The sequence below is a fragment of the Solea senegalensis genome, unplaced genomic scaffold, assembly GCF_019176455.1.
Source record: "Solea senegalensis isolate Sse05_10M unplaced genomic scaffold, IFAPA_SoseM_1 scf7180000012903, whole genome shotgun sequence".
Taxonomy (NCBI): Eukaryota; Metazoa; Chordata; class Actinopteri; order Pleuronectiformes; family Soleidae; genus Solea; species Solea senegalensis.
Window position 1 is genome coordinate 117 of NW_025320718.1, and position 72,089 is coordinate 72,205.

General features: G+C 40.7%; 3 protein-coding genes across 3 annotated transcripts; 1 reads left to right on the forward strand and 2 right to left on the reverse strand.

Moving 5' to 3' along the window:
- Nucleotides 1–783: 783 nt before the first annotated feature.
- LOC122760056 (formin-like protein 1) lies at nt 784–24,768 on the reverse strand. The gene is given in 27 exon segments (XM_044015140.1): nt 784–1,540; nt 2,450–2,564; nt 2,951–3,046; nt 3,139–3,240; nt 3,339–3,502; nt 3,807–3,936; nt 4,033–4,113; nt 4,207–4,275; nt 5,072–5,306; nt 6,494–6,696; nt 6,844–6,968; nt 7,072–7,188; nt 7,191–7,322; nt 8,105–8,348; nt 8,692–8,793; nt 9,121–9,270; nt 9,347–9,457; nt 10,182–10,256; nt 12,886–12,979; nt 13,048–13,124; nt 13,347–13,434; nt 15,286–15,429; nt 15,782–15,865; nt 15,982–16,055; nt 17,074–17,157; nt 17,608–17,691; nt 24,574–24,768. Coding segments are annotated over 27 exon segments (3,240 nt in total). The 5' UTR covers nt 24,733–24,768; the 3' UTR covers nt 784–1,439.
- Nucleotides 24,769–41,590: 16,822 nt separating this feature from the next.
- Nucleotides 41,591–45,104, forward strand: adoa (2-aminoethanethiol (cysteamine) dioxygenase a). The gene is made up of 2 exons (XM_044015139.1): nt 41,591–42,181; nt 43,106–45,104. The coding sequence occupies exons 1-2, from the start codon at nt 41,861–41,863 to the stop codon at nt 43,559–43,561; spliced, it is 777 nt and encodes a 258-aa protein (XP_043871074.1). The 5' UTR covers nt 41,591–41,860; the 3' UTR covers nt 43,562–45,104.
- Nucleotides 45,105–47,879: 2,775 nt separating this feature from the next.
- egr2b (early growth response 2b) lies at nt 47,880–50,585 on the reverse strand. Its single transcript, XM_044015134.1, has 2 exons — nt 49,965–50,585; nt 47,880–49,763 (listed from the first exon to the last, which is right to left on the reverse strand). The coding sequence occupies exons 1-2, from the start codon at nt 50,134–50,136 to the stop codon at nt 48,592–48,594; spliced, it is 1,344 nt and encodes a 447-aa protein (XP_043871069.1). The 5' UTR covers nt 50,137–50,585; the 3' UTR covers nt 47,880–48,591.
- Nucleotides 50,586–72,089: the final 21,504 nt, after the last annotated feature.

A 72,089-nucleotide genomic window follows, 5' to 3' on the forward strand; every position in this document is an offset into this window, starting at 1 on the left:
TCAGTCAGTCATCATCTAACCGCTTTATCCTCCACCAGAGGGTCGCGGGGGGTGCTCTGCCAATCTCAGCTACATCGGGCGATAGGCGGGGTACACCCTGGACAGTTCGCCAGTCCATCGCAGGGCCACACACAGCTAGAGACAAACAACCATTCACTCTCACACTCACTCCTATGGTCAATTTAGAGTGTCCAATTTACCTAATCCCCACATTGCATGTTTTTGGACTGTGGGAGGAAGCCAGAGAACCCGGAGAGAACCCACGCAACATGCAAACTCCATGCAGAAAGGCCCTTGTTCCAACCGGGGCTCGAACCCGGGTCTTCTCGCTGCAAGGCGAGAGTGCTAACCACTACCCCACCGTGTGGCCCTCATAGTATAGTCATACTTCAGTAGTTTGTGGCAAAAAAGTTAGTATATCGTCCAAAATGTGACATAACTGGGACAAAAAGGGACTGCAGCACCCCCTTCTGAAAAGGGGTGGAACACTTTTGGTGTCTTGCTGCTTCCTCGTGAATTCCCTTACATTAAAGATGTTTCTTACAGCAATTGATAATGGTGTCATCGCTCTTGACGTTCATTGAAGGAAAGCGTGTTGGCGGGTCGGAGTCTTCATCGTGCAAGGCTCTTTTTCCACTAACAGTCGGGGGAGTGGAGACGGGCCTCAACCTCCGCGCAAACCAGACATTTAACCATCACAATGAGTTAGAAGCTGTAAAATGAGGGTAAAAATCACATTTTTCATTTTCACTTCAGCGAAAAAAAGCACAACACAGTCAGGTATAAAGGTATAAAATTCTTTTATTTGTTGAAATGCCAAAGCAAAAGTAGAAGTTCATCATCATTCTTTCACTTCAGTATTAAAAATAATCTAAATATATTACAAATCTTCAGCTTAATTTCAGAGCGAGCGCTATACTGCGGGAACAGAAAAAAGATGGACGGCGGCACTGAAAATTAATATTTTATTCAAATTAAAACCAATTAAAAAATCATGTCTAGAACATTTAAAAAAGGAATAATAAAAAAAAAACGATGAAAATGATTCATGAGTGGTCCGTGAGGGCTGTGATTTCTGAGCTGCGTTAATGAAGCACTCGTGTAACATCTCAGCTCAATGGCTCATTCTTCCATGGAAATGCCTTAATCAGCTCACATGACATCCAGTGTCGTTAGCATTAAGAGCAGCTAATATTCATTCAAATTATAGAATGACATATAATCATTACATTAAGCTTATTGTTTTCAGTTTAGACCGAAGAGTTTCATCCAAACTCTTTTTTGTCAGCGTGTGTTTTTAAGCTGCAGGTGTTGTTGTTGTTGTTTTTCCTCTTTTGTAAACATCTGTATTCTCAAACATGCATAAGAATGTCGCCACGGTGACGGAAACATCCGAGCTCTTGTGCTTGTGCCGGCATCTGGGTCTACGGTGTTTGTTCTCAGAGAGAAATGTCTGAGGACACGTGCAGCTGTTGTCCCGGCTTCCACTTGGCGCTGCGCCGAACTCCGTCTGCCCTCCTGTACGGCTGATTCCTCAAATCTGACGTGAAGGACGACAAGAAAAAAGAAGAAAACACATCAACAATCTACCTGAGAGAAAGGAATAATAATGAAGGCAATATTTTTAGTCAAGCACGGCGCTTTAACCCAGGAGATTGGGTTTAAATTGTGTTTAAGTTGATTTACAGTACATTAGTTATTATTTGTGGTCGTTTTTGGGCCTGAACTTTACCAAACCTCAACCACAGCAGTGGATCCAGTCATAAGGCTTTTGCAGCGTTCACATCTATAATTCACAGCAACTTTTAAAAGCATCAGACAGTTTCAGTAAACAACACTGAGAAATATTGGCAGATTATGACAGTTTATGAGCCCATTTGACTTCCTGTCCAATCAGTAACGACTTCCTAATTAGCTGCGACTATTAAATGTGTGTGTACAATATGTATGTGGTTGAGTTTCAGGGTTAATGATGTGACATGGAATTAATAGTCACATCTAAGGTGTTTTGTTTTCTTGTGCTGGAATTGATAATACAGTGAAAGTCTGTAATATGATAATAACCATGCAGATGACGAGCTTCCTCATCATCATCATCATCATCATCATCATCAATAATGCCCTACAATCTGTACCATAAACCGGATGAGGCCCCGGGAGTCACCTCGTCACTGAAGACAGAGTCACAAAAGAGGCGGGAGGAGCGCTTGGCTGAGCGAGCCGTGAAGGGCACGGCTTTTAAAGCTGGAGGCGCCGCAGACACAGAGAGGAGGAAGAAGAAGAAGAAGAAGAAGAAGAAGCAAGGAAGAAAAAAGAATGAAATAAGAAATAAGACTTTTTTGAAGAAAAGGAGGAAGCAGAGCAAGATGCAGTCATATGAGATTAAGTGAAATATGTGTGCTCAGTGTTTAAATAGTGCAAATCAACCAGTCTTTGGGTGGTTCTGTACCTGTGATGATGTCCTCAATGGCTCCGTCCTTCCCCTCCCTCACCAGAGGAGACACCTGCCTCCTCTTCAGCTCCGCTATCAAGTCCATCTGCGGCAGTTTGGGCACCATGGACACCTGAAACACCCAACATCCAACACCCAGCACGATCTTTTATGCATCGTCATTGTTTTTATTTTGTTTGACCACCATCACAATTGTCAGTCCCAGTAAAAAGTTCGCAACTATTAAACAACAGCATTCTGTACTTATTTAATCGTTCTGCGTCCAAAGGCGACTTGTTGTCTGGAATGTTTAATTATTATTTCATTTGTTAAATCTGTGATAAATCTTTCAGTGCTAATGGCGACTGTAAACACACAGTCAGCCTCTTCACCCTCTTTTATTGATACTTAAATCATAAGGTTGTGCTAACTAGGAGGAGAAAACACAGGAAAATGGTAAACTTATTACTCTAATGTCACCTTCTCGCCTAATTTTGGCTCGTGGAACTGAGACGTTACCTGATTTTCTATGACTTTAGGCTTAGGTGGAGACGTTGGACCTTCACAGTTCAGGACGTGTTGTTTCCTCCTCTGCTCATTGTCCAGCTCGGCTTGCTGTCAGACATACAACACCACAAGGTCAAATAATAAGCACGTCATCAGCTCTGGTTTGTGCAGTAATGGCGCTGAAAATCCAATCATCTGACCTTGTACGCTTTGATGAATCTGACAAAAACGGGGAAGAAAATGGAGGGAGGCGTCGTTTTAGAGTTCTCTCCAAAGTACTCCACAGCCGAGTTATACACATCCTGCACAAGAATTACAAGGAGAATCCACTTCAGCTCTTCAATTTACCCCCTAATAATTATACACAACACAGTTAACACAGTGCTTCATTCAAGTTGACCTGCGCTGTTTTCCCATCAGCTGCAAGCGAGTTGAGCAGCTCCGTGTTCCCGCTGACAAACGTCTGCAGCACGGGATTCTCCTGCTCCACAGAGAACTCCCTCTTGGTCACCTCCATGCCTCTCTCCAGCGCCCGCACGTCCTGCAGGATGCTGTCCAGAGAGACTGCGAGGCAAAGCAAAGGCGACACGGAGGCCAGTCAGAGGCTTCAAATTAACATTCCTATCACTGCAAGTGTAGCGTGGTAATTATATTATATGGCATTTAAGCCGAGCGAAAGGTCACACTGTGGTTTCAGGGTCAGAGGAAAAGATAAGCCGCACAAAGGCAAGTCTTCTTATTAAATATGACATTTGACTCTCCTATTTAAGGCTGAAATAATTATTTCGTTAATCAATTAGTCCGTTGGATTAGCGCGTAAAGCACGTTTAAGTCATTTTGACACCTTTCCGACAAAGAAATGACATACTCATCGACGCCTTGTCCAGGAAGTGCAGCTCCGTGTAGAAGGACTGGATGTCTGGGTATTTGTCACGGATGACGCTGACGATGAAGTGCAGCAGCGTCTGTTTGCGGTCTGTAGATTTGGTGTCTAACAGCTGAGGAAAATGCAACGCGAACAGTCAGACACTGAGGCCGTTATCGTGGAACCCATGGAAATGTTGCATGGTCGTGGTCGAAGCCATTCTGCTCACCAAATCCAAACTCTGCAGGCGGAAACCGTACGCCGCCCCGCGCTTGCCGCTGTTCATGTAGTTTCCGAACGCCAAGATGACCTTCACGTCACAAAAGAAACAAATAATGTGACATTTACTTTTCTGCACCATTTTGTTATCAATAAAACACAATACAAAAAAAAGCAACTTTACCTCAAGGATTTTCTTTAGTTTGCCAGAGGATTTGATCGACATCGACGCTGCAATGATGGCATCGAGTTGCTGAAAGAATAAAGTTGACATGAAACTTTGTTTTTAATCATCTTGGACAGAGACTAATAATTTTTAGTGTAATTTGCACTGAATTTGACTTTTACATCAGGGCGTCTTTGAGTTTTTTTATTTAGTTTTACTCTTTTTTCAAATCAATATTTGTCATTAAATCCAGTGTTTATTAGGAACTTTAACGTTCTTTGTTGTAAACAGTTAATTGGTCTCATATATTCAGCCGCTAGAGAAGAAAAATAAGCTTTTATATACTGTGTTATTTTGCCAACTATGGCAATGTGTATTCATGTGCACCATTCCTGTCAAAACAATAACATTAAAACTTCAACTAAACTAGGGAAGAGATATTTCCCCTAAATAGAAAACAGATGGTCTACAGTAAAAATGGACAGTTAGTTATTGTATTGTGAGTAATAACGTGGGTTCCTTGTTGGCAAAGGACTTTTAAACCCAGAGCCCCTTAATATCATAAACGTACACTTCTTTAAACCATAACTCTATAGAAACATTATGGAATCTTTAAATTTAACAAGGCTTTTTGTTATTTATGGTGTTCAGCACAAATAGTTGTCTAAAGCTTATGTTTCCCTTCAGTATCACAGTAACGCAGTGAGAGTTTAGTTCAAATACGTACAGAAAACGGTGATTATCCCGTGTAGAAGAAGTAAAGCAGACTACAGGGTGGATGTTCAGGGAACTCAGTCCAACTTTTACTTAACTTTTCTTTCCTGACACACGGCTCATGTCACATAACCCCGCATAACCTCACACACTCCACAGGGGAACTCACAGGCTGGATCAGCCGGACGCTCTCGTGGAAATTGCCCATGAAGGTGAGCGTGCTGATGTGCTGAGAAAGCCGCGGGATCTTGCTGAAGTGAACCATGAAGCGGTCCTCCTCGCTGAGCTCGTCCAGGGGCCTGCCCTCACACTCGTAGCTGTGGATGAGCTTCATCTCGTACTCCGTGGGGATGAAGCGCTCCAAGAGCTCGAGGAAGTCCAGGCTCAGAGCTTTCTGGTTGTACCTGCAGGGGAGGATTCCACTTTTAATGTGTCTTACTGTTTTTTGCAGGAGACACAACATATTATGATTTTTTTCCCACATTATTTAAAGCTGCAGTGTGAAAGTTTTGGTGTGAGCAAAGATAATGTAACGTTATTTGTATTCTGCTTTCTTCACAAGAAAACTCTCAGAGCGAGGGTTTGTGTGTAAACACCAGCAGTGTAGGTGTGATAGCCACTACTGATGTGATGTATTTTATTATATTTAAGTATTATTAACACTTTAAATAAGTCTATGATGGAGAATTGACTTATTTTCATGATTCTACGTCATTCCTATCCTACCAGCAGGGGGCAGTGTGGGCGCTTCACTGACACCAACAGAAGTAAAGATTCATTTATCCTCCATCATCTGTTTACTTCAGGGTAGGGCTGATAAACGATTTAAAAAAAATATGTAATTGCGATTCTTTTTTTATTAAAAATGCTATCACGATATGAGTCACGATATCAGAGGGAATGGAACTTTTTACGTCATTATTCTCATTTTCATTTGAACAACATATTAAAACGATAACTGTGTCATATTTGTGCAGAACTGTGGGAAACAAAGATGTTTTCTTCAGGCTGTAGAATATGGACAATATTTAATCTAAAAAGGTAATTTTACCACACATTCTGGCTTTAAAAAAATTGCGCTTCCTACAAGCCGTTCAGGGTCCTCAATCCCAAATAATCTGGGGGCCACTGAGCGTCTTTTCTGGTCTGCAGGGGGCCTGTCAAGTGAAAACAAGTTCAACTTTTTGGGAAAAAGCAACCATTCAGGGTGGGTGATTTGAGTTGAAAATGACATCACGATATTCTTTAGTGATAATTTGTGACAATATTTCACAGAATAAAAGTATCTTTGTTGACATGGAACAATGTAAAGTTCACAACAGAAGCATATTTATGATTCAAAAACCTACAGACTTGATTATAACTTGATATAACGTGAGTTTCAGACCTCTGCTATACTTAGTACCATGGTGGTATCTGTAACACAGGGATAAGAATCTTTCTAATTAAACAGCTGAGCGACCTCATTTTTTTCAGCGGCTGAATTCACCTCTAAAACTTTGACGTGGGTGCTTCGTCTGTGTTTTCAGTCAATAGTTTCAATCTAATAGACACTGGAACAGGTAGAATGTTCTCTAGGTTTTCTACTCACGTCTCGATGGCATGGCAGATGTCAGACGCAGCCATTCCTTCCTTGCGCAGCGTAATAGCCAGGTTTTTTGCCCGGTTGGGCTCCATTAAAGACACTTTACTGGGGGTCTTGTGGACCAGTTTCATCTTGATGGTCCCCACATCGACAGGTGCAGACTGGGCTTTGGTCTTGAACTGCTCCTCAAAGTTAGCCATGTTTAGCTCCTGACAGAAGAGACGCAATTAGGATACGCACAGTGGATTTAACAAGAAATCAATTATGTGAATGACAGTATGCCACATCAGCATCACCCTCTCAGAACAGAGTGAACAGAGATGGAAAGGACTGGAAACAGGAGTTATTGTTCAAACCTCTAACACGTGCTCATCATCCAGTTCGGTGAAGACGGTTCCTGCCACCTGGTTAGACTTGAGGGCCTGCCAGTTGAACAGAGGCATGCGGTATTTGGTCTGAACTGGCTTCTTTTTTTTACAGCCTAGAAAAATTGTTCCAGATGATGAATTATTGGCCACGTAAGAAGCAAAATGACACGATAACAGAGAGACAGACGGATACATGGATAATCACATGAGACCCACCTGAGCTCCCATCGGCCCCGCCTCCAGGAGGCAGCAGAGGAGGTGGTGGAGCAACAGGTGGAGGAGGAGGAGCTGTAGTTGAGACTAGTGGCGGTGGAGGCGGAGGTGGTGGCGGGGCGGGAGGGGAGGAGGAGGAGGTGGAGAAGCTTGTGTCACTACTGACTGCAGAGAACCTTCAGAAAGGGAAAGCGGAGAGTCCGAGGAGGTGGGAGTGCTGTGATTTCCTGTTCCTGCTTCGTCTTTGGCTGTGGCTTTAGGAAACAACAGTGTCGTTAGTCTTCCCTTTTAAATGTGTTGATCCATCTCTTAACGTTCATTAAAGACCAACTCAAAGAACGTCTAAAAAACAAATCCAATACTTTCAGGGTGAAATGATCTTGCGTTGCAGCTGCTGTCTGACTGATATCGCTGCTTTATCCAAGGTTTAAGAAATAAAAAAGTCTTCTTGGAAATGTGAATTTTTTTGATGGTGCGAGTAATTAGTCAAGTCAATATATTTTATTGGCTTTGTTGGTTCGAGGAGAGCTACACTGACATTCTGGGCACAATTTATTCCATAAATCATATTCTGTTTACACTGGTGATCACTATCGCCTCACAGCAAGGGGAACCAAGTCTCAGCTTGACTAGGAACCTGTATGTGTGGAGTTTTCTCTGCGTCTGTGTGTGTTTTCTACGAGTACTCCACAGTCCAAAGACCAATTTGATGTAAATGTGAGTGAGCATGACTGTGTGAGCTCCAACTGCCCCCTCACAACCTTCAAGCAATCAATAATATGAATGAACAAATTCATTTTCTCATCTTTCTCAAGAGCTTACTTTAATTAAATGTGGCTTTTTATGTATATTCAACCAAAAAATGTCTCTATCTAAACCAAAAAAAAGGCACGACCTAGATGACATTTTTACAGAAGTTAACCATTCTTTTTCCATTGGATTTAAATTGACTGTTCCCTCAAGGACAACATCATTAGTGATCACAGGTAATACATTTTTGGCCTCTGTTGTTTCTTATTATTAAACCAGCTCTGACCTTTCTGTATCACGTGCTGGATGACAGGAACCACCTGAATCTCCAGGTGTCCCGATGGGGAGCGCTCCATTCGAACAACCCCCTGCTCAACCAGGGCTTGAACTTTGGCCGCCAGCTCCCTCAAGGCCTGGGTGGATTGGTCCTTGTCTCTCTCTCGCTCCCGTTGGCTTTCGCGCTCCGTCTCGCGCTCTTGTTCGCGCTGCTGCAGCAGAGTCGTCTGAGCGCACGATTCCCGGAGACTCTCCTGTAAGACATACATGAGTCAATGTACACGAGAGTCAAGAGAACTTTATACAAAAGAAGTGAGGAAGCCTCTTCGATAAGTGGGGAAACACTTCAAGTACAGTTACTACTGATGAATGACTTTTGGAGCTGTTTGACACTGATTCTGGAGAGTCAGTGATGTGAGGTCATCATGAGAACAGTGCAGGAAATGTCTAGTTTCTATTCATTATAGAGGAAAAATGGGAAACCAGTGTGTTTGGTTCATTTAAATATTCAATCACAAACAGATACAACAATATGAAAATAGAATATACAGGTTGTGATATTCTGTGAAACACAGCAAGGAGACTAGTGCACATTACCTTCAGGAGCTCCACTTCTTTGGTGGTTTGAATGAGCTTTTTCTCCAACTCTGAGACTTTCTCCATCGCTTCCCTGTCACTCTCCTGAAGCCTGCTGCTCAACTGTGACACAAGTTTAAGTAGCAGATCATTATTATCTTCATATGCACTGAGAGGGATTGCAGTACATCTGTGCTGAATAATGTATGAACAGATATTTTTGGGTGTTCAATTTAATTTTAAATGGATGCATTTGACATTTTTGCCCAACAATCTACACTCAATAACCCAAAATGACAAAGTTATAGCATTTTTTTAATGATTTTCTTTTTGCTAATTAAAGTCTCCATACCATTAATCCTAAAAAAACACCAGGATTTGGCAGCTTGGACAGAAGGTGAGCGTGAACTGCCACCTTCAGGTCAGATTTATTACCCTCCCTGAAAGCACCTGTGTGTTCTGTTCCTGCAGCTCCTCCATGTGCTCCAGCAGAGTGGTCTTGGTCTCCGCGTCCTCCAGCAGAGTTCCCACATCAAACACGTTATCCAGGTAGGCCTGGATCTGCACCAGCAGCCTGTCACTCTCGGTGAACTTCAGCCTCTGCACACAAACAACAACAAATGTTAGATTTAACGAATGAACACAAACCGTGTCATTTCAAAAAGGTCAAACTTGCCTCCAGGTAGTCGTCCAGTCCGTGTCTGGTGAACTCGTACTGAAGGTGAACTCTGAAGTTCATGTTTTCCACTGAGTGGACCACAATGTTGATGAACTGCATGCAAGCCACCTGATTGACAGACAATGGAAATGCTTCATTCAGGATACATTTGTACTGTTAGAACACCGGTTATTTCAATTATTAGTCAAATGACAGAAGTTTAATGGAGTCTTTGGATTTGTGACTGCTGCTCTGATGACACGAGACATATGATGATGTTGTTGCACGTGTTTCATGTTACCTGACATCTAATCAGCCAATATAATATAATATAATATAAAAATAATATAATATAATATAATATAACATAATACAATATAATACAATATAATATAAAAATAATATAATATAAAAATAATATAATATAATGTAATATAATATTGAAATAATGACTTGCAGCCTTGTCTCCTTTATAGCTTAATTACTTGATTTAAATCATCCATATATTCCTATTAGTTGAACTCAACTTTTATCCTTCCTGACACAAATCATAATCTTGAGGGTTGAAAAAAAAAAATACATTTTAAATTTCAACAAAAACATTCTGTGGAGTGCTGTCACAAAATTCCCTGTACTCAAATTCAAATTTACATAATTGCACACAGGCCTTTTAATTAAACAGGACGACTGCCATTTTCTGGGGTTTAAGTGATTAATTATTCCTATTGTTCTGGTCCACACTGTAATTTTATACAAAGCGGCTTTGTTCTATAGTTATGATATAAATATAATACAATTCTAACCAATCCCTTATTTTACAATTACAATTAAAATGACAAGTATTAAACTTCACCATGAAGTCAATGTTGCTGTCTTCAGTGCGGAAAAACTCCATGAGCTTCTCAAAGCGGCTTTTCTCTGCACACACCTAAAAAAAACCAACAAAAAAACAAAAACATCAGATCACAGCAGGCACTCGGTATGAACACGACTGATATAATTATGCATTTAATTCTCTCTCACTGTGCTTCATGATTAATTGTGCAGTTCTTGAATCTAGGTGACGTCTTAGATCTGAGACGCACGCTAACGATGATGGAAGAGATGTGTTCACTGTCTTTCCTCCACCTCTACTCACCAGGGGGCAGTGTACGCACACAGAAATGGATTTTAAAAAACACACGTCCATCCATCTATTGCTGCATCTACATCACTTGTGCTTGTGTGACGACAGCTCACTTGGCTGCTGTCTGTGTGGGGGAATCTCGTTGTGACATTAGTTTCAGGCTCAAACATACAAAAGAGCCCGTGTCTGCTTTGTGCAGGATGATTACTTTTTATTTCTCCATAACTCTCTCCAAACCAACACACATTTTCCAGTGTTTTCGTTCTCTCCTGCTGCCCACGGAGAGGGCAGATGGAGGTAAATGTGAGTAAATCCTCACAGTTTTCTCTTAGCAAACAGCTCAGCAGATCCTTCTGCAGTCTGTCTGTGTTTGCCGCCTCGTATGCTGCCTTTTTTTTTTTGCCCACTCATGTCTGCTAAATAATGCAGCATGCCGACCTGGCAGCCCGCACAGTCCAACACAACGCTCATGTTCTGCTACTGAGGGACACATAAACCGGCTCCTGGCTGTGCGCCCACCTGCCTGCACTTCATGACCAGGAGCACTCTCTATCCCACTCTATCACTCTCTCCATCTTTCTCCCCCATCCCCCCAATCTCCCTCTGGCTCTCATCCACACACACACACACTCACACACACGGCTCCACGTTACCACAGCACCCAAAACAAGAGTTGCTCAGAGTGATACTCGAGTCACTGCTGTGATAATTGATACCGCACTAATCAAGCAGGCAAGGGCTGATGTTGCCAGAGGATTTGATCCTTACAAAGAGCCAGCTTTAATTTAACGTTGGCTTTCTTCCGCTGTTTGCTTGGTTACAGGACAGATGCTGTATTTTTTGTCACCTGAAGAAACACATCCCCCCCCTGTGACCCTCATGTGGAGGATTAAGCAGTAGTAGCACATTGTGTTTCGATTGTATTTTACACACACACACACACACACACACACGGTCTGGTGACTTCCATGACTTCAGAGGACACTGTGTGACATTGATTTACATTAATTTCCTGCAGACTTACTCGGACCATAGTCATAATTACTACTGGCCTAATCCTAATCCTAACCTAACCCTAAAATCAGTCTGACCTTAAAACAGGTCTTCACCTAAAAATGGGACTTTACTTTTTGTCCCCATAAGGAAGACAAATGTCCATAATGTGACTGTGTAAACAGCTTTAGGTCCCCACAACATTAGTAATACCTGGACCACACACACACACACTTCCTATTTGAATAACATTTGCAATGAAAATCACCACAGAGCAGTCTCAAGAAACACATCACAATATTTCCTTTTTTACACAGTGTATAGTGCTTCATTATGGCCACGAAAGCTACTGTATATAATGAACACGTCTAAATGTGTTGGGTTTCAGTGCTTCTTATATTTTAAATAATGTTACATTAGAAACAGAAACCCAGATGAAAATGTGGAAATCTCTTGTCACTATTGGGCAGGAGTTTGCGCTCTAAAATCACTGGTGTTACAAAAATAGACGTCCAGGTTCACATTTATGCTCCCCGTCTGTCAGCGCCATCGAAGCCACAGGAGGCGACACGCTGGCGGCAGTTGCTGCTTTGTCAGGCAAAGATGAGAGAGAGGCCAAGGAGAGGCCAAAGACGACGCAACAAGTGTTTCACATTTTTACACCTCTTCACTCGCTGGCGGCGGGACAACTAGATGCAGCAGCTGACAGGGTCAGGGGTCAAGGGACAGCCCCCCCGGCTATCCCTTTGGGGTTCCCCTTAACCTGCTTTTAAACGTGTTAAAGCACAAACTGGTATGTCAGAGGTATCATACTACCTCTATGTTTAAAATGAAAGCAGTTTAAAATAAGGCCAGAGCCATCTCTACTCATAATTATCACAGAATTATGACTTTCAGATGGGCTCTTGCTTGTGTTATTTACCAAAAAACAGTCATTCCTTGTATTCATAATGGTCATTTCAACTGATTTAAGTGAGACTCGATGCAGAAAACTATGAATATATAAACATTAATTAAAGTCTGGTGGCTTATTTTGTATTAACTTAACGTTCAGTGCCATCTCCTCAATGATCTTTTCATTTACCACCATTTTACTTCATGGAAAAGTAACTTGAGTGTTGCTTTTTGGGGGAGAATCTTAATTTATTCAATAAACTGTTTCAATTGTACTCATTTTAACACACATTTTAACAAAATTCTTCAAAAATATTAAAAGATGTTTTAGGATTTTCTACATAAAAAACTCAAAAAGATAAGAAAAGTGAGTCTTAAATTGGCTAAAACACACTTTTTCAACAGAGCTTTAAATGTGACACATTTGGAAATGAAATTTCATGATTCTATTAATAAAAATCTGCTTCAGTCTTCCAACTGGCACCTCACTATTGTTCTTAGACAAACATTAAACATGTGAAGATATTGCATATTTCAATCATACCTCTTTGAAATTGTCGAAGGCCGAGAGGATAATGTCGTGGCCTCCTCTCACTAAACAAACAGCAGCCAAGAGCTCCAGCACCAGCGCCTTAGTCCTGAAATATACATTAATCTTTTAATTCAGAGTCTTTTTTTAAATGTGTTTATTATTGTTTGTGTTTACCTTGGGTTTCTGTTGTTGAGGCTGAGCGTGATCTCATTGACACAACACGGATGCTGCATCACCAGGTTAAACCCCGACTGACGACACACACAAAATGTATTAGTATCCTTTAATTATGACTTCATTTTTTCAATTCTGTATTTCATGATTGTGCATCTCAGATTCTAACCCTTACTATATTATCATTGTACATTTTGGCCTGCTATTTCACTTCTCTTCCTGACACAAAAGGTCGTCCATACGTTTCTTTTAAAAACAAGCAAGGAAACTAAAATGTTGAGTGGGTGGTTTTTAAATACCTGGTAGTTCATGATGGCACGTAAACACATGATGCAGAGATGCACGTCATCTTTCTGGCTCACAACACGTGAGCTCCTCGCAGCTTTCCTGTTTTGGAGAGAGTGGAATCTGCCAGGTGAGAGATGCGGCTGTTACAGGTTTGTTACCGCTGTACCGACGCTTAAAAAAGTACAACATCAGAGTCGACTGCGGAGCGGATTGTGTTTGTGGTCTTTTACTTCTGCTAATCTGCCGCAGAAAAGTGGTGGCTTTGGTGACACGATGCTTGAGCTGTGTGTTGGAGTGAAGCAGACTTAGGAGCTGCAGATCAGAGCCAGACTGAAACCGGATACTCTTGTTTTTTCTAACTAGAGGCTAGAGAGTGTGTGTTTATCTGTGATGTGACAGATTTCTCACAAACACGTTCAAGAGAGGTGATGCACACACACACACGACGTACAGAGACAATGACTAGGAATGCACTTGCTGCACAACAATTATATGTCTGTGAATGTAGGCTTTCAAAGTGATGCTTCACAGACACTGCTTATTAAGATTTCACAATTTCAACATTTTTTAAATTCTGTTTTTTTTTTTTTAACATTCTGACATCACCTCATTTATAAATGGTTGCCTAATGGTTTCTCAATCTATTAATTTTTTGGTCTTGTACATAGACTGTCCAGTCCATCCCTTTTCCTCCACTTAATCCTCCACATGAGGGTCGTGGAGTTCGCTGATGCCAATCTCAGCCAACATAGAGCAAAAGGCGGGGCACACCCTGGACAGGACGCCAGTCCATCACAGGGCCACATATAGTAGAGACAATGTACGGTCAATTTAGAGTGTCCAAATTGCCTAATCCTCAAATCTGTATGTTTTTGGACTGTGCATGCACTGGGTCTTCTCACTGCAAAGTTAAGACACCAACCGTGTGGCCCTTCTTAAACATAGACAACGTGTAAAAATGGATGTAGACATTGATTTGTGATTTCATTGGTGCAATGTCACTTTCTGAAAATGAAAATTCACATAAGTCACCTGCAACCAAGCACCAAGCATCACTCGTGTGCCTAAATGGATACAAAATCAGCATCATGGGTGACTGAAGATGAGCTGGACCTAGAGAGTGAGACCCTATTCCTTTTCCAAGAGGAATAGGGTTCAATTCCCAGGACGAGTCAAGGGCCAGGATGCCAAATCCCCATTGTCCCCCTTGGTGCAGATAAGTGCTGCCCACTGCCCAGTTTGTGTGTTTTCACCACTGATGTGTATTAAGGAAAGATTAAAGACAGAGTGCAAATATAACTAATTCTTAAAAATGTTTACTGGTGTTATAAATCAAGCTGTTATTTTTTGCAACCAGCCAAGTTGCTCCCTGGTGGCTAAATGCTACTTCCATTATACTTCCTGCTCTCATTTAACCAGTCAGGGGGGGAAAAACCCCCCTCATACAATTTCTGAAAATGCCTACTTGTATTTGTGTACGAGTGCTTGTGTGTGCATGTGAAGTCTTTCTGGAAATCAAACGTAAATAGTCTCAGCGCTGCAACTGTCTGCAGTCTGTCCATGGAGATCAAGAGTTGTTATTTGGAAACAGTTTCCCAGAACCAAACCTAATGTTTGCAGCTTATGAAGGATTTCTGTGCAGACTTTGTCTCGGTCAAACACTGTGATTGTATTTTGTTTGGGTGCAAATCACAATGTGTGAATATCGACAGTGAATTGTGTATTTACACTGTATTATATGACAACAAAGAGAGTTAACTAAGGGTTTGTGATGACAATACGTCTCTCATCATACCCAGCTGTCATGTGTTCTCCTCTCCAGCCAAAGTGAACACACCGGTTTACATTTCTTAGTGTAGTGTGGCTCAAACTCTTTGTAATCCTTCATACTTTTTATTCACACAGTAAACGCACTTCAAACTGTCACATCCCTAATGTTCGTCTTCCCACCTGCTTGTGAAGCCCTTGCTGCTCTTAGAGGCGCCGTGAGACGGAGAGTTGCTGGCACTTCTGCTCACGTCTTCCAAGGATTTTTCCGTGCTTTTGTGTTTATCCGCGGGCACTGAGCAGTTGTCCAAGGAGTCTGTGTCGTACCTGTGAGTCACAGATGAGTCAGAGTTTACTGTCATCGTAAAAAAGAAAAAGATCTATTTTTGTGTGATGCAGTGATAGGGAGTGTGGCCCTGTTCAGACCTGGTATAAGTGCACTGACAGAATCAGCTGAGTATCAGCAGCTGTCATAATAACAACAATAGGCACGTACCTGGGAAATAAACTTAAAAATCAGATGAACACATACCAGTTTCACTAGATGCATCTGCCTCCTCTCTCTACACTCATTTTGATGGCGAACAGGACACATTTGTGTTCATACTGTTAAATGAATGTGACCATATGCATTCCAAACACCAGATATTCTAGGATTGTAAACGAAGCTGATACGTACGTGACAGCACTATGGGCGAATGACAGATAATCCACGAGAACATCTAAACCTCGGTTCTCCTGGTTTAGGAACTCCTGAGCCCAGCTGAAAGCATAAATTATGTACTGATTTAGGAGGTTCTGCTGCAAACGGCGACAAACTTCCAAGTGATTTTGTGGAAAGTCAAAAAATGATACCAAAGAAACTAAAAAATGACTCACCCTATATGATTGGTCCTCAGGGAAATCTCCAGCTCTCTCAGGATCTGTGTGGACTCCTGGACGCGTCTTTTAAACTGACATCAAAACATAATGCATAACAAGGTCAGTGAATGCTTAATTATTCCTAAAATGGCACAGATAATGGGGAATTTAGAGCACCTTGTTCCATGCCAATTACTGAACACTCATTTTAGGATTAATGGAAGGATATATTTGGTGTTCCAGAAACATGTACTACAGTCTACGCTAACTACAGACAAACATTCACATAATGTCTCCGTCAGCTCTCAAATATTTAATCAGAGTGGATAAATCTACTGTTAACAGGTTTAGTGTAGTGTTTCATTTCCTTCCCACCAAAAGTTTAATCAAGAAAAAATATGGTGATAAGAGTGTGACGACACAGAGAAGCTTCCAAGCAGCGATACCGGAAGCGAACGCGGGATTGCTGCTTGTTGGGCAGGTGCGGTGTGCATCTCGTAAAGAGGAGACACACCGGATTATTCGCGATGCTGTGGACATGTAATGTGTGCTCAAGCAGGGACACAAGCTTGAGCACAACATATTAATAACAACGTTATTAAGCAGGACATTAATTAGCGTTGAAGCCATGAGTGTTTGTTGTGGTCCGCAGTCTGGCCGCGTCTGTCCGGCAGCGAAAGGAAGCCGTCCAGAAACGGAAACATATTATTGGTTCCGGGCCCTATTTGGCCTAGTGCTTTGACCATGGGGATGACAGCGGTGGGTCTTGATCAAACCCCCTCTGTGTTGCGTCCTTTTTATTGACTAAGAAAATGTATTTTCAATATTTAAGAATGTTTTCTTTTGTTTCAAAGACTGTCTTGTTATGTATGTATTAATGAATTAACTGTTATATGTTCCCCCTTATTTGTAAATGGTGCTGGCCACCTGCTTTATGTTTGCTTGTCCAGTCTATGTTCCTTTTTAATTCTATTGTTTTATTAGAATTTTGCCCATGGACACTTGTTCATAAATCCACTCCCACTCCACAGCGTCCCCTCAGTTATCTTCACAAAGAGTTAAAGAGATTAAAAGAAAAAGTTCTGGAAACAGAAAGTGACAGATGCGTACCTTTCGACTGACTCCTCCATGATCCAGATAACTCTTCAACTTCTCCAAATATGCAGATGGTGGATTCTTTACTTGAAACCGCTCCTGCACACACACAAAAACAAGTGGATGTCACGCCGGCTGTTTCATTACACAACATTTCCAGAGGGTTTGAACTAAAAAGGCTCCCAGAAATTATTCTACTATGATGCGTCAGTTATTTTATATTAAACTAATCAAACTTTTATTCATTTGTAATTATGCCTCAACGGAGAAAAGCTGCATGAGTCACTGTTGTTTAGGACTAACTTGCTGTTGCTACAGTGATGTGCAATATTGATGAGCGTGCTCATGTGTGTATTTGTGTTTGTGTGTAGGTTGAGATGTTTTCCTGTGTTACTTAGTAAACTGAATGACCATCTACAGTAAAAAAAAAAATAACTATGATGCTTCTGATTGACTTTAAATACAGATTTAATTTAATGATAAGACGCTTTGTTTAGACGACGCACGTGTATTTAAAACATTTTTTCTTTCACTGTAAAGCAGACGCACCTGGTCACAGATCAGGTCCCACTTTTTCTCGTTGTCGTACTGACCAAGGATCTTCACCTTGTCCGGTGGAAGATTCATAGTGTTCTGGATGGAGAAATGAAAAAAAAGTGCAAATGTTTTATTATTATTTTCTAATAATTATTATATTGTACCTGCATTATGTTCTGAATTAGACAGGGAGACAGGGAATATGATGTACCTACACCTCTGATGTGAACCCCACAAACACAATAATATGACATCACACATTCCCTGGTCAGTTCACCTTTTACGGCACCTGCTTCACTAATTCATGACTGTGCTGTAAATGGTTTCACCCTGCGCTTCATCACAGCGTTCTCTGTCAGTCACCGGTCCAGTCCACTGCTGATGACTCTCTGCGTCACAGGTGTGTGATAACCACGCTGGTCATTATCGGGCTGTTGTCACGACATATCTGTTGCTAATATTACACCTCGTCTACTCGTCACAGTGATTACATGGTCCTTAGATTGTCTACTTATCAAATCAATAGTAGGATGTTAATTCTGATGACATTATCAAGTAGTGAAGAACAGCCCTTGCCATATTGAAATGACCTTCTTCTGTTTCTGGAGCTGAATTATCCTCGTCCTCTCCAGAATAAAACAGACTGAATTTATGAAAATAAACACTGAATATCGTGGCTTTACTTGAAAATCTGTTTTACAACAATATTCAGTGGACGCCAGACGCTGAGCTGGACCGCCACTAGTGTTTGCTCAGCTGGTTTCTATGACAACTTAATTTCCAGAAACCAGACGACTCTAATCCTTAATCTTGTTTAAATATGTGTGCTGTATATCTGAAAAACATTGCTCAAATTGGACAAAGGCAAATCCATTTTAACTCCCAAACAAATGGCGAACACACGCACAAAGACACTAACAGGTGGAAAAATTAGAGATTTGTCCAGGATTCAAAATTTGATGGAAAACGTTTGCTCTAAAGAACAATTAAGAATAAAGAAAGTAAAATATAGTAAATAATAGTTCTCATGAGTGAGTTTTGTAGTGCTACTAATAATGCATCAAAATGTAGGTAACAATTTTCACCCTTTTATTTTGTGTTGAGCACTTTTATCCACATTTTATCCATAACTATATCAAACCGATAACCTTAATTTGTCAAGTTAAAAATGAATTCATGCTAAAAAATTATAAAAATACAAAGTGTCATGAAGTGAAAATACTCAAACAGCACCTCTTATACCTTCTGTATTATAAAATGCCAATAATTCCAACACTTTTTGAACAGGATTTGTTTAGACAAGCACTATAGCTGCTCACTGACAAACTCCTCATTTCTTCTTGTTGTCAGCAGCTGTAAAATCTGCCCGATAAAGTTTTGTCCTTGGTGAAGTTTTTCTGAGAAGTTCCACATGAAAGATTCTGATGAATCCGCTCGTGGTGTCCCATTTACTGAACACATTGCAGCACAGAGACCCAGACACGTCAGCTGTACTAATTATAATCTCACACCCACCCACGCACACACACACACACACACACATGTGAAACTGGGCTAATCGACAGGAGACTCCCACTCAAGGACAAAACCCAGTCAGCAGCATAAATGCCACATAACCTCCTCGTGTCATATCTGTTTACCCTCATCAGCCCACCGTCCTCCTGTTCGCCTCTTAGTCACCGAAGCTGAGTGACCCGAGCATCCATCACGAGCTCACGGCTCAGCTCAGTCGTCGGCATTGACTCAGCCTGCAGAGGAATGTCCAGCAGTTGTTACTTAGTGGTGATTTACTGCTGTTTCACCTCCGGGGCCTCAGCGATAAGCCTCAGCTGAACCACATTAACAGTTTCTATAATGTGTGAGTGTTCTTTTATAACAGCGCTGTTATAATGACGAATAATAAAAGTCGTACCAAGCTCCTTTTGTATGTAGGCATCGTGTGTGCGTCATGTTTACAAAACAGGGGCACAGTAGATACTGAACAGCACAGCAAATCAATGGTGCAGTGTGTGTGTGAATCTGATAAACTAGGTCTGATGAATGGAGCTTATGGATCAGTAAGTGCTGCTTATATTTAGTAACTAAAAGTAAGGATGGGACGATACCACTTTTTTTGTACCAATATCTACCGATATTATTCCAATACAGTCATTTTAGCCCATTTTTTTACTTATTAATCCCCTAGGAGTTATTCTTTCTCTGTATTGAACCCATCCTCTACGAGGAACCTTCCTAGAAGGCGCCCGGGGAGTAATGGGGGTTGCTCAGGGGTACACTGTTGGGATGTTCCGGCAACCCTCCGGTTACAAGCCAAGTTCCCTTTCCACTTGGCCATGGGCTGCCCAAACTTGGCCAAGAAGCTATGATGAAGCAGTACATTTGTGCTGAGTCATTTCAAAGGCATGATTCTCAAACTGTGTAGCAAATATCGTCCTCATAAAAAGAAGAAATAAAAAGCCCAAACTTTGACTTTTTATTTACATTTTTACAGTCTGTGCACAGTGAAGCATGCAGGATCAGACCGATACTGATACCGATACAGATGCCGATACCAATTCCCATCCCTAAATAAAAGACAGCCAATGTTTTACTTAAGTATTTTCAAAGGCTACGTCGTTCATACTGACTAGACAAGGCTTCAATTAACTGCTAGAATTTGATTGTTTAGTCTGCTTTGTGTATGTCTGCGGGTGTGTGGTTTCTGATTCATAATTCATTACATAAGTCGTGTGAAATGGTTCAACACTCGTCAGAGAGAGTGGATGACACTTACTCTTACGTATAAATGTAATAAAAACTCTGTAATCTTCGTAAAACAGTGTTGAAATCCAAGAATACATGGCTCAGACTGTAAGTAAGACGGAGAAGTGGGACATTTTTTTTGTGTCACTGAATGATGCATAGTGATTCGCTCCTGAATGTGCTGACTGTCCCCAAAGCATCGATCAATGAAATTATCATGAGCTTGCAGCAGTGGCTGAATAATTACTGCTAAATCTGGATTCTCCCTGAACCTTTCCTCCATTCCTCCTCGCTGACACGAAGCAGAGTTTTCCATATGATCTGATTTCACAATATTACAAGGTAATCATGCCAATCTGGAGCTCGCTCTGGATCTGCTGTTATATAATAAAGTTGTCCCACAGGATTCACAGGATCAGGATCCTTGCTTGTTTTTATTCTATCATCTATTTTACATACGGTTTTAAATGAGTTAGTCAAAGGGAAACTAGTGGGGGTTTTTAAGGCTACTGTGTTCTGCAGTCACCACACACCAACTATCTGATCATGCCAGAGGTTTTGCATGAGGTTGATGTCACCCACTCTGAATAGGCAAATCATGTCAACCAGGAAAACTCTCTGCTGCCATGTAGAAAATGAAAAAAGGAAAATAACGTGGCAGGCTACATTTTCATTTTCCACTTCAAACATATAGATGCTATTCTTCTGTATTGTATTCTAAGATGTACTTTTCAACTACTCCACAAAATGTCCTCTCCCTTTTTTCTTTCTCTTTTCCCTTTTTTGTATCTCTGTGTATGTACAGTTCACAAATCCACACATGTACATTTACAATTCCACCCACTGCTGCATTCCCAGATGGGAAATATGCAAAGTGTTATGTAAAAGAGTGAGGAGAGCAGAAGTGGGGCTTGAACGAAGCCTTTGAACTGTCACAAACTGTGCACGTGCATGTTTTCCTTTCGGCGCTTTTCCTTATTGATTTCCCTGACGTTGCTGCAGTGGCATCATCATCGTGTGATGAAAGCATCACTGACATATTCTCATGAAGAAACACCACCACCACCACCAGCCCCCCCTGCTTTCCTCTGCTCGTATATCGCACACAAATACTGCACACTCACATGCAAATGATCCTATCATCTTTGCACAGACCTCAGAGGAGCACCTCTTTCCCCTCAGAGCATCTGCAGAGAGACAGACCAACGACCATGAGCCGCCACACACACACAGGCTGCACAGGCTGGTTTGCATGCAGACTGAGTATCTCGGAGCGGGTTTTTGCTGCATCGGCAGACGATGTGGGGTGAAGAGGGGGTGAGTCGAGAGGGGGGGTCTGGCATGGCGGAGGAGAGAGGATCTATTTGGTAACAAATCTGAATGTTAACAGCCCAGCTTTATTTTTTAGTGATTAGTTAAACTGATGCAAATGCCAGCTGCTTTTTCTTTTTTTTCCCACACTCTGCTGCAGTTACACACCCAGCACAGGCTAGAAATCTGCAGCAGTTGGCACAGGACACTTGTGGCACAGTCATTCATTGTGGGAGCGATTCCACATCCAACACACACCCAGGCCTGCACAGCTATTCTTCTAAGGACTAACATTATTATTATGACATTATTTCTTAACCACGACCACCTAATGCCTAACTTTAACCTAACCACAATTCAAACCATAGAACAACTTGACCAGTTACTCAGAAATAAGGTTTTGCCTCATTGGGACAAGGTTTTGTTCTCCATGAGGACTACTAGTCCTGACAAGGTTACCATTTAAGTCAGAAAATGTCCTAACGAGGTAACAAATACAAGTATGAACACACACATGTGTTTGCACAGCTCTTCTAGTGAAGACGCTGCATTAAATTCTGTTCATTTGGCCATAAACAGTTAATGTCTGACACTAGCCTTACCACAATTCACTTCTCAGTCCTTACTGGACCAGGCTTTGGTCCCCATGAGGACTACTAGTCGGGTAAAGGTCAGTGTGCAAATGAGTGCACACACACTTTTACAAACACAGACACACACACACACAAAACAGCTGCACCTATGAAGTCAAAGCCTCAAACAGCTGACCCACTGCAGGAGAGCATGTGTCAAATGGGACAATTATGGAATATGTATATATTATGTCACCTAAAAATAGAGAATTATTATTATTATCTCTGTATGTCTAAAGTTGTGGACACAACCCTGCTTCAGACCTATAGTCAGGACATCATTTTCACTTTCATGGCTACGTTTAACTACATAACGGAATAAAGACAGCTCATGTCCATCAGCTCATGAGCTGATGCTGGGTTAGGGGACATCCTACTGCCAGACAATAAATAAACGAAATAAGAAACAGCTCCTCGGCAGAAGTAATTAGAGTTGTGGTCCTGCCCTGAGAAGGAGCGTTTAAAGCTCTCGCCCATCGATTGAACTGCCTCAGTGGAGGGACGTCACATTCATCTGGGCTCTAATCGATCGCTATATACCTTCAGCCTCTCTCTGTTTGTCTGTGTTTGGTGCTATCACCGTATCAGCTGCATGTGATGTCACATATCATCGTTCATCACCTCGAAGGCCGAGCTGAGGAGGAATGCAGTCAAACACGCGGCGAGTCGTCGGGCAACATAGTGAGCATAGCTGCGTTAGGAAGACACACATTTGTATCTTGTTTCTGTGGTTGTCACAATGTGGACACGAGTCCGTCTCGTCACTGTTGTTGTTGTCGTCAGGAGACAACTGGCGGCTCGGTGAGGCGATGAGGACAAAACAGACTTATCCGTGGGAAAATGCTGCTCATGAAGTCATTAAATATCTGTTGCAGAGTTAATTTGATTCACACAAATTAAACCATCTCCAACCATTTTATATGCTACACAGCCAGTCACGTGGCAGCAAATCAATACATTTAAACCTGCTGAACTTCAAAGCATCAGAATTAGGGAAAAAAGGTGATTTAAGTTGCATAGAACTCGGGCTGCTATGACTGATCGATTATTAAATGAATCATCAACTATTTAGTTAATTGATTAATTGGTTTAAAACAAGGTGTTTTTGCTCCATATATGAGATAAATTATTCAAACTTAATCCTTATGGTTTGTGGACAACACTAGACATTTGAGAACATCATTGTTTTAAGGTTTTAAGGAAACGCCGATCGACATCTTATGCACCAAACAACAAATCAATGCACCTAGATTATAAATTAGAGATTAGTTGATAAGGTTTAGTTGCAGATCTACTTAGGACATGGTTGTTGGCCTGAGTCTGTAAGAAACTGCTGATCTACTGGAGGGTTTACCTAGAGGTCAGAGGAGAATGTCCAGACTGGTTTTAAATGATAGTAACTCTCATTACAACCGTGAAACGTATCAAACTTTGTCTCCTGCCGTTGTGTGTGTACATGCATATGTGTTGACAACAGCATGATGAAACAATGGGATGTTGCTGGATGAGGTTTGACATTCTCGCTCTGCCTGTTTCCTACTCAAAGTTAAGTGAGTATGACAGTTATTTCCTAAGCTTATGACCACAGAAACCTCACCTACATGTGGTGAGATTGGTGACAGCTTAGCAAATGTAATGAATTTGCAAAAATCAGTTTTTTGATCAAAAACAGTGGGGAAATTAGTATTATATTTGATATCTGATATCACTGGGCCATCGATTCTTGAACACATGTCTTTCTTTTTTATTTTAAAGCAGAGGTGTATGACCACAGATAGATAATTATTGACTGTTTTAAGTGTTTCTTTAAGGACATTTTTAGTTTTAGGAATTTTGTATTTGTGTGTGTTCAGCTTATACCAAAGATACTTGTTGTTCAGGAGGTCAGGAGTTGTGCACAGACTGAAGGAGAGGGCCCTCCCCAGACCACTACCACTACAACTGCACCAATTCTTTTACAAACAGAGGTATTTTAAGCTGATTTGAAGCCGTCCGTGCTAATTCAAGAGCACACGTTTAGTTGCACGTCTTATTAAAATGTAAACAGATCTGCCATTCTCTCTCCAGTCAACCACGCAGTGAGCCTATAATGCTGCAGTAAGCCTCGGTATAAAGAACCTCTGTATGTATCTTTCCACAGCGTCATTGTGTACCTGGCACTGCGATAAGCTTGTTCCGAGGAACATGCACATTTCCGACATATCCTAAATTCTTTGTGTTGTTTGCTCCGTGCTCGGCTGCTCTGTGTGAGAGGTGACATGTGCTGCAGCAGACCTGCACAGCATCAGCTCACCAGCACAGCATTGAAGCGCTCCTCCAGCTCTTCTTCAGGTGGCATTGGCAGTTTCAGCCCTGCACTTGGCTTCTGGGGGCCCGTGGAGCCTGTGGAAGCCAACGTCGTCTTGCCCTCCTTTGCGAGGGGCACCTCCATACTTCCTGCTGCGTTCCCCATGATTGTAGATCCAACAGATTTTTTAAAAAAAATAAAATAAACTCAAAGAAGTAGTCTCAGTTAAGCAAATATTCAAAGTCAAGTTCTTCAAAGTTCAAAGTGAGAGATTCTGAGCTCCACCGGACTGTGACCTCTCATTATTTCCATGACCCCAGCATGTCACTGTGTCCATACTCTCCAGCAGCTGGATGAAATCCAGCACGGCCACCAAATGAGAGTCAGACCTCACAGAGGTTCCTGATGCATTATGAAATCCTAGAAAGAGGGAAAGGGGATATCCTGAGGAGTGACAGGCTGAGTGACAGCTGAACAAAGTGAAAGAGAAAAGGGAGGAGAGGGGAGAAGGTACCCGTTTAGAGCTGCCGCACAAGATAGACTGAATTAAGAATATAAAATATATACGATTGAGAAGGACAGGTATCACTCCAGTGTTTCTGTCTGCACAGGTGAATAAAAAAAAAACTTTACACCAAGCAACTGTCCACTCAGGTAAAGAGATTTACTTGGGCTTGCATGTAATCTGTGGAAGTCTTCATCTGCTGAAGGACGCTCGGAGCCTCTGGACCTTTTATCTCCATGTCCAGAGGCTAAAACAACAGAGGAAGGCAGATATCCAGCAGGCAGCTACTCTTTCTATCCACAACACAGGAACAGACAGAGGAGCAGGAGGCAGCAGTGGCATTACTTCCAGCAGCAGAGAGCTCAGGGAGATCTAAGCTCTCTGGGTCCTAATGCCTCCATGTACAGGCAACATCACCACAGTTTTACTGACGATACCAATAATAACTTTAAACTTTAAAGCTGCAGTGTCAGGTGTCGTGTATGAAAATGCCAATTGTGTCATTTTAATGTTTAAGTCAAAAAGACAAATAATGTGATTATTTATTTCAATTCAGTCGTGTTTTAATCGACATTTTAAAGATGTGAATGTACGATGATCTAATACAGATGACAGTGTCCAATTTTGAGCCTGAAGGATTTGTAGATCCCTGGGATTTGATGGATTTTATATTATAAATTCACAAAAAAGTTGACAAATAATCATTTATTTATTTATTAGGGACACATGTAAAAAAAATAAATAAATTCTCAATTTGAATCTCAGAATTCTGACTTTTTCTTTTTTTTTTAAATTATGTGGCCCTAATACTCATATTTGGTGAGGCGATGTGTCAAATATCTATTTGTCCAAAGCTTAAAAAGACGTAGTTTAACATAATGTAAACACAAGGAAAGCCAGAGTTCATTTGTGTCCATGTGCTAATCAATCATTCCAGCTCAACATGGCCTCGAGGAAGTTATGGTCGTGTACACACAGCAAGCATTCGCCCGCACTCGACGATGAACTCATGTGAGCATCCAATCATGTTGTCATTCAGACACATTATGAAAAGCACCAGGCTGGAGATACAATGTGTAAATGAATGCAGCAGCTGGTGTTTCAGACAGAAACAGCTCACACTGCCCCCTGTGATCGAGGCCTCATTCATTCACCAGTATCACTGCTTCACACACGTCATATTACAACAAACATACTCTCGATCTCATGGTGAAGTTGTGTAGCAGTGATGCTGTTACTGTTTCACTCCGAGCACGAGGTAGTGACAGGGTTATTGGCTGCAGACGGAGCTGGGTGTTACTGGAAGGAGGAAGCGGCGCCTGTTAATAAATAATGGGTGTCACGAGGATACCTGCATGTCTGGCCACACATGGTCAGCAGCAGCAGCAGCAGCAGCAGCAGCAGCAGCAGCAGCACACAGGACCTGAGGTACAATGTCAGGTAATGAAGCGTGACATATGCACTGGTGGAACTTTGATCATTGGGTACCGCTGTAAGTTAGACTCACGGTGCATTTAGTTAGACTGGCGAAATGTGATGAAGAAATATTGCAACAGAGACTCAAAGAGGACGTTATGTTTCAATCTCAGAATGAAGACCAAGACCATGACTGGTCCTCGGAGCAGATGGACATCAGGTTCCCCTTGTGTAGGGTTGTAATGTAACACTGTCTAGCTCAAGGACACATATAGACTAGCAGAGCCAGGAATTGAACCCACAGCCTTCTTGTTCAAAGACAACTCATCCTACCACTGAGCTATGGCGCAATCCTCAATCCTCTTTTTTAATACTTTTACTCCTACATTTTATATCAGAAAATTACTTTTGATACTTAAGTACAGTACATGTACATACTTTTACTTAAGTAATATTACAAAAAAAGTGACCTTAACTTCTACCAAAGTCATTTTCTGGTAAGATACTTTTACTTTTACTCAAGTGTCCCTTTAAACGACTGACCTCATGTAATGTAGGTCAAATCTTTACCAACAGTGGAGTAGTGTAGCATCTACAACATGAATAAACATGAACAAACAGAAAAACCTTTTAGCCCAATTATCAATAAATAACCATGCACTATTATACTACTAAATATCACTATTTTGGTTATAACCGTGAAGCCCTAAGTCATTTTACAGCATATTACATTAAAATGCCATTAACAAAGTAAATGGTTTGGACTATACAGCACTTTTTTCGCCTTGATGACCAAACAAAGCTGCTTTACATACAGTTTTGCCATTCACCCTTTCATACAGCACATCATCACTCTCCTGTCATTCCCATTCATACATGGGGCAATATGGTGTCAAGTGTCTTGTTCAAGGACACATTGGCAGCCAGGAATCAGACCCTCAACCTTTGAGTTGAAAGACAACAAGAATATAAAATATCTATTAGAGTCAACAAAAAAAAATGGACATTTGGAAAAACCAATATGGTTTTGGTAAAATGTTTATTAGCATCTAGGTAAGATGTTAATAAACATCTTACCAATGTCTCATGTGGTAACCTGACTAACTAGATATTTAAGGATTTATTGTTCTTCATGTCTTTAAATGGTAATAAAAGTTGAAAGGAAATATTGTGTATGTTCAGTGACGGTGTTGACCAGGCTGCTATAAACTGCATGTTAGTAAAGAAGTGAGCTAATTGACACTTAAAAGTTAGTCTTAAGTGTCTTCAGCTGTCTTTCACAACCATTAAACATCATCACTGAACAAAGTTGTGTCTATAGTAAACGGGGCTTCTGCATTAGACTGACATCTAGTGGTCATACTATATACGACAATATGAGAACTCTAAAGACTTTTTTTGTCATGAGCCATCACCTTATAACTAAACCTCTAAATGCTGGTTATATGTTTGAATTAAAATGACTTGATGTCAGCACTTTGTTATTTTCATATATAATGGTCCAAAGTCATGTTTTATGAATAATTCCTCCTCTTGTTTCATCTCTGTGAGAAAAGGCAAAATGCCCAATAGGAAACATGTTAGATTTTAATGCATTTTTTCTTATTCATTTATTCATCTATTCTTTCATTTAGGTCAGGGACGGTCAAAAACAACGGTTCATTAGCAGGTGAGCATCATGAGCTTAAATTTATAACACAATATTCCATCATAGACATTATAGACATTCATGATGATATTGTGTTTTTATGTGTAATGATGGATACGTCATAATAAAAACATATATATGGTCCAAAATAATTATTATCTAAAACAGACAGAAATAAAACTAAAATGAATAAATAATAACATGTCGATTTTTATCATATTATATCAGAGAGAAAGAAGAGGAGATGACAGGCCATGTTTATTTATAACGTGACATTAAGTGGTGGGACACATGTGGCCTGTGGACCACCAGTTTGACACCTCTGATTTCAGTTCATAAGTTTTTTTTACATTGCAATAATATTTGGAGAGAACAAAAATAAATAAAGGGTTAGTTTAGGTAAAAAAACAAATAAAAATAAAAATAGAATGCAGTTATCCAGAAACTTAAACATTAAATCTGTGGGGTTGATAAAAAAGGTACTTTGGTGGAAGATTAGTTTAACTACCTTTAATTAATGTAGAAGAATGAAAAGAAGGGTGAACAAACATGAGAAAAAGAAAATAAACTAATGTCAACATCAGACAATCAAACATAAAACTCGGAAAGAAGAAAAGAAACAGACAAATAAGAAAACTAAAATGAAATCAGCTGGTTTCCAATTGACACATTTGAATAAAACTTTTCTTATTTTCCTTTTAAATTACTCTTGCACATTTGTGCTCATAGGTTATAATTGTCACTGAAGTCATCACTTAGCAAAAATCACACATTTATCTCTAATGCACCAACAGCTCAAAACACAATAAGTCAGTCTCAGGGCTGCAGTGAAGATTTTTTACCACTTGATGGTGCCAGCAACCCGAAATAAAGCCTGTGACCACAACTAGATAACCTCAATGATATGTATGGACTTAATAATGCAAATATGAGTGAGGACATATCGCAACAAACGACGCAGTAACAACAGCTCAGTTCAAAGTCCTTCATCTCATCCTCACCATCCTCATTATAGTCACTGTCGTCATCACGGTGGCATCTTGTTATGAAGAGTCCAATAAACCCTGAGCTTCAAAGCCTTTGAATCTCCTCTCTTTGGCATCGAGTGCTTGTCGTCGTCTGGATAATCCATTCCCACCTTCTTCCCATTAACATCTTCATTTTCTGGTTATATACACCTGGTATTCAGCCCTTTGTATTTAATGTAACATTTAAAATCTGGCTGGAGGTCGTACGGCTATACTATATACTCGTACTTTGATGAGGGCAGTATTGCTGCAATGTTTTTTTTGTTTTGTTTTGTTTTTTTAAAAGAACACATTGTGTTATTAGTGTTTTTCTTTACATAAACAACATAATAAGTTGTGTTAGAATATTTTTTTTTATTCTGTTTTGTGCAGGGATTGTATTTAATTATTTTCACTTCAAAATGTTTCTAAGAGCCTGGATGAAAATGACCTTAACCTAAAAACTATAATCTAACAGAATACATGTTTTTTCTTTAACACTCGTTGGCCACTTTATTAGGTACACAGGGCACAAAATAAAGTTTCAGGAATTGCACGTACAGTACATCGCTCTGTAAACGAGTGCTTAAATTAGTTACTGAGTTGCCTTCCTGTCACTTCTAACGTCCTTTTTGCCCAGAGAGAGTGGAGTTCAGCCTCAGATCTGACACTTTCTGACGCTCGGCTTGAACTTGAGCAGCTCATCTTGATGTTCTTGACAATGTTTGTGTTAAAACAGTTGTTCCAGTTGTATGACAGGTGTACCTAATAAAGTGGCTGTGAGTGTCCACAGGGCCTCACAGTGGTTGGTGACAGAATTAGACTATTTCTATAAATCCTCTAAACTTATAAACCTGCATTTAACGCATATTCATTTTATAGTCTATATAATTATATTCAATTACCAGCACAGGTTGTTGTGTGGGGAACAAACTTTGCGGGTATCACAGGTGTGTGGGGGCGAGTTGGTGGGCTTAAAAACTATTTTTCACACTTTCATCGCCCAGCCACCTACACGGGTGTACATCAATAGCGTGAGCTGATGAATTGGTCCATTTTCAGTGTTGTGGTGTTTGCGGTGGAATGATCCGTCATTTAGTGGAGATGACCCGAGAGAAAACAGAGGGAGAGAGATGAATGAGACCATAACAAATCCATAGCCAATATTTCCACATCACCGACTCTGGCTATTGCCATTTGAACAATAAACACCGTAGTGTAGAAAAGTGCAGTACATGGCAGCTCTCACGGACGATCCACCATTAAACAACAACAATCACCATAAATGTCATTACAATGACAAATTACATTTGCTTTACACTATAGTAGAGCCATAATATTTCAGGAATTATCTTTCTATCACCCTCCAGTTGACCTGCTCTAACGCTGATCCACCACAGCCCCATATGTAATGTTGTTATAATGTAAAGAAAAAGATCCAATAATCTGATTTTCAATAATCATGAACACATCCAGTGCTAAACAAATATATCAGACCACCTGTCACAAAAATAAGACAGTATAGTCATTTTTAAAATCTTTCACAAACTCGTATAAAACTAAAAAGTTTATTGTTGTTTATTTGGCAAATAACAAACTGAATTCACCTTTTTATAGCCAAATTTGAGCAGACTCAGTGGGCTTCTTCTCTGAGAAGTCAGAAATGAATCGAGCATAACATTAAACATTGTTTTCCGTTCAGGAATGCAAGTAAATAACTATAATTTCACATCTTAATCAAGAAATAATAATGTGCTTTACTTAATATAACAATTACATTTCAGCATTAAAATTATAATATTGTTTAAAGATCTTCTACACACTGGTGTATTATTTCAATAATTACCAATGCTGTTAATTTAGGGCAGCTGTGGCTTTGGGTGGTGGTCTAATACATTTGTTAGACACTGTGTGTTCCTATGACAATTAGAAAAGTTAAATGTAAATGCTGTTTGGCACTTTCTTTTTATAAATACCTCATATAGTTTGGAGATTAAGTCATAATCTAATTTACATTTTTTTTTACTGAGAACAAAAAAGCTGTTAATTCAGTAATCACAGGCATTTTGACCCGTTAACCTTTTTCTTACAGGCCATACAATAGGGTGATTTCTAGTTCAGATTTATAATCCAAGTCTTGATGTGTTTCTGGCAGCAGATTAGGCTAATTGGACACTCTAAATTGACCGTGGATGTGAGTGTGAGTGAATGGTTGTTTGTCTCTATGTGTCCCTGTGATGGACAGGCGACCTGTCCAGGGTGAACCCCAACTTTTGCCTTATGTCGTCCCTCATGTGGAGGATAAAGCGATAGAAGATGGATGGATGGATTTAAGATGAACCCAGCAATGACATTGCAAGTTGCTCCCGACAACGTTAGTCACTGTTTTGCCAAACATCCTCAGCATCACACCACACTCTGCTCCCCCACACATCTGACCAACGCACATGTCGAAGTATTGTGGAATTCATGGATTATGTATAGCAGCATGACATTTAAATTATGTACTCACGCATGTGTATCAACCTACACACAATTTGAGAGAACTGACCGGGGGTGATGATCAGTGACCTATGAGCTGGCCTTTTTCGGTCGCTTTCACTTCCTTGTTCTGGATCTGTGGATTCCCTAACGACACTCACACGCAATCAGCGTCAGAAACACAAACATTCTGCTCTCCATTTAAGGGAAATAAACAGTGTGACGTATGTTATAGCACCAAAAATATCCATTATTTATGTACTGCTTTTTAAAAATAGTAGTTTCTCGCACCTTTCCCCTAATGAGCAAAAAACTTCAGTAGAAGTTCAAGTTTCACTAAAATCATGAACCGATATGAGAGTTCTTACCCAGGGATGTTTCTAGATTTGTCGGGGCCCTATGCAAGATGATGTTTGGGGGCCCCTAGTTTGCCAAACTACGATGGAGAGAATCCGATCCATGGATATGCCACAGTCTGTTACACTTCACCAGCCAAACGGGCTGCAATCGTGATAACCCTCTTAAGTTGAGCCACTCAAGCAAGCAGATGTTTCCTTTAAACTTTAAACACAACTCAAGTTCTCACAGCAACACACATTCTCAGAACCCAAAACAATAATAAAATAAATAAAAATAAAGTGGGCCAAGCCCAAGATCAACAGACGATAAATTAGGCTATTACTTAAAAATACAATTGGCCAGCATCCATATCACTGTGCAAACAATAAAACCAAAAAAACATTAAAAAACAAACAAAACAGACACAGTTTACCATCTGCTTTTATTTGCCCTTTTTTTGATATGTCTGTTTGATAACCTACTGCCCCTAATGCGGCCCGTTTGTGTATGAAAATATGCTTTGAAAATATGCTTTGTAGAGATTATTTAACAATCAAATATGGTAACTGTAGATATACTGTATGTTAAGATCTTTTCTCTCAGCCTTTAAATCCCTGCTGGGGCGTAGGCCACCAACAAAGTTCCTCCAATAAACTCTGTCCTCCGCCATCTTCTCTTATGTCATTCCAACTGTGGCCCATCTGTCTCATCTCCTGCTCCATCTTCCTTCTCCAAGTGTTCCGTGGTCTCTTGTAACATAGCGCACATATCAGACTGCCAAATGTGGGGTCACTTTGCACATTATAACTGCACAGAGCCTATTTACAAATGGGTGGGAAGAGGAGGAGACACATAGTCATTGGGTATCTGGCAGTTTCCAAGACATTAAAACATGCTCCTCTTATCAGTCGTTGTTGTCAGTATTGTTGTGATGGCAGGAAATGATTCATCAGAGACATTTGTGTCCGTGTGTGTGTGTGTGTGTCAAGACTTTGTATAGTGGCTACATTATTATACTTTGTTATCCATTCAATAATTGAAACTCTGTCCCTGAGAGATCATTATATGTGTATCCTGTCTGAGTCACGATCCGTTCACATACTTCACACATACGCACATGCACAATGAGCAGCTTCAGAACAACCTCTTGTGTTTGTCTCACCATCTGTATCATCCTAATATCACAGGCACACTGCTGCTCTGTGTTCATTCTCATCTGTCCATCACTCGCTCATTGATTTGATTATTCATCGGTGATGAATTCTCTTGATTCACAGATGTTCAGCGTGTGTTTCAGGTCATGTGGAGGCAACCACAACCAGGATGAAGTTCATGGAGATGTGTTTTGAGTTTCTAGAAATGCTCGTTGAATATCCAAAGTAAAAATGCTTTATCTACTGTAGCAGTGTGACATTCTGGAGACACTATTCTCCAATGGGACATTTGGCGGCCACACATTCAACCAGCCTCAGCTGATAGTAGCCTTTCATGCGCTCAGCCATCCCAGGAATGTCCAACAGGAACCAGAGGACCAAGGATTCTCTTCACCTCTCCTCCATCACCCAGCAAAGACCTGAGCAGGTCCCCTCGTCCATCCATCCACCCGTCAGGCCGTGGCGGGACCCAGTGCGACTGACAGACGTGAGCTGCCGTCGGGCTGAATCTTCTCTTACGAGGGTCCTGTCAGAGCCTGGAGTGCCACGTCAACTCAATCTTAGTAGCGGACAAAGTGAGGAGAGCGGGAGCCATCCCATCAGTCTCCATTATGGGACAGCGTTGTTGCTCCACTGTCGTGTTCCTGTGGTACTCCAAGGGAGATGCTGTCTCATACATCATCGGGAAACAAAGGGCCTGGCTGGGGGGCTGGGGAAAGGAGTAGGTAGGAGGTGGGTCCTTCCTGCCACTGAGACACACACACACACACACACACTCCAACCCCCTCCTCGAGATCCACCAGCATCAAGGCCCAGCTCTGGAGGGGAGCTCCAGTCAACTTGATCTTTGTTTTTTGAGATCATTTTCTCTTTTAAAAGTGAAACACTGAGGTTGTGATCTTCGTTCTTTGGACGTTTGCAATATGTTGCGTCAGAAGTTTTCCAGCAACTTCATTTACAGTCTGATCTTCAACTTCAAAACCTACAGTATAACCCTGAATAGGTTGAATTCTCTGCTCAAGATTCTGGAGTTGAATAAGACTTCCTAATATAACAACAGGGACAACAATCACTGGCGTAAGATAAGTGAGATCTTCCTGAAGATGAAATTTGGTCAGCAGAACATTAGCATAGCAGCTGGAAGCTCTGCTCTCAGTAATGTCGTGTCAAACATCCCTCCCCCCATTTGGTGAAGAGTATGTTCTCGGTGGAAATGTCCCTTTTTTAGTATTCCATCTCACTCTCCTGTGTAAAAGGTACTGAGTCAGAAACAGGGGGAGGGGACACATTGTTGTTCTGCATTTAAACCACATGTGGTGGTGGAGTCTGTTACTCTGATTGTGGAATCTCTGACATCACATACTGAGGCAGGAATATGCTGACTGTAAGGGGGTCTTGCAATCTATTTACTATGGGCTAAATGTGCATTCAGATCAGCTCAAGGCCTGGATGTAGAAGTGCAGCCGTCTCCAGTCTGGTGGAGCAGCAGGGAGCTAATGCAGAGTGTTCTGATGAAGAAAAAAAAAAGGGCAGGTTCATGTGGGAATTAAAGTTGAACCTGGCTTATTTCTTTAAGTCATCTGGCAATAATTGCATCTGTAAATCGCATACGTACATACACAATCCAGCAGTGTGTATATGCGCTGTTTCTGTTTTTTTTTTACATTGCAATCATCAAAAAGAAAATCATTAGAGCTATAATGACTCTGAGTAAAAGGAATGTCCAAACAAAGGAGACTGACATTGTCCAGCATTCAATTTGGTTCCATTTTCTAAGGGATTATGAGTTTATAATTATTAGACTTCCCCGCTCAGTCCAAAACAACCGTGCAGGTAAACAGCACACCACCACAAAGACACACAAGAGTCAAACAGTTTATACAAGGGTGATGGTTTCTATCAGAGCAGCTACAGCAGTGACAAATAGTCTGGTTCCACCCCATTGTTTTACACTTTACTCACACTCCTCTTAGGTCTGAGTGATAGAGATGCATTTGGATTTATCGTCACCGTTCGGTATGAAGATGGTTTTTCCGCAAACCAGTGTTTCCCTCAGGACTTTGAGTCAGAGGAGATGAAAAAACAACACCACACCCCAACGACTCAGAATCACTGCATACAGGACGATAAAGAATAATAAAGCACAGTGTTCAAACATAGAAAAATAAAGACTAACTTTTTATTATTTAAGTGAGACCAGAAAGTGCATTTGTTCCACGTAGAATCTCACAACCATGCATGTGGACTACTGAACAGACCGTGCGCAGAACTACATATATATCTTCATTTTCCAAGACTTTATCCTCCACATGATTGTTGCAGAGGGCGCTGGTGCCAACCCCAGCTGACATAGGGCGCAAGATGGGGTAAACCCTGGACAGGTCGCCAACCATCCACTGATCTCACACTCACACCTATACGGCCAATTCAGAGTTTCCAATTTGCCTAATTTGCTGCCCCCAAAAATCAATAGAAGGAGGAAATAAGTGCAAAGTACACATATTAGTTATTGATTGCATCGGTGTCATAAAATAATAAATAATAATGCACCTACGCGTCATCTAAAAAGAAAGAATACTGTAAAAAGTTAAAAAAAGTAATATACTTTTCCTGTTTGTGTGTGTGTGTTTTGTGTGTCATCACTCTTAATCCAGAGATTTTTGTTGGGTGGTCATGGTCTGCAGGTTAAGCATAAAACAGCTCCATGAAGAAAACCATAAACCATAAAACAGCGAACAAGATAGTGATGAGAGGGCGAGAGAGAGAGAGAAAGATCGAGATAGATAGACAGAGAGAGAGAGAGAGAGAAATACACTTTCTCTTAGAGTTACTCCAGTTACACCAACTCACTCATTCATATACATTTGTTAGCCCCCCCATGCAAAAGTGTAAGCGTTAACATAAACACTAAGAGAACCCTTCATGAATTTTCTTTGTTCACTGTTTACATCTAAGCATCTTTGCTTTTACTTTTACAAATTTCCAGCACGCTGTTGCTGATAACACCGTGTAGTTCTCACTTAGGTTTCACTTTATTAATAGAAGTATTAATATTGCTGTCCACTATTAGAGAAAATGTTATGATAATTCCACTTTTTCTTAAATAAATGAATAAAAAAAAATCACACTTTTCATTCATCATGGAAAAATGTGGAAAATGAATTTGTTTTTACGGAGGACAACAAGACTGACATATGATATAAAGCCCTGTATAACAATATACAGGACAGTAAATATATTTTGACCAAAACACAATATACATTAAAGAACTCGTATGTTTTTAAGGTTCAAGAAACAATGAATTTACTTTGAGTTACAGATGAATTTTGTTTTAATGTATTTAGAGTATTTAACAGCTGCTCCAATTTTTGTTGATCACTTAATAACACGTTTCCTCACAATTTGTTTCTCAGTTTGCTTCAATATGTTTACTATCACCTATATTCACATTACATATCTATTCATGTTCAGATGATTCATTACCTATTGAAATTATACGCATTAATCTAACAGTCAAAATGTCAAGAACACCTGTCAATGACAGACATGTATCAGCACTCTGCATCCCATAAAACTCGCATCAAGGGCTCACGGTCCACAGAAAAATCCAGGAAATCTCCTGAAAATCTGTGTGAAGAAAGCATCTTTTTGACGGGGAGAACAAACATTAGCATTGCATCGTCTCCTGCTGCTGCCGGTCAAGTTATGCAGACATTTTTTCCGACAAGCTAATGAATTTTCATCTCTGGCCCGAGTTGTTAGCGTTCTTTGATGGACAACAGAGTTGGTTTCATTCACAGCGATGGCCTGATTCAAACGAGGCCACGGGGGGCAACAAATAAAAAGACTCCTCATGTTCTCAGCAGTGGAACACATTGCGAAATAATGACAACTCTGATGACAGAGAACAGGCTGCGTATTGACTGAACACAAAGGCCACGTTGACTGGCCGCACTAAATGATCCATAAGCAGCTGTTATCATTGTCTCATTGTCTCAATATGCTGATTCCAGAGGACAGAGGAATGAGTGTGTGAATGTGTCTGTGTGTACGAAAATGCTTGCTCAAGACGCACTTTATATTTGTACACACTTGGAACGAGCACGTGTACATGCACCTGTGCTTCCACACGTGTACAGGTCTGCATCTCAGTATATACGCGATATGTCTACACATTCTTCTCCACGGTCGTATATTTTGATGCAAATTGCAGACAAGCCGGGAATCACACGCTCCATTCAGAGAGCCTTGGCCGCGGCGCTGAGGATGGCATGATGAAGCTTGCTTGACTTCTCTGCAATGTCAGTCATGCACATTTTAAACAGCCGGCGAATAATGTTGGCTTTATGTCTGAGCACCCAGCAGCGGCGCATGCAAATAAGGTCCCAGACAAACGGGGGTTTTGACTTCTTTGTCCTCAGAGAGCACATAATTCAAACAATATTGTTTTATGCAACTTAAACTCCAGGATGGTGAGATGCCCTTTGAGCAGAGAGAGTTCCAGGAAAGTTAGGACTCAGCGCATAACTTGGTCAGACAAAATAACACTTCATCATTCAGTAAAGATATCACATTTATTTTATCATCTAATTTAATCTGTATCTCATCCATTCTTCATATTGTGCATCTCCTTGTCAGGTATGAGTCTGAACTCTCCTTCAGCTCTCTTTATTCATTTGGACTATACTGTAAAATTGATGATTTCCATGAAGCATTTTCGTTATTTTGTTTTTATTTCTGACATTTCTATGTAGTTGAAGATGTGCCATGTTTTTTTTATTTACACTTGAAGCCAGTTCCTTTCTCAGACATCAGATTGACAATAGGAAGAGTAGAATGGCACCAGATGTTAACTGGAAACCAGCTTGTGATGATATTTTTCATGATTCTGTGGTTTAAATAAATGGAGATAAATGAAATGAATGAAACCTGGGTGCAGTAATGTCTGACTAAAGCTGCAGTGTACCACTTTTGGTGATTTTTGTCATTAATGTGGTTGAGATTAAACATCTGTAAAACTGCTTTGGACCGTCTATTATTATTTGTAGATGTGCTGACTTTAACTCAGGGGTCTCAATCACTACTTTGATCAGTAGAGGGGCCGGTCAAGTGGAAAAAAAATCCAACTTTTTGGGAAAAAGATACCGAAATAACAACATTTATGATGATTTTTCACATAATTTCAAAATAAAAGTGTTTGCTTTGATATGGAACGATAAATAGCTCACAATATAAATGTGTTTATGATGCAAAATGAATGCATTAATAAACAGCATATAGAAATAACTCATCATAAGTTGATATTAAGTGGTTAACTTTCGATCGCCTTCATAAGTTTATCATCCTCTATTGGATTTATCCTCCCAAGTAATATTAATACCTGGTGAAAATAAAATGCTGCTTGCTCAGCTAAATTAGCCTGTGGGCTAATTAAATAAGTTAACTGTGTCATATTAGCTGAAGAAAGGTATCTAAGCAACCCAGTCCCCTCCTCTAGCGCAATGAAGTGTGTATGCATGTGTGTGTGTGCGTGTGCATACATGCGCACGGAGCTACAATGAACTGGCCTCATTACTTCTCAAGAGGATATTGCTCGCTTTGTGTCTCCCTCACTAATCATGCAGGATGAATCATACATAATGCAACACAGGCACAAACACACACACAGAGCGGCTCACACACACACAAAAATACACTCATGTAAGGACGTACTCAGACCTGAACCCACACACACACACACACACGCACACAAACTGTCCAAATGGTTTGACTGAGAACACATGGGCTCTCCATTTACTCACAGAGTGTCTGCGGTGTGGGTGACTCAGTCTTGTGTTTTGCCTATGGGTTAACCAGTGACATGGTGAAAACACAGTCAGAATATGACAGAATATGACAGCTCAATAATGCTTTGAAAAGAACAAACCCACTACAAACTTGTTCAGGACGACGTTCCCTTGTTTACATCGCTGTTGATCTTTCGTTTGTAATAAACTCATGTTCAATTTGTTCTCAGTTTTCTGCTGTGATGTGTCGTTACTGTATGAATGTCCTCTTTGTGGCGTTACAGTATAAAAGTGAGGACGTTTAACAAACGTTGGTAGTGAACATATTATTCTGACCACACATCATTCTGTTGGTTTGATCAGATTTGTTTGCGTACCGTCCACTCATGTTAAATAAGTGCTCATTTAGGTGCAATTCTGAAGTGCACTTGCCACGTACTGCTGTCTAATAAAGTGTGCAATCATGTTTACACTTGTTTTGCATTCACACATTCATCTGCACACACGATGAACACTTTTTTTCTCATTCTATAGCCACTACAAACTGAGAAAAACTAAACATACACAGAGGTATAGTGGTAAAGTTCCATTGTGATTACTGTTTGGTCTGTAGAGGGCGCTCTTTGCACAGGTAAACTTGGACTCCAGTGTCACTTTCAGCTATGGAGTCAAAACATATGGTGCAGTAATGCATTACATCATACAACCACCAAGTCAGTCATAAATCAGATGAACAGTCTGAATTGGCAATATTACAATACAAGAACGTTTAGTGTGTGATTGGGATAAATACAGTATAAGCAAGTGCATCACACATGCTGTTATTATTTATTTTATTTGCTTGTTCGTTTATCTATCAGCAAACATTTCACTAAATATGGTGGTTAAGGCCTGATGTTAAAATGGGCTCCCTGAAAAGCAAGATAAACACTAACCATTTCAGCTAAACCAATTAAATAAATGACTACAACAACAAAAGCAAAAATAAGACAAGCGGCGGAACAACAACAGCAAAGACGCTGTAATATTAGAGAGAGCACGCAGACAGAAGCACAACACAGATGTCTGCAAGGAGCAACAAGCAACAGAACATTGAGCAGCAGCGAGATGTGATTAAAAGAGTGCACACAGAGGAACAACAGAGTAGTTGGACAAGGACATGGACAAGATTATGAGCCACTTTACTTACGTACAGTTCACCTTGTGGGTGTGGAGTCTTGCCAAGTATGAGTTTATAACTGAGACATGCTTTTATAAGTCTAATCGGGTCGATGATGTTTTCAATACTGTACAGTACAATGGCAGAGATTGTATACTATGCAGTGTTGCAATGCAACTTAAGAAACTCATGTATCTGTACTTTACTCTGTTATTTATATTTCTAGCAACTTTTACTTTACATTTGACTTGACATTTCCTAAATAAAATGTGTACTTTTACTCCACTGCATTTCCTCTAACTATCATTGTTACTCCTTACTACCAAATAATGGTCAGTACTTATATTGCGCTTTTCTAGTCTTGATGAATTGTTTTATACTATACTTTTGCCATTCACCCATTCACACACTTCAACATATGGTTAAGGGTCTTGCTCAAGGACACATACAGACGAGCAAGGCCAGGAATTGAACCCACAACTGCCCAGTAGAAAGACAACTCGCCCTACCACTGAACTACCATGGCTCAATCCTAACTCCTCATTTGTACTTTTACTTCAAAAACTTAAGTACATTTTATATCAAAAAATTACTTTTGATACTTAAGTACAGTAAATGTCATATACTTTAAGACTTTTACTGAGGTAATATTATCAACTTCTACCAAAGTCATTTTCTGGTAAGATACTAGTATTTTTACTTAAGTATCTCTTAGGTACTTTATACAAGACTGCTACTATGTGTGTGCTATGTGTAGACAGTATTCTTTTCATTTCAGTTTATACTGCAAACAACCTTTCCTCTTTCCAGGTTTATACATTTAACCTTGACAGGCTCATGGGCTTCTAATGTGTTTCGTAATCATATTTGATCTAGATATGATATTTACACTAAGAATCTACACGTGTTTTCCAGAGTCCACATTCATTGTGGTCAGTGTACAATCACCTTAATGTAGGTGTAAACCGGAAGTAACATTAAAATATAGATATGGCTTGCCTGGTCATTGTTTTCAGTTAGGAATCTTCATCTGCCCAGTTCTTCCAGCATCAGTGTTCAGTCTGTTTGGTGAAGTTATGGTGCTAAAACTACATGTGCAAGGTTAATAAAGGTCACAGTTTCTTTAACTTTTGTTTAAAATAAACCCTTCCACTGTTACAAAGTGTTCTTGAAGCAAACTTTATCTAATTTGCCCTTTTACAAAACACAGTCCGGCAGCAGCTGGAGCCCAACGTCAACCCTGAGGGGAGTTCAATGGCCTCTATGGCCTTCCCCTCTGTAATCCTGTTGATTCCCAGTGGCTTCTGGGAAATGTAGGCTGCATTAAATGCAGATCAAGTTATATTTTTGTATTATATGTTTCCAGAGATACTGTTGTGTAAGCTAATCTTACAAAGCCACGTGAAGACATTCTCTTACATCCTTGACACGCAATGGTTCACTGAACATCATCCAGAATAAGGAAATTTGAGGTTGTGATTTGTGATCAGACTTCATATCCCAGGATGCTTTGCATTTCATGCGCTTGTTCGGTGTGAACACAACCGAGGGGACTTCTGTGGAAAATGACCGCAGGGTGGCTCAAATCTGGGGCTGAAATCAGACTCGAATCGCCACGAAATACGTTTTATTTTTCCATAAAAACTTGATTCGCGGTGTGCACTAAGCTTCGGCGGGAATCTGGTGATACTGGATTATTAAAAAGCTTTTCACGGGGGTTGTAGTCGCACCGGAACCGTGCCAGGGACACGCCGATAACCGTTAGTTTTGTGTATGTTTGTTCGTTTTCGCAGTCAAAATGCCGCGGGACAACAAAACTCCGCTTATCCAGAAAATAGCGAAGCAGGCCTACGTCACCTTTCAAGAACCCAAGTCTTCGGCCAACGTCGCAGATAAACAGAGTGAGCTCATCTCCTTGGTGACCGCGGTCAGAGCGGCCGACCTGAAAATTGCTCCCCGGAAAAGCAAAGGGAGCGCCGGGGCAGCGGGGCTCCAGAATCCGCCGGTCACGTACATGCACATCTGCGAGACTGAGGTGTTCAGCATGGGGGTGTTTCTGCTGAGGAGTGGCGCCTCCATCCCGCTTCACGACCACCCGGACATGAACGGCATGATCAAGGTCTTTACACCAATGCTGGCTGTTATTGTAGCTGTTGTAGCTTTTAGACCTGGGACAGTGTGTTAATTTCCTGCCAAAACAATTACGATTTACGATATAGTAATTGTTAACAGAGCTGGGTGATATAGCCAGAAACAACCTAGTTGATACTGATAATTATCATGAGAAAAGTTGATTCCATGTAATGAATTAAACAGGAACACCATAGTTGGGAATGTTGATTCAGCATTCCCAACTAATTGAGTCAGTGGTTCAAAACTTTTGATCTATCCAAGTTAAAAACAAGAGTTTTACTCCTGCTTGAATGTTGAAGATAAAATTAACTGTGGTTTTAAAAGTTTTTTGTGTGTTTGTACAATGCATAATCATTATACTATTTATATTGAACCTTTCTTATGTTGTTGAAGAAAATCATGAACATCTTTCTTCATTTGGTTTGTATCTCTCAATAAAGGGGAAACAAACTAATTTCACTAACATTTAGACATAAATTATTAAATTAAATCACATAAATACATGTATAGTACATGGTTATGGAATGACTGCATGGATGCTGGTGTGGTACTGTGGTCAGCAAAATAAATCACTAGGACTGAATGTTGGTGAGCTAGACAGCATTTGTAACTCACTCACATAATATATTCATTATTTTCTCCCTTCATGATTAAGCAGACACGGGAAAGTTGCCATTAGCAGCTTATTGTGAGTGCTTTTTGTTGCATTGCGCTACATTAAGTTCATAAAACGTTTGTATTTTCACAGGTTATACAATATATATTAGTTCATGATGGTCATAAGAGGGTTAAAGGTCAACACTTTGTTCTGGTTTTACAAGCTTTGCATCTTTTTATTGCTGTTGGTGTAAAAATCTCTGTTTACCTATAAATATTGATATTTTATATTCCCCCCTCTTGATTCCTGCAGGTCCTCTATGGGAAGGTGAACGTCCACTGCTTTGATAAACTGGAAAATCATTTGACTGTCAACTCCGTCCCACCTCATTTCGATCCTCCGCTGGACCCTCTCCAGATGGCCTCCGTGTGGCGCTCCATACGCCGGTCGGTGGAGGAGTACACGGAGAACAGCGGGCCGTGCCTCCTCACCCCTCTTAAAGACAATCTGCATCGCGTCGACGCAGTGGGGGGGCCCGCCGCTTTCCTGGATATCTTGGCGCCGCCATACAATCAGGACGACGGGCGGGACTGCCACTATTACCAAATCCTGCAAACTGTAGCAGAGAGGGAAACGGATGGAAAGAGCGGGGAGGAGCAGGGAGAGGAGAAGGAGAAAGAAGATGAGGCATGGCTGCTAGAGGTCCCTCAGCCTGAGGATTTCTGGTGCGGTGGGGAGCCATATCCAGGCCCTGCAGTCTCAGTCTGAATCATCACTGCGGCCTTGGCTATGTCATCATGCTGTCATCCATCCACAACAGTAATCTGGGTTTACCGTCCTCACACACGGAGGTCAAACAGAAGGGTCACTTTTTCCGTTGAGTGGCTTGCTCAAGGATGCTACAGCGGGAGAGAAGCTCACAGAAACTGGAGCTGTGGACTGCTGCCTGAACGTGGAGCAGTCAGTCTGCCTCCACAGACCTCAAATACCCTCGTCAAGCACTTCTCAAACGGCAGAAATCCCCTTCTCCTTCTATTGAAACATTTGTCTTGGGACCATTATGGCGGCGAATACACATGAATGTCATCGACCTGACGTCCTGTTGCTAGTGCGGTGTCTGTCGTGTGCCGTCGCACATTATTTTTGGACTGTCCTGCAAGAGGACGTTCATTCCACATTGTGTCTTAAATGCCAAAGCTTGTAACTCCAGTCATACCTGCCTTGCCTTATTTATGAATATTGAATGTATATGTCTAAATAGCACCATTTTTACCTTTATTGTACACGTTGCTTTCCTTCTTCTTATGTGCACACGCTACAGCATTTACACACACACACACACACATATGTATGTATGTATGTATATTTATATATATATATATATACTCTATTTTCTATGTATTTATCTCATTCCAGTTGATGGTTCCTGCACGGGTCTGGACAGTGAAGGGAAAAAGCCGATGTTAAGACCAGTCTTTTTATTGTCATTTTAAATATAATGTTACTGAATCCACTGATTATTACACTGAATTCTTTAAGTTCACTTTGAAAATACAGTCTTGCCTCTTGCAAAAGGAAGCTGTGTTGGTAAAAAACAAACACTTTCCGCACCTTTCTCATGCAGACTGAACACACGGCGTCTCTACTGCCTGTATGTTACATATCTACAGCTTTTTTTATATTAGACTGATACGACTCCATGAATCACATGTTCCCAGTGATTCACTTACTCTGATGATGAACGTGTGTGGAACAATTAAGAAGATGCAAGTACGCATGGAGCGCTGTCTTATACTGCTTGTGCTATACTACTAATACTGACATGCATTTATATAAAACAGTAAAGTGGCTCTATGAAATTATATAAACTAAAATGCAGCAAAGGATCTAAAAAAAACAGCATAAACCGATGAATGTTGCGGTGCAAAACTGCTGCATTTTAAGTTGCCAATAGGTGATTTTTCTCTGATTCAACCACAGACGAATGTACTCATTCTGCAACAGTGTCTTGACCGTATATCTGTTAATGTGTGTCGGAGATTTGATGAACAGTATAAAATATGATACTAGAGTGCATTTGTTCCAACATTTTTCAGAAGTAAAGAGACATATCAATACACGTCGGCTTGATTTTCAATTCTTAATCGTCGTGTAATCAGAATGAGAATTGAGGCACATTTTTGGGTCAAGAACTGTAACTTCTGTGTAGAAAGTGTGCCATGCTGTCTCATCTACCTGGAAAATAATTTTGGCCTTTTATAACCACTGGTGTCACACACTTTTTAACAATAAAAAAGCATTTTAAACATCAGTTCCATGCCTCATCTACACTGAGGGGATTAAACTATGTCCACTATTGTTTTAGAAACAATAAGTAATGTATGTTATTTTCAAGTGGGCTGTTAACACCACTGGGCACAAACGTATTAGACGATGGATCTTTGGGGTTAAAAGGTTCCATGAAAGATAAAGAAATCAGCTCACGCTTGGCTCACAGACCCTGGGAACACAGATCTGAGGTCCTGCAGTCGACCCTTCTGACGACACGATCCTCACACAGTCCTGACAGAGGAAGGAAGAAGAGAAAAGTGTCAAACTCCTTCACTTTAACACAATAAAACAGTCAATTTGAGGTTCTTGTCTTTAGTAATATTTGGAAAAAAAAGTGTTAAAAGTTTAATTTAGGCAAATATATGAACTCAAAGTGAACACAGAACTCATTTTCTTTTTGTTTCAGCAAAAAACCCCACAGCGGCTTACACTGCGTGTAGTGAAATAGTCACTACACGCAGTGCATTTCCGGGGAGCCACTCAAGTCAAGTCAGGTCAGTGACTGCAGCTCATCGCAATTATCCTCAATTTCCAGTGTGGAGTTTATCAGGCCAGTGTATCAGTACGGGAAAAATATGTGGCGCAGAAAGAAAAGACATCTGTTGGCGGGCCACCACCTCACATGTCACATGTACAATGTGTGAGTGTGTAGCCACTTCAGCTCTGAATATAACTGTCACTTAAGGTTGATTATCAATTGTTTCCTGCTTTGTGATCAGACAGCGGAGGAATACAACGATCGTCATAAACCATAAAACGAGTGTATTCTATAGAAGCACGAGTGAGGACAGAACACTGATGTCTTTGTTCACAGTTGCTCGGACTTGTGGTCAAGCTGGCATCAGATGAATAAAGATGTTATGGATAACAGCGGGCCTTTCACCATAATGTGTCACAAGCAAATGTCCGACACCGGGGAAATATCCCTGTTTTCTGTCTTGTACGGAATCAAAAACCAGAAGATTAAAGTCCCTTTAATCTGTCTGTGTGTGTCCTGGCACAAAGACAGGTCTTGTACAATTTCAGGCTGCTGCTAAAAAAAAAGAATCCTCTTCTAATGTGTACAGACTCAGTATTAGAATCGTGTTTTCTTAAAATGTAGCATTTTTAGTCACAATATAAACAGCGTCTTTATACTGGAGCCACAAATTGTGACATAGTCGGACTCACTGGGAATCCTGGACAAACCAGGGCCACCACATCAAGAGGTCAGTGGACGGCCCTGTCCTCTCTCTGTGTCAACTGCGTTCAAGCACACTAACCCAATTTCAGCAACTGTGGATTTTATGAAGTGTCCTTGGTGTAATTATACAATTCTGACATTTGCCCATTGTCCGCACAGCAGCAGGGACGTCAGATCATGGTCAAAACTGGGGGAAACATAGAGAACTATGGAGGTCTCTCTAGGAAAAGTCTTTGTGGCCTTGAGTGTCCTCAAGAACCACAGACACTTGACGGAGCTATAAAGGCTTGATCTGCCAGAATCTGGTGTGCAAACCCTGTAGATTGAAGCCTAAAGCATGTTTTAAACACTGGAGTAGGACTTGAAATAGTTTCCATTTACTTTGTATTTATTATAATATTGTGTTTTGCTTAGTTGACAAAACTGAGGAGGTAACAGTGTCCGATATATAGAAACAAAGCCTACAATAGCACCTGTCATTCATGTTGATGAACGTTCTAATGTTTTACAACCATGGTTCTCAAACTGTGGCACGTGTACCGCCAGTGGTACGCGAGCTTCCTCTGGCGGTACTCGGAGGAAAATCAAAAATACTGTTCTACTGTGTAAACCAAGGGTATGTGATCGGGAGTGAAGCTGAGGAATTTTTAATGGAGTGTTTACAAAATTAAACAAATAATCAAATAATAATAATTAGAGTTATCTTATCTCTCGCACCATCTTAATCTAATTTCACTATACCAGTATGTGAAGTATATGTGAGGAAGAGGAGGATGATGAGAGAGCAAATTATCTTATTGGGAATAAAATCTGCCTCCTGTGAAAAGTCCGTAGCTTGCTTTGCTCGCACTATTTACACCACTGTATTTTAACATTAGTGATAATATTTTCTCAGTATAAAAAAGTTGCAGAACCATTGTTTTGCAGGGAAGATGAGTCAAATTCTAAGTTAATAATTATGTTCTACCACAGGAACATCATATACATATATACCCTTAGTAAAGAAATGGATCATACAGCAACCTGAGTTTATAGTCTACAATTAAATGTAGAATAGCTGGTTTCACAACTTTAATCTATGTATTAACTAATAAAATAATAAAAGCTGGACGAATAAGAGCGGGATGAGAGTGATTTACTCATTTTTTGCAAACCTTTCTGGATGATGTTTAGTCGTCTTTCTTTTTCTTCTTATATACTAAATATTTACATCTTCTTTGCTGCCACCTCTTTGCAATATTACTCGCATATATTTGACATTTAAAAAAAATGGCAAAACCAGTCCATCGCCTTTAATCCGATGTCGCCTTTACCTGATTTTAAACGAGTGGGTGAAAATCTCTGAGTCACAAATGCCATGTGTGACGCAGCGTGGTGGAATTCACCCTACACATTTCCAACATCAACAGCCTTTTAACAAGTGCTTTGAGCATAAATGCAGATAAAAGAGAATTCATTCAAACACTTTTGACCTCTTTCTGTTCCACGCGCTTCTGCTGCTTCTGTTGTTGATGACGATGATGAAGATGACGATGATGATGACAGACCAAACGGATTCTTGTGTTTAGCATCTTCATAGATTTAATAAGTCTCAAAACACACATCACAACAAAGAGTCAAGTCGGTATTAGTTCAACATATTTACACTCCATGTTTGTCTTTCTTTCTTTTTTACAAGTGAACTGCAACGGCTCAACACTCGGAGTTACACGAAATGTATACAAAAATAGAAACGTCTCCACTGTACATATTAAAGACAAATACACAATGTGTTGTTATACGAGCGTCCTTGAACCTGCACGTACAAAAAAGACACGCAGCAAGGCACTAAAGGGGGAGATGCAGTCGTCAACAAACATGTTAGAATGAACACTTTTGTCAATTTAATAACTTAAAAAAGATAATCTAACTCATTTGTTTAAAACGTTATTGCAGTTATTTTACACGTGAACGCGCTGCTGCCTCCTGCGCGCTCATAAATCTTTCTTCTTTTTTTTTTACAGTCCCCTTTATTACAAACGCGAATCCTTATATGCATCATTGATGGCTATATTTGCTTGAATGTTCAGTAGACTGTGCAGGGAAAGTGCATTCGTGTCGGTCTGGAGCAGGAATATGTGGATGTGCGTAATTTGCGCACGGCTGCGAAAGAAGTTGTTGTTTATTCCCATCAGATCATCTGCTATTTTTAGTTGACAACAGTTGCAGGATCATTATTCGACGGTCTCTTCCTTTTCTGGGTGTTAGTGTGCATCACGCAGCCACGGTGACTAAGTTTCTGAAACTATGGACAGATCCCGTTGGATGCGCTGATCCCGCCTGATGACCGCTCCAGCCCGGTGCTGCCGGACGAGGAGGAGGACGAGGAGGAGACAGTGGAAGACTTCCTCTCCTTCTGCCTCAGGTGGATTTTAGTGTGTCTCTTTCTCTCGTCGCTCCGCGCAAATTTCCGGCCGCAGAAATCACACGCGAACGGCTTCTCTCCGGTGTGCGTGCGGATGTGCGTGGTGAGGTGGTCGCTGCGGCTGAAGTTGCGCATGCATATCCGACACTGGAACGGCTTGTGTCCAGTGTGGATACGGATGTGTCTGGTCAGTTCGTCGGAACGAGAGAAGCGCCGGTCGCAGCCCTCAGCGGGACATGGGTACGGACGCTCATGGATGGGCGTCTTGCTGGGTCTGTTCGGGTACTTTCTGGGCCGCAGGATCGGTCTCAGTGGCAGGTTCTGTGGGCTGTATGCAGAAGGAAGCCTCGGTGGACCGCCTTCGGAGACGCCGCCACCCGGACCCCCGAGCGTAAAGTTCCTAATAGTGTTCAGCGGGGTCAAGGGTGGAGGCACGCGGAATGAGTCGAGCGTGCATGCGCCGAACGGTTTCCGATCTTGGATACCTGCCGTGTGCATGTCCCGCTGACAAGCCGGCTGGAAGAAGCCAGAGTAGTCTGGGATAATGGGGAAAAGCCCCGGTGCGTCTGAGCTCATGGGCTGCTTAGGAGAAGAGTAGGAGGGCGGCGGGTAGGACGCGATGGGACAGGTGGAAGTGGACAAAAAAGCCGAGGTGTCCTGGTACATCTCCCCGCAACCTGAGGAGGAGTAAGGAGGAGGTGGAGAGTAGAGGTGGTGGTGATGGTCCATCTCTGCCTGGTTCGGAGCCGCCATGGTGCAACTCAAATTTCCGCTGGAGAAGTGACTGGGAGATCCAGAAGAAGCCGGTGAGGAGGACGCTGAAGAGGAGGGAGGAGGAGGAGGCGGCGGCTGGGCCACGTTGAAGATGCCCGAGACGATGTTGATGACTCCCTCGGGGTTCCAGTTACCTGGATACTGGGAGTCGATGGAGAACTTTCCCATGTAGGTGAAGGTCTGGTTGCGGTGGGACGCGGGCTGAGAGAAACCGCCGGTGTAGGGGGAGAGTTCCAGAGAGCGCTTCTCTGTGCTCATGTCTGCGCCCATCAAACCATCTGCAGAAGAAAAACCAAACACATCATTAGTGAGGTGACACGAAGAAGATTAATTAAGATGTGCGCTGGTGCGTCTCTGTTCCATTACGCACGGACTCTGCTCTTATTATATGTCAGCAAATTAACACCCGGAACATCTTTTTCAGTATGAAAAACTCAAGGAAAAACACTTTTACTCTTGAGCGCCGAGTGTCATCTTACCTGCTGCCACGTTCATCTGGTCGTAGTGCGCTCCTAAATCTGTGTTGGGGAAGATTGCCACAGAGGTCGGCATGCTGGCGGCGATGTCATCCATGGAATACACGCTGTCTGCTACGGGATGCACGAACCCACCGAGATTCATCGGCACCTTCTCCAGAGTTTTGGCCGTCATTGCGCAGAGGAGGACGCGTCTAGGTCTAGTCTTATTTCTCTTCCAAGCTCGCACGACAAACAGCGGAACAGTGAGTGACCCAGTCTAGCGTGGGTCACCTCTGCATCTCCCTCTCTGCCTCTGTGGATGTGGGTGGATGAGCTCCGTGTGTGCGCTTAATGCGCTCTGACTGCTCATGAAGTTTACACCGGGCTCAAGTATATCACTCGTGTAGGGAACGCGGGCCCTGCCACTAGTTTGTATATATGGGGAAACTTTTGAATGCGCCCCGCGACGTCATTACCCAAATATGGAGTGGGAGGGGCGACGAGAGCGGAGAAGGGAGTGGCGTAGCCGATGCTGATTGGCCGCGCGTCTCCGTGACGCGCGGCGCAAAGGGAATCACTTGTCAATGGAGAACCCGCTGCTCGTGGAGAGAGAGAGTTTCCACTCCGCCTCGAACAGCTGCTAAAAATATAATAATAACAATAATAATAATAAACAAACAAATAAATAAATAAAACACATATACAGGGGAAATGAGCCACAGTGGACGCACATCACACACACTCATTTTAATATCACTCATTGTTTTGACTGTGTTCTCTGAGCCTCTGCTGTCTATAATCTCACTCTGATATCAAAAGAGGAATTCCGGTCCTGCTTCTTCAAGCCATAAAAGGTTGAATCCGGTAACACCCTCATGCTCCATATTTGGTTTCAATTCCGGAGAATGATCATCGGAAAGTGACGAGCTTTGCCGAGTAGAAAGAGAGAGAGAGTCGCTCTGGCATGACCACAGTTAAATGAGACGGCGAGAAGAGCGGAATTTTACTCTTCTGGCTGCGACTGCGACAGTTTGCACTGGCTCGGAAACTTGTGTCACTCTGATTTGACTGTGGTCTGGGAAAGAACACGTTTAGTTCACTGACGAGTTAAATATAGTCATTCTGAGATATTTTTTGTTATAGAACCCAGTATTTATAGATGCGGATGTGGTGGGTATGTAAAATAAATAAACAATGAGACGTAGGAGGAGGGGGGGAACAAAATAGAAAAGTGTGAAGATGACAGAGAAACACGTTTATTTCTGTCAATGAGCTGATATGGAAACCATATTACACAAACATATTGGCATAATGTATGGTGAACTATTATTATTATTGTTATTATTATTATCATTATTATTGTTGTTGTTGTTATTATTATTATTATTATTATTATCAATAGCTTGTAAAATTTGTATAGCTCTTATTTGGATGTGACAAAGTGCTTAACAGAATAGTTACATAAAGAAAATGGTAAAAAAATAAATAAACAAGGAACATATACATATAAGACATAATACTACTATTACTACTACTACTTTTTAACTTTTAAAGACAAGATTTACATGAAACTAGATAAATAAGATCAACTGTGTTTGAGCCCATGTGTCTGTGTTTTTTTAAAAAAAAGGTGCAATTTTTTTGAACTGCAACAGAATTGTGTGCCCTCCTGTGGCCTCATTGAGAACTGTATCCCCCTTACACAGACAGAGAGGGAGAGACAGAGAGAGAGAGAGAGAGAGAGAGAGAGAGAGAGGCCATGGACTGTTGTGCTGGTTTGATGTTGTAAAGTCCCTTCGTGGGTGGGCAGAAGATGACTGACAGACAACAGAAAATATTGGGCACCTTAGATGGAATATAGTTTCCAGTATGGGTGTGTGAGTGTGTTGCGCTATTCACAATAGTCAAGTTGTTGTCTAAATATAGGTTTACCACTGACCTCACACTGATAACCAGGCAAATGAACTGTATTCATAAAAAAAACAAAACAAAATAACATTCCCACACCAGGTTGGTGATTAATGTGCTGAGTGTGTTTGATGTAAGAAACAGCAGTGGCTTAGCATATACATGCACAATTATTATTTATTACACATTATTCATTTTTTGAGAGTCCTGAATGAATATACATTCACATCTATATTATTTATGTCCCATGACACAAGGTTTTGTTACCACCTGAAAATGACATTTCATGGTCTCATGGTCATCAAATCATACGTGGTGAGTTAATTCCACAACAACTAAACAATATCACATCAAACATTGGTGTTGATAATTTGGCCTTTTTCTGGTTTTGCTTTCCACTTTGCAAACTGTGACAACTGCAATACCTTGTGGCGCTAATGCTGTAAGTAAAAATGCTTCAAAACAAACATGTAACGTTAAGTCAAACGCACGGTAACACAAGTCAAAGACAAACTGTCAGTAACAGCTTCGCTTTTAAATGTATGACTGGTGTCTGCGTTCTTGTATGGGTATCTTTGTGAGGACCAAACTACTTATAAACCTTAGGAAGTGAGGACACTTTGGGAAAGGGAGGACATTTTGGCTGAGCCTCACATTTTGTCGTCCCTTGAAAGAGCTTTTTGAGGATTAACATCTTGGTTTTAGGGTTTGCGTAAGGGTTAGGCACTTAGTTGTGACTGTTAATGAGTGTCCTCACTATGAACGCTCCACAAACATATGTGTACGTGTGTGTTCTTGTTTTTGTGTCCTCTCTTGCTGCCATGAAAACACTGACCCTGTCAGGACTAGTTGTCCCTGTGGAGACCAAAACCTGGTTCTCATAAGGCTGAAGGCGATTTCCAAGGAGCTGGTTAAGTTTAAGGCTAAGATCTGAATTGCGGTTATAGGTTAAGTTTAGGTTTGGCCCTTAACTGCTTTGTTTAGGTGGTCCAGAAAATGGAAATCTATGCAGTGTCTGAAGAAGTGTGAGGATGTTAATATTGCTGCTGAATGTGATGGGTAAATCACTGGGTTTGCAGGTTATCTGGTGTCAAACCAAAGTATCAGACGTATTGAATTATTCTGAGTCTAAATGTCAAATGTCATGTTCGTCCATTCCAGCGGTGTTGAGATATTTCAGCCTGGAACAACGTCTCATATTGTGTCATTGTGGTGCCGACATTCCTGGAGCTCACAGAGCCAGAAACGAGACGATTTCTTCCCTGATCATTTCTTCAAAAAGTGACCGGAGTCTGATGACCTTTGTGTCATTGTTTACCGTTGTCATCAACACAAAACTGTGAGAATAATCTACTGCAGGCACAGCAGCAGCAGCATTAGCTCGAGGGGAAAATCCCTGTACTGTCCCTAAAATACCTACTTGTGCTGCACAGAACCCACATTACCACAGAGGCTGAGGGTGTATCTGATCATTTACAGTATACAGTAATGACACCATTTACAGTCCATCCATTTTCATTTAATGATCAGGTAAGATTATATATGAGATAAGTTTCTTTTAACTCAACATCTGTCAACATAATCCGAAGAAATAGAATCTTTGGAGGCTCAGTGTGTGACAATGAGGATTTAATATAATAGTAACAAGTATATTTGTATAAGCAAATAATAAATAAACATGGTTTTCGAATAAGCCTTTTATATGTACTTTAGGTCTTGCTTTACAGAAGCTGCCATCTTGCGCTGGACATTCTAATGCAGGAGCTTATGATGCAAACCGGGAAAAAGCTGATGCATAAACCGACGAAGACAAAGAGGAAGGAGAGAGTTGTCAAAGACGTAGGTCATATATATATGTATATATACGTACATATATACAGTGGGTACGGAAAGTATTCAGACCCCTTTAAATTTTTCACTCTTTGTTTTCATTGCAGCCATTTGCTAAAATCAAAAAAAAAATCATTTTATTTCTCATCAAAGTACACTAAGCACCACATGTTGACAGAAAAAAAACAGAAATGTAGAAATGTTTGCAAATGTATTAAAAAAGAAAAACTGAACTATCACATGGTCAGAAGTATTCAGACCCTTTGCTGTGACACTCATATTTAACTCACATGCTGTCGCATTTCTTCTGATCCTCCTTGAGATGGTTCTGCTCCTTCATTGGAGTCCAGCTGTGTTTATTTAAACTGACTGGACTTGATTAGGAAAGACACACACACCTGTCTATATAAGACCTTACAGCTCACAGTGCATGTCAGAGCAAATGAGAATCATGAGGTCGAAGGAACTGCCCAAGGAGCTCAGAGACAGAATTGTGGCAAGGCACAGATCAGGCCGAGGTTACAAAAGAATTTCTGCAGCACTCAAGGTCCCTAAGAGCACAGTGGCCTCCATAATCTTTAAATGGAAGACGTTTGGGACGACCAGAACTCTTCCCAGACCTGGCCGTCCAGCTAAACTGAGCAATCGTGGGAGAAGAGCCTTGGTGAGAGAGGTAAAGAAGAACCCAAAGATCACTGTGACTGAGCTCCAGAGATGCTGTAGGAAGATGGGAGAGAGTTCCACAAAGTCAACTATCACTGCAGCCCTCCACCAGTCTGGGCTTTATGGCAGAGTGACCCGACGGAGGCCTCTCCTCAGTGCAAGACATATGAAAGCCCACATAGAGTTTGATGCGGGCTCCAAGACTATGAGAAATAAGATTCTCTGGTCTGATGAGACCAAGATTGAACTTTTTGGTGTTAATTCTAAGCAGTATGTGTGGAGAAAACCAGGCACTGCTCATCACCTGCCCAATACAATCCCAACAGTGAAACATGGTGGTGGCAGCATCATGCTATGGGGGTGTTTTTCAGCTGCAGGGACAGGACGACTGGTTGCAATTGAAGGAAAGATGAATGCGGCCAAGTACAGAGATATCCTGAAAGAAAACCTCTTCCAGAGTGCTCAGGACCTCAGACTGGGCCGAAGGATCACCTTCCAACAAGACAATGACCCTAAGCACACAGCTAAAATAATGAAGGAGTGGCTTCGGAACAACTCTGTGACCATTCTTGACTGGCCCAGCCAGAGCCCTGACCTAAACCCAAGTGAGCTGAAAATGTCTGTCCACCAACGTTCACCATCCAACCTGACAGAACTGGAGAGGATCTGTAAGGAAGAATGGCAGAGGATCCCCAAATCCAAGTGTGAAAAACTTCATCATTCCCAAGAAGACTCATGGCTGTACTAGCTCAAAGGGTTCTTCTACTCAATACTGAGCAAAGCCAGTGGAAACACGCTAATTGTGAATGCCAGCGTACATATATGTATCCTACATTCCTGTGAATTGCAAATGGAAGAAAAAAAGTTTCACTTTCAGACTTTCCCACTCAGGTTAAACCACTGCAGTGAGTTTAATATGAGAAAGAAATATACAATTATTCCCTTGTCAGTTTAATTGTCAGTGACACTGACACAAAAACCCACGCTGGATACAGTTTGCTTCTGTAGCCCACACACTTTTGTCTGAGTGGGAGAAAAGCAACTAGTGTGTGTGTTGATATAGATACTGTATGTGAGTGGGGTGTAGAAACAATGAGTGTGCAACAGCCAATGTGATAAAGTGCGTTTGTTTAATTTAATTTAAATCTGACCCATCTTCGAGTGATAGCTCCTCAACAAACGTCCCCCATTGTTGGCATTTAGTACCCATATATGGAGTTCTGAAAGGATGATTAAGGACTTTCACTTCGCATCTAAAGTCACTTTAAGGAACGCTTACAGGTCTTTTTACTCGTTATCAGAGATAAATGCGTCATGTCGTCATCAAACAGCCGCTCCGAGAAACAAGTCTTATTCCCAAAGCAACAGAGGAAGTTGGAATAAAAGTAAATAAAAAATAAAATTGACTATTAGTCGACACTCAAAGTCACTTACTTTAAAGAAAATAAAAGCCCTGCCTATGCTGCTCCTCATTGAGTTTCTGTAAATTATAACAAGTGTTGTGAGTAAATGAAATAATATTCCATCCATAGCAGCATCACAAGGATCTTAAGTTTATTCTTCACTTTAAATATCATGCACTCTCAATACAATCAATGTATTTCCTTAAATCAGCTTTGAACGTCTCTTTTTTATTGATTTTCATCAATAAATTCATAGTATTTATAAAAACAGTTTTCCATTTTAGGCAGATATTAGTTCTAAATCATCAGAGAGCCATTAAAATAACCCTATAACTCTGGAAAGAGACAGATTGACATTGAATTTTTGGGTTACTGGGCTGATTTATTGTAATTGTACCTACATTTAAGAAAATGTATTAAACTGTTTTAAGTGTTTATGCTTTGATTACTTTCTCCCCATGCCACATTATTTCAGGCTGTTGGACCATGATCTTTGTATTTGACCTCACCCACAATCCTCCCACCAGCCAACTTTCATACACTGAGTCATGTCAACACTGACTGTCTAATGAAGCAACAGCAGCAAAAACAAACTCTTAACCACAAAAATGAAGTGTTCAAACAACCTTTTGATGCGGCGAGTGCCAAACGTTAATCTCAAGAGGAACAGTGAAAAAAAGATGTTTTTCAGGTTCAAGCACATCGTTTTTCATTTTCTATGACTTTGTATGCTGTATTATTGTTTATATTTATTATGTTACAACACATGGCACCAAATTAGTCTTTAGATTTTTTACTCGCAGGAAAATACGCAGAATGGAAGCAGACGATTGGCATTTTGGGGAAGAAATTCGTATTCGCTTTCCTTCTCTGACGATGACGTGAGGAAATTGGCATCAAACTCAAGTCGGTGTGTTGTGCGTCATCTTTGCTGGAACACACCACTCACCCGTGAATGCTCTCACACTTTAACCTTATCAATCCTTGAGTAGACACCTTTTAATGCGATATCTGTTTAATTTATTGTTGGATTTTCAGTATCTGTACATTTTTTTGAATACTTGCTAGTATTTGAGACTTTTAAGGGCAAGAAATGTCTGTGTATTGTTGGCAAACTTGCTTAAATCGACCCCTGGGAGACAAAACAGTATTTTGTATTGAATAAAATGATATTGCCTAACTTGTGCAATTACACCCACTATAACACAATATGCGAGGATAAAATTAATGCTATTTTATCATATTCTAGTCCCATTTTTGGTCCCAAGACATGGGTTGGTATTGGGCTGATACGCAGGCTAAACATCTCTTTTTAAAAGTAAAATAAAAGAATACAATTTGAGCGAGATCTGTGCAATATGTGTAGAAATCAAGTGGCAAGACCATTAACTCCAAGAAGTTCTTTTCACAGATGGCTATACTCGACATATTCTTACTTTCTGATGGGCTTCACCTGACAAATCAAAAATGTCCACTTTTTCAAATTTCAAATTCAAAGCTACGGCACACACTGAACTTGAGCTCGATCAAGCTTTGATCCAGACTGTGTTGACATGACTCAGTGTATGAAAGTTGGCTGGTGGGAGGATTGTGAGGTGAGGTCAAATACAAAGATCATGGTCCGACAGCTGGAAATAAAGTGGCATGGGGAGAAAGTAATCAAAGCATAAACACTTATAGTTTAATACATTTTCTTAAATGTAGGTAAAATTACAATAAATCAGCCCAGTAACCCAAAAAGTCAATGTCAAACTGTCTCTTTCCAGAGTTATAGGTTTATTTGGGCTACACCTGACAAACCAAAAAGGACAATGTCCACTTTTTCAAATTTCAAATTCAAAGCCACTGAACTTGAGCTCAATCCAGCTTTGATCCAGACTCTCTTTCAAAAACGGGCAGGACAACCTTCACATCCTGCTCGAGGACACTTGAAGAGGACAAGTCTTTCTAAGCGTCGCACCAGTGCCCACCGGGACGCACACACTGAACCCATTTTTCCACGAGGTGGAAGATCATTCCCCCCCCTAATTCTGAAAGTCACCGCTCTTAAATCCATAATTCTTTTCTTTAAAAGCAGCTCCGCGGCCACCATGACTGTCGGGCTTTGTTGCGTCACAGACCCCGATAGCTTTCATCCGCGGCCGTGTTGAGACATGAAAGTGAGTCGAAACACTCTGATATCGGTCCAAGATAGAGGAGAAGAAAAGAAAAGAAAAGAGAGCAACCAGAGATGGATAAAAGAGAGAAAAGCGCTGTGTGACAGAGGCGTCCCTTGTCTCTGCCTGGACACATTTACGGGGGCCTACGGGGTAAAACTGTGACACAATCATACTGTAAATGTAACTGTGGTTCACGTTTAGGCCACAGTTGACTTAACGTCAAATCATTTGTTTATTAGCATTTGAGGAAATTGTTTTTACATTTACGAGTGAAATCTTTATCTCTGGAGATCAGAGATACGTTAGAAGCTGAAGTCAAAGTCTGCAAACTCTGAGGTTTGCACGGGTTTCTAGAAGGAAGGAAACTTGTCAGATGCAGAGATGTATCATGGTTTTCTGGGTATGCAAGTAGGGTTCAGGCAAAATTTCAAATTTGATAAAGTGATGCAGGGTTTGGAGCACAAATTGTAATAATAAATAAATAATAAAACACCCATGAGAAAGATCAGAAACACAGGAGAACATGAGGGACGATTGATGGACACATCAGCAAAAAAGACTGAACAAAACAACCACAGAATCAAACAGGAAATACGGTCAACACAGGGAGGACAAACAACAACATGAGACGCCAATATGCAAACGGAGAAAAAAACAAAAGTAAAATAAATCAAACAACAAATCATGACACAGGAGATTTGCTGTTCTCTTGCTGATAAACCTCAGCATTTGACATTTAACTTCAGGGCTCTCGTCGCCTTTTCACTAGTTTCACAAAAACACCGTTTGTTTTTCCCTTTTATAATATTCTCTTCTAGTCCTGATCACTTACATTTCCTTTTTCCAAACTTGCTGCTTCTAATAAAAGTAAAAGTCACTTCTGACTTTAATGTTGTGGCTGATCTGTTCTTGCACACACACACACACACACATGCAGCCGCCCCTGTAAAGTTCCAGAGTAAAGTGTCATAGCGCTCTCTAAGTGTACAGTCATCATCCCCATCACCATCCACCTCTGCTCCACACAGAAGCAGCAGCATCAGCAGCAGTGAGAGACGGCTGTGGTCTGACTGATCTGACTGATCACACTGCACAGCGCTGTTCCACTGTGGAAACACTGTGATCACCAGTACGCTGCTGTGTTCACCAGTGGTCCTGTGCCGTTGCCGTGCGGCTTAGTACGAACTAGCGCTAAACAACAGTCAACCACGTGTTTCTCTGGGGCCACATGGTTGGAGCGGCGGTTAGCACTCGTGCCTTTGCAGGAAGAAGACCCCGGTTCGCGAACTAAGACGTGCAGATTTGGGGATTTGGTCAATTGGACACTCTAAATTGACCGTATAGGTCTGAGAGTGGATGGTTGTTTGTCCTGTGATGGTGTACCCCGCCTTAAAGCGGTAGAAGACGCACGGATGGATATTTCTCTGGTCATGGACAACTCATCTCAGGCAGCTGCTACGTCAAGATGTTAACTAGAGCTTTGTTGGCGACATGGTGGGTTAGTGGTTAGCACTGGTGCCTGACAGCAAGAAGGTGCTGGGTTTGATTGCTAGTCTGGGATCATTTTGTGTTCCAAGTTTGCATGTTCGCCCTCCAGTTTCCTCCCACCATCAAGTATCCATTCGATAAGGTTGGTCCCATGTGACCCTCCCTCTGACCACACAGTTTTGGTTGTATCATAACAATAAAGATCCTTATAATCATTTGATTTGTTACGTGTTTGCTGTCTGAAAAACGAGGAGCAGCTTAAGGTCCATCCATCCATCCATCCATCCATCCATCCATCCATCTGCTTCACCTGTTCAACTTCTCATCTCACTAGCCAATCGCATTGCAGACACATTGGAGCGATAGAATGCAAATGAGAGGTGATTTAAGCCTGTCCCACACTAGAGGATAATATGCCAGATTTGAACAGATTATCTGGCCAAATGATCCTGTAGTGAGAAGGATCAACAGACGCAATTTTAACGTCATCGGACGCAATAACCAGTGAGAGCGAGTTGACCGGGAAACAGATGTTGCATGCTTATGTTTAGAACCGTAACTTGTACAAGCCAAGTTGATTCCGTCTTCTCAGCCTCAGCACAAAACATCAACAGCTCTAAACTGACGCCGCCGACAGTCTGTTTATATTCTGAAGTCACGTTAAGTCACGCGAGTTTCTTTGAGATCCCAACTCCAGGGATTCTCCTCCCTTGAAATGGTTTGATTAAACGCCAAGTGCGTGGTCCCGCGTCTTGACTGGATCGTCTCATCTGTACTTTGCCGCCCACGTTTTTGAAAACAAGTCACATTTGAAAGTCCTCTAGTGTGGGGCAGGCATTAAGTGACTTTGTCGTAGTCGTCAGTGCCAGATTAGCTGGTCTGAGTATTTCAGAAATTGCTGATCAGCTGGAAGTTTTACACACAAACCATCTCTTGTGTTTACAGAGACTGAGGAAAATATCCAGTGAGCAACAATTCATTGGGTGAAAATGTCAGAGGTCAGAGGATAAAGGCCACATTTATAATAAATAACAGGTAGATATGGAATGCTAAAACAAGGTCAAGTGCTGTGATTGTTCTGTGGGGAACCGGCAAACTCAAACCAGGATTCAAACCAAGACCGTTCTTGCTCTGCGGCAACAATGCTAACCACTATATCACCAAATTTCCTGTAGTGCTGTTGCTTTTTTCCTTTTTATAACTGGGCATTAACAACACATAAATTCAAAAACTAAGTGCAAAAAAACCTCCTTCCAAAACTTTACGCCTGGACAGCCTGCCACTCACGGACGTGCACACACAGTGAGAGGTGAAATGTGTCTCCTCCCTAATGTATAATCACCATCTGAATAAATGACAGCACAGTTTGACAGAGACATTAAACACACACACACACACACACACACAAATGTGAACACACACTCATTAATGTGACTGAGTGCTTGACAGAATAACTAAGACCTCACTGATAGCCCGGTGTCAATGTAAAAAAGCCTTAACACATTCTAACAGTGTCTGAATCCAAATAATGAGACACACACACACACATCGATGCACACGCACATTAAATACACTTGTAAATACATGCATAGCAGTGATGCATATGGAGTGATTAAAGCGCAGCACATTAGCACGTCGACACACACACACACACACACGCTGTCATGCCATAATGAAAGCTGTGACTAATGAGGCCGTCCCCCATTTTACGAGCCATATTTATTGTGTCCCCTGTCACTAGCCGTAGATCATCCGGTGCCTCTGCCACGGCGGGGAGATGAGCGTTGACGTGGAATTAACTCTTATTTGACTTTAAACACACACACACACACACACACACACATTAAGATTTAACAGGGACGCAGAGCGTTGCCATTAGCATGGTTACTTAACAGATCGTGCTGAACGTGTCTTGGAGGTGGTACGGTTCCAACAGCCACTTTATTCGCATCTGATTTGGGCTAATTACTGTAAGTTCAAATTTGTTTAGTAAAAAAAACACATCATTTAAAGCAGTGTTATGAGATTTTATAAGAGTGTTTAAGGGATTTTATTAGTGGCTAAAACGTGTGTTTCCTTCCATCTCAAGTGTTCTGGTCCGAGGCTGATCATGGAACCTGGTGCACTCACACAAAGTCAGTCAGTGTGTTAACGTGCATGTTAAAAGTCTGTTAAAATGTTGTTGTGGTTTTTCTTAATGTCATGTAAACACAGACTAAAATCAAGCTAGTCTTAGTCGGACTAACATACCTGGATAATGCGATTCATAGTCTGATTACTCCTGCATGTATATGCTTAGTCGAACTGGAGTTGGACTTGCTGCGTTCACCACAACGCTTACAAACTTGATTTAAACATTTGAGGTACACTAAGTGTCTTAACTAGATTTCAAATGGATAATGTAGTTTTCAATTGTGCTATAGATTTTTAGTATATATGCATATCCTGATAGTCACAGCCTTGACAAACACACTGGATGTGTAAACATAATAAGCAGCAGCAGTGTGTACAGATGTGTGTACAGTGGGTCATTGACATCAGGCTGCTTTGCCCCATTGACAACAAAAGCTCTAAGTTTCTGCAGAACACTGGGAGTGTTTGAGCGGCCGAGCCTCGTCTGAATGTTCCGCATTTTCAGGAATGTTTCTCGTCCACCTCCACAAACTGAAATGAGGAAACGCTTTGGCTGAGGGGACGTCCTCGGATAATGTGGCCTGTTTTTCTCTTGTCTCGCCCACGGACACAAAAATGTTTGCACACTGTGGCGGAGAAGGGAGAGAGGAGGGTAAAGATGGGAGAAGATGGGGTGTACAGAGGACGGAGAGGAAGGAAAAAGAGAGGAGAAGCGAGACAGAGGGAGGGAGAAGAGTCAGGAAAGAAAGAGCAGAAAACAATCACTGTGGGGACAGAAAAGAATATGATAGCAGTGGCAAAGCAACCAAGGACGCAAAAGACAGAGAAAGAAGGAATGAACAGAAAGAAGTGAAGGATGGTGCAGAAAAAAGGAAATGAGAGAAGTAAGGAGAGAAAAACAACAAAGAGAAGAAAAACAAGAGGGAAGGGGGGAGGGAGAGAGAAAGGAAAGAGGGGGTTTCGTTGACGAGGCCCTTGGGGTTTGCTTTTGCTTTGGCCGAACACTCAGTACGCCCACGCCGCGGCAGCAGCCGCTCAATTACCAGTCTTTTATTTCATCGCCGGCTCCTGAATCAGCCGGGGCTGAATATGCAGTGGGGGCCCCCGGGGGCCCCGGGCCCTCCAGTCCCCTCATCGCAGGATCAATCAACATTTATCTGCTGTTGCCGTCGCCGCGGTGACTCACAGAATCCCTCGGTGCGCCGCCGCCGCTGCGTTCAACCGCAAACAGAGCGTGTGCGGAACTCTATTTGGCCTCGTTCAGTGGTTTAGTGGCTTTATTTCATCTGTGTTCACTCGCTGTGGGCCGTGAAACTTAGAGCACAAGGAAATCAAAAGTTACTCTGCTTTGTATTTAACAAGGAACTCAGGGATTGTCAGTATTAGAGTGAGGAACCGGAGTTCATCCGTGTTGTTGCAGTTTGCTCAGAAGAAAAATAAAGAAGAAGTTCATCTAATCATTTCTCATTCGCAGTTTTATGAGAAATAAATGAACAGTGTCCTGATAAAATGTAAATAAGGTGATCTTGTGTCAAGAATGCTGAGTCATTAAAGCACAGTTTGACGCTTAATCATCAATATTCCACCGGGAGCTGCACAAATTCAATAATCAAGTGATGTTTCTGTTGTTCACTTCACATTGATTGTACGTGCACACAATTCACATGAATATTGAATTTTGTTCTTAAAGGAGGTGCTGGAACAAACTAGAGAGAAACATAGTAATGGATTATGTCAACACTGTAGTGTTAATCCCGATATTAACCCTTAGTGATTTGCCGTGGGAATAATACTCAACTCCTTATATGGACATCCTGGGTGGGTGTGTTTATAGGTCACATATTCAGGCTTTAAAAAATGCATGTGTTGATGAGTCAAAGTTATGATTCACTTTATATCGCATATTTAGTGGTGATATAAAGTAGCAATAACTGTGCAGAAGTCACAAAATTAGAGCGTTTTTCTCTTCCTTTTGTTCATAAAAATGAAAAAAAAGTTAACTTTGAACTGTGACGTTTTTCCAAATTTTTCCAAATTCAATCTGATTTTAAACATTTTGAGTACTAAGTGTGTTTATATAAATAGATATATAGATAATGTAAAGATTCATTTTTCATATAGGTTGTGCTGAAAAAAAGGATATAAGACACTCAGTAGTGCACATTCTTATAGCCTTTAATTAATGAGTGAATGAATCATTAGTCATTGATTCAAATGAAAAAACAACTGTAAACAATGTGTCAATTTAAGTTATGGGATCCATATTAGAGTGCACAGTTATAGTTACTTATAATTAATTGATAGTGGATTTTGTGCACAGCAGAAAGTCAAAGAAAACTGCTGAGAGTGTGCGGCATTGTAACGCACGCTCTCTCTCTCTCTTTCTCTGTCTCCTTTTAATTTTCTCTCATTGTCTCTCTACCTTCTTGTGTTCTCAGGGCCTGTCACTGTCCACCCACGTCCTCAGATTCCCCCTGTCACCGTGCACTGCCAGGACACACACACACACACACACACACATGCACTGACCATGTGGGAGACGGCTGCCTGTTAGGCCGGCACATTCTCTTTCTTCTCCCGTGGCCGTGGGAGGATTCTGTTTTTCTTGGTGATTTGGTGTAGGTGGCTCTTCCTCTATTGAAGCTGACCATCAAAGAAATTTAAGGAAGGGGCACTGAAATAACACATGACAGCGGAGAAGAGAATTAGCATAATCTGATTGTCCTTGTCCTTTCTTGTATTGTTCTGCCGGAATTACTCGGCTAATAAAAATTTAATGCTAAAATCTGCTGACAAAAGTATTTTTATTTGGACATAGAAAAGGATGTTTTTTTTATTTTTTCATTCATCATCAAAACATGTATTCATTTTTGGCAGAAGGTGAAACAAAACACTACTACGCTACGCTCATGTGCTCAAATTACACTAATCTTATTACTTTGAAGAATGTTCCCTAAAATAAAGCACTGATATGCGGCAAAACTTTTAACACTCACACATGGAAATAAATGCGTGTGAATATTATCTAGTAAAAACAGACAAAAAGACAAAGTCCCCTCTTTCTGCTGCCTCTGCTACGCACTCCATGAAATAAGCCACTCACTGTTGCCAAGTGAGCATTTCCATCTGTTCTGAAATCTGCTGGCTGCATAACATCATGAAATGTGCCGAAACTTCACAGTCAAATGGACAAAAAGGCAAAGAAATTAATAAAAATGAACAAACGACAAGAAAGGAAAACACTTTCGAGCAAAAACTTTGACCGGGTTTGTTGCATTAACCCTCTAACACCGAGAAAACCACAAGTTTGTGCAAGCGTACTTTGTGTTACCGAAATTACGTGACGGTTTGTCACAGAAAAAAAAGGTTATTATGGTAATTTCACTCGCGCTGTTGCAGGAAGTCGGCCAATCAGCGTCTTTATCACCAGAGACGAGAGCTGGAAAAACACCTGTACCCAAACAAATGTTATTTTAAATATACATTTCAAAATGTAACATGCAAATTTGGTTTCTAAATAAAACTTTTTCTTTTTCTTCATTTTAAATTGTTTATAAACTATTTTATTTTATTGAAACTTATTCTGGAAAAATAGACAAAAGCACTTACTCACAGGACACTTTTATGGTTAAAACAAGCCCATATTTTAAAATGTTTTGTGTTTGCAGCGCTGCAGTAGCTGTACTCACTGTGTGTGTGTGTGTGTGTGTGTGTGTGTGTGTGTGTGCCTGCTGGAGGCCTGCACCTCCCTGCTTCTTGAGTTCCAATGACCACACTCGGCTCCACGCGGTCAGCCGACTCCTTCCCTCTTCCCTGGCTGTTCGACAGGAACATCCTCACTTTTAGAAACTGGGATTCTGACTGACCTACGGCCTGTTTTTCATTTTCTGTTAATGAGGGACAATCCTCATCGATCATCTGTGTGTGTGTGTGTGTGTGTGTGTGTGTGTGTGTGTGTGTGTGTGTGTGTGTGTGTGAAAAAAGAGAGCAAGGAATTGGTTACATGAGGAGCGTGTGGTGTGGGAGTGATTGTGTAATCATGTGTGTTCACACAGACACACATGTGTGTAAATAAGTCTGAAACAAAGACAGTTTGATTTAAAGTTTAATTGATGCAGTGGGAAAGAATCTCTATATTTTTTATGTGTGTGTGTGTGTGTGTGTGTGTGTGTGTGCATCTGCACACACGTGGGCGATGGCATGCTGTGCATTGTGATAGGGGTTGCAATGCAGAGAAAGGTCCGATTGTGTTGTATTGTCTTTGTGATTGGAATCGGCAAAGTGCATAAACCGCCGTGTCATGCATTAACTCCTCCTTTTTAATATCAGTGTGTGTGAACAATGTTTTTAATGCTTTTCCATAAACATTATTAGTCATAGGCTTTTCTTTTCAGATTCATGTTTTATTTCTGCATAATGTGTCAGATGCAGGTTATGGCTGACCAAATTGAAATAATAAAGTGAAACAATTAGTAATAAGTAAATCACAATTCAAGATTCATGATATGTACGTTAAGTTAGAAGTTGAAGCTGAAGATTTAAAAATAGTGCAAATACTGTCAGATTTAACAATAACACTGACATATTAATGCATATTAAGTGGTTATTTTGAATTTTTACAGAGTCTTATAGGACAACATCTCACCTGAGAGCTGCTTCAGAAACACCTGGCTCTATATAAAGGCTTTTTCACACTCTCAGTGATAATGTTACAGCAGTTACTATCTTGCATTTTTAACTTTGCTCTGTCTTTTTTAAATGTAGTGTTTAGATGATCTGATGGATAAAAAGTCTCAAGTTTAAAAAGTAACAAGAAATGAACGTGTTCACCCGCGTCACATGTGTCATTTGAACTGAGAGCGAATGCTGACTTAACACATTACCACTGACAATACAATTAAATACACCTTGGGCTGATTTCTATTTTAAAATGTGTATATATATATATATATATATATATATATATATATATATATATATATATATATATATATATATATATATATGTATATGTATATATATGTATATATATATATAAAATGATGAAGCAAAATAAAGAGGATTTCCAGTGATACATATACCTTTTTACATCTTGGGCCAAGTTCCATTTAAAATGAAAAGGCCACAACAAAAAAGAGGGTTCTCACTATTAAAATAACAACAAAAACACATGTATATTTTTGACTAATATGATATTGCAAAGTCATTTATCATCTTCGGCATGTCTGAACAGATCACACGGGAGCGGCCAAAGATCAGCGGGTCACAGTAAATTGGTTTCCCGTCATTAAAGCGATCCCCTGCCTCCGTCATTAGACTGAGTCGGGCTCCACCATTGACATTTGACTTCTGTACCATCATCAGGAAACATTAATGCTAATGTCTTGTAACTGCAATAAAGAATTAAAAAAAGGTGGGGGAGAGAGAGAGAGAAGAAAAAGCTCCCTCATATCAATGTCATTAGAGAAACAGCTATTATTTGTCAGGTGGATTAATGTGAATGTAGGCATTAAACGTATGACTGCATGAATACTGTGACGGCTCCATCAATATTCATCCACGGTGAGTTTGAGGGTGGAACGTGTGGACGTGGAAATGAACTTACAAATGTATGCTCTAAGTACAGTGAAGCAGACACCTACAGGTCACAGAGGTCACGGCCGTGTCATGGGTCATCTTCGTTTCACGCCATGTTCTACAGAATGCATCATGCACCATAAATGTCCACCAGGCTTTTTGGACTTGGTCTCTAATTAACAACCATGGAGCAAAATATGCAGGAAAAAAACTCTTCTAATTATCAGAAATATGGTTACGTACTGTTTCTTTATTATGGGGTGCCACAATTTCAAAAAGCAGGATTTGATTTGGAGGGGGCCTCCACACACCACCTTGTTGATAATGATAAGAATTTTGATACAAATTGCCTTCATTATAGTTGTATTAACTACACTAAATCAGTGTCACTATTGGGTTTGTTTTTTTAACATTAGAGGAAAATAAAAATCACAAAACTTACTTACAACACAATTTACTATTTACACGACTAGAGTTCTTTCATATGATAAAACATTTCTCCACACACTATTGTGGGGGCCCCTGGTGATCGGGTGGGGGGCCCAAGCAGCCACTTAGTTGACTTATGCCTTGGGCCTAAATAAAAATATGTGATTATGTATGTTTTTAAAAACGTTTTTTCAGCTTTAACCAATAATACAAACACATGCCACACATAAAAACATTCATTTAAACATTTTAGCCATATGCAAACAGATTACATCGATGGAATTCCTAGATGTAAGCTTCTATTGCCGCCGTTGACGTCATAAGGAGAGACGATCAGCTCCCGACGTGTTTGACACACCTTTAATCACAGTTTATCTCGTTTCCATTGAGAAAAGAGGGGCGAGAGACAGACAGAGAGACGGGAAGAAAATGGCAAAGACATTAAGCAAATAGCCTCATTAAAGCCAGTTAATCTTCACCTGTTGACTTCATACTTGTTGGAGCGCTCCATACATCTTCCAGCACCTCCCAGGAGCTGGTCAGGTGTCAAACAGGCTAACAAATAACCTCAGCTAATCGCTATTTAATTTACTACAAGCAGTCATATAGAGACATGAGGGTTAGATGTGCATGAGTGTGTGTGTGTGTGTGTGTGTACAAACATGGTGCAAGTTTAACCATTAGTCTGTTCGTACACATCGATCATATTTGGACATTCTCTCAACATTAAGTTGCCGTCGATCAGTGATAATAATTAACCAGTGTAGCCGTAATAGATAACCTCACCTCAGCCTTATGTCTTCACTTGTCTTGTGCTGTTTTTTTTTTGTTTTTGCAGATAATAACGACAAAAAAGATAAATGTGAGGATTCAATTACAGTGAGGTTTTAAAATCTGGCCCATGTCAGATGGTTTATTAAGTTAATATGACTGTGGACGTGATAGATAGATAGATAGATAGATAGATAGATAGATAGATAGATAGATAGATAGACAGACAGACAGACAGACAGACAGACAGACAGACAGACAGACAGACAGACAGATAGATAGATAGACAGACAGACAGACAGACAGATAGACAGATAGATAGATAGATAGATAGATAGATAGATAATTATTAATTAATTATTATAATTTATTGGTCCAAATGTCAGTGAGTCAGCTCAAATGTGGGTATAAAAAGGTGAATTCAGTTTGTTATTTTAGTTGTAAACAAGTTTTTCTTAAGTTTTCTCATTCTTATGACAGGCGGTCTAATAAATTTGTTAAGCACTGTGTGTACATATATATATATATATGTATATATATACACATATATATACATATATATATACATATATATATATATATATATATATACTTTTCTTTAGTACAACAGAATAAACCATTATAACTAGTATATATAGTTTCCACCTTCTCATGGGCCCCTGAGCTCTTAAACGTATACATTCATTTGTTTGTATATAGGTTTGTAAAGGCCGACCCATGGACGTGCATTACACCACATCAGAATTTCAGTTTGGAACACATCATTACTGTCTTAGCATAATGTCTTTGTCTTTCAATATTTCAGAGCAGGTCCTTTAATGAGTGTCGGCCTTTCAGAACCATTAAATCTTTACAGACGTATTAATACATGAAACCACTGGAGCCCTATGAGGCCTGGTCCTCCTCTAATGGCCTGGATGATTAACATCCTGATCAGTTGAGTGATCTATATAAACATTACATTACACACACACACACACACGCTGCATGTGGACATTGTTGTCCATCATGCTGGAGTCATAAAGATTTATAAGCTGCTAATATTGCTAATAACGCGTGTGTCCGCCATTACTTTGACGATGTCGGTGATATTGTAATAATATCTGATCGTCTTCGTTAATTTTTACTTCACAATTTCACACTTTGTTAAAAATCGGAGATTAACTATGTGACATCCGTCTTATTCAGGTGTGTGTGTGTGTCTGGTATTACCCATGTTGTGGGGACCTAAATCTGTTAACACATTCACATAATGGGGACGGAAATCAAGTCCCCATAAGGTAAATTACTACATGTTAAGGTGAATACATGTTAAGGGTTGTATAAAGTACCTTAAAGGGATACTTGAGTAAAAGTACAAGCATCTTTCCAGAAAATGACTTTGGTAGAAGTAGAAGTCACTTTTTAATAATATTACTTAAGTAAAAGTCTTAAAGTATATGACATTTACTGTACTGAAGTATCAAAAGTAATTTCCTGATATGGTTTAAGAAGTAAAAGTAAAAGTATTAAAAAAGTGAGCAGTAAGGATTGAGCCATGGTTGCTCAGCGGTAGGGTGAGTTGTCTTTCAACTGAAGGTTGTGGGTTCAATTTCTGACTCTGCTAGTCTTTAGTGCAAAGCAGCTCATCAAGACTAGAAAAGCTCTTCTTCTGGTTTTATTTGATAGTCACAACAAGTAACAAAGATAGTTAGAGGAAAAGTAGTGGAGTAAATGTAAAAGTTGCTAGAAATATAAATAACAAAGTAAAGTAGGTTAGGGAATGCACTATGTCTATGAGGGTCTACACATAGAATGCAAAACCAGGATCTGTGCACGTGTGTGTGTGTGTGTGTGTGTGTGTGTGTGTGTGGGAGGGTGTCAGGAAGATGAATGACCCGAGTGTCATGGAGGCTGTCTGGAGTCCTGTCATTTGCAAACACTGCAGCAGAGGAGAAAATCAAACATATACGTGTGTGTTTTAACATGTACGTCAAGCCGTCGTCACACACACACACACACACTTTACAACAATTAAAAGACTTACTAAAAGACAACGGCAGGAAAACATTTGTAAACTCAGTTAAATGCGGGTTCATATAAACTGAACAACCCTACATACTGTAACGTTGTTGTTTTGTTTTTTTTTACAAAACTTTATTTGTACAATACAATGTACAAACAGTATAGGAAATACAGGCCATTTAAGAGCACAGACAGAAACAGCTTTAGGGTTTGTGAAATATTCATTGTGTGCATTTTAGATTGGGTTTCTGATTCATATATTTGCTGGCATGGATATGAAACATTGCTAGTTTGCAGATTAAATTAAGAATGTATTGTTTCTATCTATATTATAATACAATTTCTATCTATATTATAGTACAAGTTATTCCAAACTAAGGTTTACCAACAGAGTCTCTTTGTATGATTACCTTTCTACATTTATATTAGTTTGTGTGCTCAAAAAAGGCTCCGAGTTCCCTATGTATAGATCATGTACAGTAATAAAATTGGATAATGCTATGACCACCTGTTAAAATCATACATAGCTTTAGAAGAGCTGGTGTTTCAAGACACAGTTAGACCATTAGTAGACCAGGTAAATTGTCAAGTCAGTGTTATTTATGTAGCCACAGCATCACAAACACAGTTTGCCTTTATAGTCTGTACATCAAGTGACCTCCTCTGTCCTTAGACCCTCACATCCAGCGAGGACAAACTCGCTCGTCCAGCACGGACAGACGTGCAGTAGGTGTCACATGTACAGAAACAATTGTTAAATTGTCAATATCATTAGTGGAAATAACCGTCAGTGACCACAACAACACACCTGGAAAACATGTATTAGATGTAAGTGTGTGGTCAGCAGAGTTTCTCCCTGTGTAACCTCGCAATAATCAATCAATCTGCACCCTATCATCACTGAAAGTAAATGATACTAAATCATAACCTATATTTAATAACAGCAACTCTATACAAAGAGTATATCAGGGTATCAGAAGGCGCCTCTACAGACGCTCCGATTATTAACGCGATCGCTCTCCCTCTCCTGCGTTTTGTGCCCACGTGAGTTCAAAAATCCAGCCTCCACCTCCTCTCGTCTGCCTAATATTAAGCGTAATCCTATCAGCGTGTTATTGCTCCGACTCTCTCTGCTCGACAAATCCATTAGCGCGGCTAGGTGAGCTAATGAGGAGACTTAATTGGTTAACTGGCTTGGGACCTGATGGATCATGTTCCTGTTTTCATTAGGCGTCGGGCTTTAACACGAAACATACAACACGCTACAGTATGTAATACATAAACGTGTTTAAAGCTCGTGTGAAGAGCTCACTGACGAGCACTTATTTATGGAGCGCACTCGCGCACAGGTCTTTAAATGTAAACAATTAAACAGGAAAGATTGAATCAATTGTGCCAGAAAATGCCCTTTTTTTTTTTCTTCCACACATTCAGAACCAGCAGTCGCCAACAGTTTAGTTTGGTCGGAGATTGAGGTGCAGCAGAGATGAGGGAGAAGGAAACAGGGATTTGATGAGTTTTGAAAACTGAGTCTGTAAAGTGCTGCCTAAAGTCTGCCAGGTCAACAGTTGTGATGTGTGTACATCACTTGCATTTGTATGAAAGGCCAAAACTCACCAAAAAAAAGCAAAATGCTAATGCACAGTAACCTCTGCTGTGGAACTCTGCAACACCACAACTGAAATCCTGACCTTTGTTTGTAAAAAAACAAAAAAATGTGCTTGAACCTTTACCAACCTTTGTGTTCAAACCCCCGAGATCGTGATCGCGCGGTGACAGAT

Excerpts from the sequence above, each read along its gene's own strand:
- adoa (XM_044015139.1), top strand. The coding sequence starts at position 41,861 with ATGCCGCGGGACAACAAAACTCCGCTTATCCAGAAAATAGCGAAGCAG. Across the intron at positions 42,182-43,105 it reads ACATGAACGGCATGATCAAG|GTCCTCTATGGGAAGGTGAA; the intron begins GTCTTTACACCA and ends TGATTCCTGCAG.
- egr2b (XM_044015134.1), bottom strand. The coding sequence starts at position 50,136 with ATGACGGCCAAAACTCTGGAGAAGGTGCCGATGAATCTCGGTGGGTTC. Across the intron at positions 49,764-49,964 it reads CCAGATGAACGTGGCAGCAG|ATGGTTTGATGGGCGCAGAC; the intron begins GTAAGATGACAC and ends TTTCTTCTGCAG.